Here is a 72,089-nt window from a genome sequence, read left to right as displayed (position 1 = left end):
AACGCTGCCAATGATAGGATAAGATCCACATGCTTACGAGGAAGACCAGTTAATATGACTATTATTCAAATTTACGCACCAACCACTAGGGCCAAAGATGAAGAAAGAGAAGATTTTTATCAGCTGCTGCAGTCTGAAATTGATCCAACATGCAATCAAGATGCATTGATAATTACTGGTGATTGGAATGCGAAAGTTGGAAACAAAGAAGAAGGACCAGTAGCTGGAAAATATGGCCTTGGTGCTAGAAACAATGCTGGAGATCGAATGATAGAATTTTGCAAGACCAACAACTTCTTCATTGCAAATACCTTCTTTCACCAACATAAATGGCAACTATACACATGGACCTCACCAGATGGAACACGCAGAAATCAAATTGACTACATCTGTGGAAAGAGATGATGGAAAAGCTCAATATCATTAGTCAGAACAAGGCCAAGGGGCGACTGTGGAACAGACCATCAATTGCTCATATACAAGTTCAAGGTGAAACTGAAGAAAATCCAAGCAAGTACACAAGAGCCAAAATATGACCTTGAGTATATCCTACCTGAATTTAGAGACCATCTTAAAAATAGATTTGACGCATTGAACACTAGTGACTACAGACCTGACGAGCTGTGGAATGACATCAAGGACATCATACGTGAAGAAAGCAAGAGGTCGTTGAGAAGACAAGAAAGAAAAGACCAAGATGGATGTCAGAGGAGACTCTGAAACTTGCTCTCGAATGTCAGCAGCTAAAGCAAAAGGAAGAATTGATGAAGTAAAAGAACGGAAGATTTCAAAGGGCATCTTGAGAAGACAAAGTAAAGTATTACAATGACATGTGCAAAGAGCTGGAGATGGAAAGCCAAAAGGGAAGAACACACTTGGCATTTCTCAAGCTGAAGGAACTGAAGAAAAAAATTCAAGCCTCGAGTTGCAATACTGAAGGATTCTATGGGGAAAATATTAAACGATGCAGGAAGCATCAAAAGAAGATGGAAGGAATACACAGAGCCATTACACCAAAAAGAATTAGTTGATGTTCAACCATTTCAAGAGGTGGCATATGATCAGGATCCGATGGTACTGAAGGAAGAAGTCCAAGATGCTCTGAAGGCATTGGCGAAAAACAAGGCTCCAGGAGTCGATGGAATATCAGTTGAGATGAATAAACAAACAAATGCAGTGCTGGAGGTGCTCACTTGTCTATGCCAAGAAATATGGAAGACTGCTTCCTGGCTAACTGACTGGAAGAGATCCATATTTATGCTTATTCCCAAGAAAGGTGATCCAACCAAGTGTGGAAATTATAGAACAATATCGTTAATATCACACACAAGCAAAATTTTGCTGAAGATCATTCAAAAACAGCTACAGCAGTATATTGACAGGGAACTGTCAGAAATTCAGGTAGGTTTCAGAAAAGAACGTGGAACCACAGATATCATTGCTGATGTCAGATGGACCCTGGCTGAAAGCAGAGAATACCAGAAGGATGTTTACCTGTGTTTGATTGACTATGCAAAGGCATTCGACTGTGTGGATCATAACAAATTATGGGTAATACTGCAAAGAATGGGAATTCCAGAACACTTAATTGTGTTCATGAGGAATCTTTACATAGATCAAGAGGCAGTTGTTTGGACAGAACAAGGGGATACTAATTGGTTTAAAGTCAGGAAAGGTGTGCGTCAGGGTTGTATTCTTTCACCATACCTATCCAATTTGTACGCTGAGCAAATAATCTGAGAAGTTGGACTATATGAAGAAAAACAGGGCATCAGGATTGGAGGAAGACTCACTAACAACCTGCATTATCCAGATAACACAACCTTGCTTGCTGAAAGTGAGGAGGACTTGAAGCACTTACTAATGAAGATCAAAGACCACAGCCTTCAGTATGGATTGCACCTCAACATAAAGAAAACAAAAATCCTCACAACTGGACCAATGAGCAACATCATGATAAATGAAGAAAAGATTGAAATTGTCAAGGATTTCATTTTACATGAATCCACAATCAACAGCCATGGAAGCAGCAGTCAAGAATCAAAAGACATGTTGCATTAGGTAAATCTGCTGCAAAGGACCTCTTTAAAGTGTTGAAGAGCAAAGATGTCACCTTGAAGACTAGGGTGTGCCTGACCCAAGCCATGGTATTTTCAACTGCATTGTATGCATGTGAAAGCTGGACAATGAATAAGGAAGACCGAAGAAGAGCTCACGCCTTTGAATTGTGGTGTTGGCGAAGAATATTGAATATACCATGGACTGCCAAAAGAACGAACAAATCTGTCTTGGAAGAAGTACAACCAGAATGCTCCTTAGAGGCAAGGATGGCGAGACTGCGTCTTACGTACTTTGGACAGGCTGTCAGCAGGGATCAGTCCCTGGAGAAGGACATTATGCCTGGCAGAGTACAGGGTCAGTGAAGAAGAGGAAGACCCTCAACGAGGTGGATTGACACAGTAGCTGCAACAATGAGCTCAAGCATAACAAAGATTGTAAGGATGGCGCAAGACCAGGCAGTGTTTTGTTCTGTTGTGGATAGGGTTGCTATGAGTCGGAACTGACTCGACGGCACCTAACAACAACAATCTTTCTTCTGACACCTGCTAACTATGTGACTTTTAGTTAGTCACATCACCTTTCTAAGCTTGAGTTTCAGCAGGAGCCATAAAATGCGTGTAAAGAGCGCATATCTGAGCAGACTGTTGGTTGAAATAAATAATAATTGTATATGTTGTTGTCATTGCTAGCTGCCATCAACTCAGCCACTAACTCATGGCAACCTCACATACAATGAAACAAACCACTGCTCGGTCCTGTGCCATCCCCAGGAACAGTTGTGGACCAGGCCGTTGTGACCTGTGGGGTTTTCACTGGCCAATTTTCAGAATTAGGTCGCCAGGACTTTTTTCCTAGTTTGTCTTAATCTGGAAGTTCCACTGAATCCTACTATGTCCATGCATGAGGTGCAATGGCTGAGAGTTAAACCTGGGTGTCCAGCATGGAAAGGAAGAATTCCACCACTGAACCACTATTAAAACCCAGCATAATTCATGGCATAATAAAACCCAAACCCATTGCTGTCAAGTCAATTCCAACTCATAGCGACCCTATAGGACAGACTAGAACTGCCCCTTAGGGTTTCTAAGGAGTAGCTGGTGAATTCAAACTGCTGACTTTTGGTTAGCAGCTGAGCTCTTAACTACTGTGCCACCGGGGCTCCTCCCATGGCATAATATGTGCTCAAAAAATATTAGCTCCCTACGTATTTGCGCTCATACAATTTGTAGCCAAAGATCTGTGCAGAGAGGAAGAGAAAGTTGGGAGCAGACAACATTTTATTACTCTAGGATTAAGTTGTTATTCATTTTCCTACTTTTGTTTAGCACCAAGAGACATACGGCACTTGATTTCATAAGTGCAAATATACAGTGAACAAGATTGCTGTCAAGTAATCATCCTAATGTACATATCATAATATACATATTATATAATATACATGACAGGTCGTATATCCTATCATTCAGACGGGGGCGAAAGAATTGTTCACAAACACCTACGGAGAGAATAAATGGCTCTCTTTTTAGATGGGGTAATAATTAAAATAGTGTTTTTTATAATAATAATAATGAGCATTTAGAATGTGTCAGACACTATTTTAGTCGCCTTATGCGAAATATTCCATTTAATCTTTCAACCCTGGATGCATGTTTTAGTAGTGTGTGTGTTAATGGTCAATGAGAAGGCAACTTGACATTTCAGAACACCAAACTGACCCAAAGCTTTAGATGCAACTAATCAGGCCCCAGTCCACAGCACATAGTTCTAAAATGCACTTATACTAACTTCTATAAAGATAAGATATGAACCAGTGTGATTCAGGAGGAAAATTTGGTCAAGAAGGATAAAAACAACACCTTAGTTAAAGTCAATAATTTGAATAGTTCACCTCACAGTGTACAATACCTAAGTTAGATCAGAGCCTGCCCAATTGCGTAGCAGATTCAGAATCTTTACAGAAGAAACACCCAAGTCCCATTAGCTAATTTATATTCTGGTCCAGAATTCAGCAACCCTTCATTCAACAAATTTGTGACCGACTCCTATGTGCCAGTTACACCTCTGGACACTGGGCATCTTAGGCTGGGTTCTCTAGAGAAGCAAAACCAGTAATGCGTATAAATACATAGAGAGAGATTTATATTAAGGAAACTGCTCATGTGATTGTAGGGGTTGGAACGTCCCAAGTCCTTGGATCAGGATAGAGTCCTTTCCCAAATCACAGAGCCACAGAAGCTGGTGAACCCAAGATGAGCAGGGTGGAGAGCAGGGTTCCCCAAGGTTGGCAGACAAGACTGCAAGGTTCTCCTGAGTCACTTAGCTAATGGGCTGGCGACCCCAAGATAGGCAGGTCAGGGAGCAAGACTCTTGCTTGCAGGCTGTGAAGATCGGCAAATCCCAAGATGGACAGGTAAGTTGCTAGCTCAAGTCCCAAGAACCAGAGGTCAGGCAAGAGACAGCTGTTAGATCCAGGACAAGCCAACAACCTTTGCAAGGCGAGCAGGAAGGAATAGGTGACAGAAGGCAGAGAGATGAAGGCTGAGGGGGTGGTGAGCCACCATGGGCCCAATCCCCAGCTGGTACCACTCAGCAGATTCCATCATGGGGTTGATCACATATCAAATTTCAACAGGAAAGTGATCACAATATTATACAACTGCCAAAACACTGAAAATCATGGGCCAGCCAAGTTGACACACGATCTTAACCATCACACTGAGCATAAGGCAGTGATCAAACGAGACAAAAGATATCACCCACAGAGAACTGACAATTCATGCATGGATAACACCTGTTGCAGTCAAGTCGATTCTTACTCATCGTGACCTTATAGGACAGAGCAGAACTGCCCCATGGAGTTTCCCAGGAGTGCCTGGTGAATTCGAACTGCCAACCCTTTGGTTAGCAGCCTTAGCACTTAACCACTATGCCACCAGTGTTTTCCATGTATGGCTAGTAGACAATAAAGAAATAAATGAGTAATACATATATAGAAAGAAGCCTGTTACCACAGAGTCAATTCTGACTCACAGGAACCCTAATGACAAATTAGCGCTGTCCCCATAGAGTTTCCAAGGAGCACCTGGTGGATTCAAACTGCTGACCTTTTTGTTACCAGCCATAGCACTTAACCACTACACCACCAGGGTTTTCAAAAATATACCAATAGATGAAAAGGGATAGGCAGGAAGGTAAAGCAGGGTAAGGAACTAGGAGCTCTGACTGGGGGACAGGACAGAGGGCCAAAGAGATGTCAGCCTGTGTCCACAACCTCAGCAGGTCTGGGAGGGTCACTGTAACTTCCAGGTGAGTAAATTCACAAAGAGGGCATTGGTGGTTCAGTGGTAGAATTCTCACCTTCCACGCAGAGGACCCAAGTTCAATTCTTAATCAATGTGTATCCACCACCTGACTGTCAGTGGAGGCTTGCATATTGCTATGATGCTAAACAGGGTTCAGCGGAGCTTTCAGACTAAGACAGACTAGAAAGAAAGATCTGCCAACCTTCTAAAAATCAATCGATGAAAATCCTGTGTATCACAAAGGTCAAATCCACAACTGATCGTGGGGATGGTGCAGGACCAGCCAACATTTAGTTCTATTGTGCATGGGGTCGCCATGAATCGGTGGCCAACTTGATAGTGAACTAACAACAACAAATTCACAAAATCGTTCTTTCCGTCGGAGTTGGGGCTGAGGGGGAGAACAGAATAAGAACAGTAATAATGAAGAAACAAATACGTATATTACCATTTTTATATCAGGTTTTGTTGTAAGGATCCTGATTAGCCCTGTTAACACATTAATATTGTATGAGTGTCATCTGCTTTCCAAAAGTGTTTAAAACATTTACAAGAATATGATAAATTAGACTTATTTTAATTAAATATTTAGAAACCTAGTATTTAACTAGTAATCAGTGTTTACATGTCTAAGAAAAGGTAGTTTTTTTGAATTCATGAGTTTTGGTTTACTTATTGTGTAAATAGTACATAAAGAGAAATTTTAAGATTTTATACTTTTTAAAATACTCATTAACAAATTTATATGATTAATAAATTGGGCATTAAAAACATGCAAAGAGAACTGAGTTTTCTCTCCATGAACAAAAACCCCTGAAACATTTGACACGTGAGTAAACCAAGGTCCAGCCAGCAAAAAAACCAAGGTCCAGTGAAGTTAAATAACTTGTCTCTTGTTAGAAATCTGGAGTTCTGGTGACGCAGTGTTTAAAAGCTACAGCTGCTAATCAAAACGTTGACAGTTTGAATCCACCAGCCACTCCTTGGAAACCCTGTGGGGCAGTTCTATGCTGTCCTATAGGGTCGCTATGAGTTGGAATCAACTTGACAGCAACAGGTTTGGTTTTTTAGTTTGTTCAAAATCTCATAGTTAGTGAGTGGCACAGCCACTGAGGGCTTGAACGTGACCATTATGCTAACAGACTCCCAACAAAGATATTAAATGTTTAAAGTGTGTAGCACAGATCCTGGCACACAATGGGCACTTAATATTTCTCTCCTTTTCCCAACCTCAGCCTAAGTAAACTGCAGGGGGTAGTCAGGGCAATTACACACACACACACTCAAAGATCATACAATATGAGGTCATCTTAACAAAGAGCTATTGGTTTCTCCCTTCCAACTCCTACCAACTTCAAATCCATCAGAATACAAACACTTGTCTGATTCCATGGGGTCATTCGCCTATGAAAATAATCTAAGTAGGCAAACTAATCAACTCTTCAGTGTTCACTGTAGGCAATCTCTAAAGATGGACACCAAAGAACCACACGTACTTGGACTCACAACCTTGGGTAGTCAGTCACCTCCCCTTGAATGTGGAGTGTTGATGTAACTCACATACAGCCAACAGAATGAAGCAGAAGTGACACTACATGACTTTCAAAGTCAAGTCAGAGAAAGTCTTGCAGCTTCTGCCTTGATCTTTTGCAGCACTTACTCTGGGAGAAAATCAGCCACGTAATAAATCTGACTACCCTGAGATCACCATGCTGTAAGGAAGCCCAAGCTAACCTTTCACTGAGGCTGTTAGAGAGAGAGATGCCTCCAACTGTTCCAACATGAGGACCAAACATGTGAGCAATGAAGCCTTTGGATGACTTCAGACTCAATTGCCATCTGATTACAACCATATGAGAGACCCCAACAACCAAGAACTGCCCAGCAGATCCATTATGAGACATCATAATAAATTGTTATTTTAAATCACTCAGTTTTGGAGTGATTTTTCTACTGCAATAAATAAACAGTGACCATCATGCAAATAATCCATTTGCCATTTTTCTCAGAGTGTTTTTTAGTAAATAAATATTGTTTCCCTAGATTTTAATTACCTACTCCTAAATGTCCAGACATGCTATTTTTCTACTCCATCCATAAAAATACACAGGATAATGTACACTTATTCTAATACCTCAAAATTATCACCTATCATGCTACCCGGACAAAGAATATTTTCTTTCTTCTCTTTGAAGAAACGCTTGAAAACTAACTTAATAATGAACGTTTTCCAAGCAACATTCTCCTCCAGAACTCCTGGGAGTTATAAAATAACTCAAAACGAAGAGGGTGAAATGGCTTACCCTTTAAATTCTTTATATCTTGAAGTCTTTGATTTAAATCCTTATTTAAAAAAAAAAAAAATCAGATCACACAGTGCTCTTAATAAAACACTATTATTTCAGAGAGAAGGATAAAACTTTCCAAACGCAAATGTTTAGCTGGTGTAGAGTTTTAAAAGATTCCAAGACATTAGTCAGGAGATGGATTGCTTCGCTATTACAAGTCTGGGTTATAATATCACTGGAACCAAATTCCCGTCAGATTAGCCTGTACTCAAAATGAATGTTTGTAATTATAAAATGAAATAAGTTTTAATTGGGATTGCCTAAAAAGGGGAAACCAAATATTGTGTAATTACAGGAGAAGAAACTTGAGATGGAAAACAAGATAGTGTTATTTACAAGTAAAAAGGCTTTTATGGGATTACAGGGCTTTAATGTGCGTATTTGTAGGATTTGGGGTGGCAGAATTTGGAACTAAAATATTTTTCATCGCGTTTATTTACAGTGTGCATGCAAGAAATGGAATCCCAGACACATCTGATATTGGGCTTATTTAAACCTTTTATATCCCTACTAAATCTGAAAAGACTCAAATGTTAGCCACACATAATGGAAGTAATCGTGCAGTGTGATAAAATAAGTATTCGAAAACCACATGCAACTTTAGGCTCAAATCCAGAACTGTAAAATCCACCTAGAGACATAATGAGCCTGACTCTCCTTCGTGAAGGAGGAAAGCAGCAAGGGGAAAACGTGTTCTTATTCTCCTTCCACAGCTCACAGCACCTGAGTGGAGCCCCCAAATGGCCTGTAAGTGCTTTATTACACAGGCTGCCACAAGAGCCATTTTGCTCTTCCGGAGGGCAGTCATTTCTCAGCCTCCGCAGACAAAATTGTGACTCAGGTGACTTTTGGTCCATGTAAGGGAATTAAAGAAAAATTTGAGGTACCCGATACAATCTGAAATAGCCAATTTGTGCAATTTCATGTTTTCCATTCCATTTTCACCCTGGAGGTAGCCATTTTTCCTACCTTTTCTAAGGGAGGAATGTCTGGTAATGACGACATAACTACACTGGACCCTTCCCTGTCACATAACCATGTAATTGCTGCACTGTAACCAATCACACATTGTCAGTGATAGGATACTATCCATAAGCCTATAAGGAAGACCAGTTAATACAACTGTTATCCAAATTTATGCACCAAACACTAAGGCCAAAGATTAAGAAACTGAAGATTTTTACCAACTTCTGCAGTCTGAAATTGATCATACATGCAATCAGGATGCATTGAAAATTTGTGGCGATTGAAATGTAAAAGTTGGAAACAAAGAAGGATCTGTAGTTGTAAAACGTGGCCTTGGTGATAGAAATGATGCCAGAGACCGCATGACAGAATTTTTGCAAGACAAACAACTTCTTCATTGCAAATACCTTTTTTCACTAACGTAAATGGTGACCATACATGTGGACTTTGCCAGATGGAATACACAGGAATCAAATCGACTACATCTGTGGAAAGAGACATGGAAAAGCTCAATATCATCAGTCAGAAGAAAGCCAGGGACTGGTTACAGAACAGACCATCAGTTGCTCATATGCAGGTTCAAGTTGAAACTGAAGAATATTAGAACAAGTGTGCAAGAACCAAAGTATGACCTTGAGCGCATCCTACCTGAATTTAGAGACCATTTCAAGAATAGATTACTAATGACCAAAGACCAGACGAGTTGTAGAATGATATCAAGGGCATCATACACAAAGAAGGCAAGTGGTCATTAAAAAGACAGGAAGGAAATAAAAGTCCAAAATGGATGTCACAAGACACTCTGAAACTTGCTTTTGAATGACAAGTAGCTAAAGCAAAAAGAAGAAATGATGAAGTAAAAGAGCTGAATAGAAAGATTTCAAATGGCACCTGGAGAAGACAAAGCAAAATATTATAACAACACGTGCAAAGACCTGGAGGTAGAAAACCAGAGGGTAAGAACATTCTCAGGATTTCTCAAGCTGAAAGAACTGAAGAGAAAATTCAAGCCTATAGTTGCAGTATGGAAGGATTCTACGGAGAAGATATTAAACAACACAAGAATCATCAAAAGAAGATGGAAGGAATACACAGTCACTATACCAAAAAGAACTGATCAGCTTTCAACCATTACATTTCAACTATTCGACCATATGATCAGTAACCGATGGTACTGAAGGAAGAAGTCCAAGCTGCTCTGAAGGCATTGGTGAAAAACAAGGCTTCAGGAATTGACTGAATATCAACTGAAATGTTTCACCAAATGAATGCAGTGCTGGAAGTGCTCACTCATCTATGCCAAGAAATTTAGAAGACAGCTACCTGGCTAACTGACTGGTAGAGATCTATATGTATGCCTATTCCCAAGAAATGTGATCCAACCAAATGCAGAAATTATCTCACAATATCATTAATATCACACACAAGTAAAATTTTGCTGAAGATTATCCAAAAGTGGCTGTAATAGTGTATCGACAGGGAACTGCTGGAAATTCAAGCTGGATCCAGAAGAGGACATGGAATCAGGGATATCTTTGCTGATATCAGATGGATCCTGGCTAAAAGCAGAGAATACCAGAAAAATTTTTACCTGTGTTTTATACAAAGGCCTTGGACTGTGTGGATCGTAACAAATTATGAATAACGTTGCAAAGAATGGGACTTCCAGAACACTTAATTGTGCTCATGAGTAATCTGTACATAGATCATGAGGCAGTTATCCGAACAGAACAAAGGAATACTGTCTGGTTTAAAGTCAGGAAATGTGTGTGTCAGTGTTGTATCCTTTCACCATACTTATTCAATCTGTATGCTGAGCAAATAATCAAGAAGCTGGACTACATGAAGAAGAACAGGGCATCAGGATTAGAGGAAGGCTCATTAACAACCTGCATTATGCAGATGACACAACCTTGCCTGCTACAAGTAAAGAGGACTTAAAGCACTTACGGATGAAGATCAAAGGCCACAGCCTTCAGTATGGATTACACCTCAACATAAAAGAAATAAAAATCCTCAAACTGAACCAATAAGCAACATCGTGATAAATGTAGAAAAGATTGAAGTTGTCAAGGATTTCATTTTACTTGAATTCACAATCAACACCCATGGAAGCAGCAGTCAAGAAATCAAAAGATGCATTGCATTGGGCAAATCTGCTGCAAAGACCTCTTCCAAGTGATGAAAAGCAAAGATGTCACCTTGAAGACTAGGGTGTGCCTGACCCAAGCCATGGTGTTTTCAATCACCTCATATGCATGTGAAAGCTGGATGATGAATAAGGAAAACCAAAGAAGAATGACACCTTTGAATTATGGTGTTGGCAAAGAATATTGAATATACCACGGAGTGCCAAAAGAACAAACAAATCTATCTTGGAAAAAGTACAACCAGGATGTTCCTTAAAAGCAAGGATGGTGAGATTACATCTCACATACCTTGCACATGTTATCAGGAGGGATTAGTCCCTGGAGAAGGACATCATGCTTGGTAAAGTGGAGGGTCAGTGAAAAAGAAGAAAACCCTTGTCTTAATTATCTAGTGCTGCTGTAACAGAAATACCACAAGTGGGCGTCTTTAACAAAAAGAAATTTATTCTCTCACAGTTTAGGAGCCTACAAGTCCAAACTCAGGGTGTCAGCTCCAGGGGAAGGCTTTCTCTGTCAGCTCTGGAGGAAGGTCCATGTCGTCAATCTTCCCTTGGCCTAGGAGTTTCTGCACACAGGAACCTCAGATCTAAAGGACACGATTTGCTCCCAGTGCTGCTTTCTTGGTGGTATGAGATCCCCCCATGTCTCTCTGCTTGCTTCTCTTTTATATTTCAAAAGAGACTGGCTTAACACACTATCTAATCTTGTAGATCTCATCTACATAACTGCCGCTAATCCATCTCATTACATCATAGTGATAGGATTTACAACACACAGGGAAATCACATTAGGTGACAAAATGGTAAACAATCATACAATACTGGGAATCATGACCTAGCCAAGTTGATAGCTATTTTGGGGGGACACAATTCAATCTATGACAGCCTTCAATGAGATGGGTTGACCCAGTGGCTATAACCAGGGGCTCAAGCATAACAGTGGTTGTGAGGATGGCACAGCATCAGGCAGTGTTTCGTTTTATTGCACATACGGTTCGGTTACTGTGAGTTGGAACAGACTTGATGGCACCTAACGACAACTCTATCCCCATTTTACAGATAGAGAAATAAGGCTTAGTGACGTTAAGCACCACATTAAAAATGTACAAATAACTACTCTCAGGTTTGTGATTTAAACGAAGTTCTGCCTGAGTCTGAAGCCGTTTACTAACTGCATGACTTTGGGCAAACCCCATAACTCTCCATTTCTAATCTGAAATGCCTTTTCAGCCACAAAGGAAGTAATTTCTCCTGAGTTAAATTGTAAAGCTGCCCATCGTATATTTGATGTGTATACATGATGTGTAAAAATCTGGCCTGCTGAACAACTTGCTTGCTTCTGAAATGGCAGTGGGGGTGTAGAGAAGCTTAAATAAATATTTACAGTATTTATCCTATGAGAGATTTTTCCAGATGGTGTTTCTTGAAGTGCTGATGGACTTCACACAAACTGATACCCCCAGTGGAGGCATCTCTAGACTTAACCTTCGCAACATAAAACATTGCAATAAGGGGATTGCCGGTTATCACATGACACCCATGTGGGTGTGACTGGGCTTTGGAAGGACCCAGCGGAGAATGTCTTCTGCTTAAGCTTCTGGGCCGGGTGATGTGCAGCATCCCAAGCTCACTGGGACTGTGGCTTTGCTGCCAAATGCACTCTCCATTGAATCCTGCTCTCCAGGTGCTTATTCAGGCTCAGTCATGCCGGAGAGCAGAGCGTCCCCTGAGAACCGAGAAATACATATTTGGAAGAGACTTGGAGATGCTGCTGAAAAAGCACCACCGAGAAAGGCCACTGGGCAATCAGGACAAAGCCCATAATGCCTGTGGATTAAGGACTAAGGCTCACTTGGCATCCTCCTCGCCCAGGCTGCAGCCCCAGGAGTGGAGTCAGCCTCAGCTCACAGAGATGAGCTGAAGAAGTGGTCCTAAGTAAAAGGGCAATTGGAATGGGGAGGTAAAAGAGTATCAACAAAACAGTGATGACAAACTTTTTTTTTTTTTAAATATACCTTTAACACCCTCTGCTCTCCAAGCAAAATGAAGTGTTAATACCAGTAAAACTACTTGCCATCAAGTCGACTCTGACTCATGCAACCCCGTGTGTGTCAGAGTAGAACTGTGCTCCCTAGGATTTTCAGGGGCTGATTTTTCAGACATACATCATCAGGCCTTTCTTCCGATGTACCTCTGGATGAACTCAAACCTTCAGCCTTTCAATTAGCAGCCAAGTGTGTTAACCATTTGCATCCCCCAGGGACTTCTAAATAGAAAGGAATTCTTTTTCTGTTTTTTTGTTTTTTTTTAGCTGAGCTGGATTGTAAAGTTCTTTAGAGCAAGACTTCTGGACTCGAACACGTAAGTTCAAATCTTTCCTCTACCACTTCATAGCTGAGCAACTTCCTAAACCTCTCTAGACCTCAATTTCCTTGACTGTAAATGAGAATAATAATTATACCTTCTTCTCAAGGTTAACAATAATTACCATCCAGGTAAAATACTTAAAGCGTCTGGAATTTAATCAATGCGTAAGCGACTTCAGCTACTTTTATAGCATATTTGGGATAGGAAGCAAAGAGATGAATTGCTCTAAAGTAGCAATGCTCCAAACTTTTGGCATCAGGTCCCTTTTATACTCTTAAAAATTACTGAGGACCCCAAAAAGCTTTTGTTTATGTGGGTGTTATGGATTCAATTGTGTCCCTGAAAAATATGTGTTGAAGTTCTAACCACTGTACCTATAAATTTGACCCTGTTCTGAAATAGAGGTTTTCTTAATTTATGTTAATGAGGTCATACCAGAGCAGAGTGGGTCCCAAACCTCATCATTTCTAAACTGTGCCTTATTAAAAAAACACAGGGACACTCCCGGGGGAAAGCAGACACTATGTAAATGTGAGAACCTGTCTACAAGCAAAGGAATGCCAAGAATTTCCAGCAAACACCAGAAACTATGAGAGAAGTTCACAGAAAGAATTAACATAGTCAAGACCGTGATTTGGACTTTCAGCCTCCAGACCTGTGAGAGGAGGACAAGTTGGAGAAAGGATCATGGATGCTAAAGGTACTGCCATGGATTGAATTGTGCCCCCCAAAAATATGTGTCAACTTGGTTAGGCCATGATTCCCAATATTGTGTGGTTGTCCTCCATTTTGTGATTGTAATTTTATGTTAAAGAGGATTACGGTGGGATTGTAACACCCTTATTAGGGTCACATCCCTGATCCAATGTAAAGGGAGTTTCCGTGCGATGTGGCCTGAACCACCTTTTATCTTGCAAAAGATAGAAAGGAAAGGGAACAAGCAGAGAGTGGGGGACCTCATACCACCAAGAGAGCAGTGCCAAGAGCAGAGCACATCCTTTGGACCCGGGCTCCCTGTGCAGAGAAGCCATAGTCCGGGGAAAGATTGATCAGAAGGCCAACAGAGAGAGAAGGCCCTCCCCTGAAGCTGACACCCTGAATTTGGACTTTTAGCCTACCTTACTGTGAAGAAATAAATTTCTCTTTGTTAAAGCCATCCACTTGTGGTATTTCTGTTATAGCAGCACAAGATAACTATAACAAGTGCTAACAAGCCTGTCTTTGGACACTGTCTTCTGGACCCTCCATCCCCTTCCTCTCTCCCTCCCTTCCTTGATACCTACACGCTTCATCACACTGCCATTCTGGGCTCCCAAAGACTTTGTGATCTTTCTTCCTTGCTCACCTGCTTCTGGGAAAGGATCTAATGTTGGTCCTTTATCATGCAGTGTGGAAGTAAATTATCATGATTCCTTTTGCAGTGGTATTGGCTTTGTAAGCCACATTGTCAACTATTTAATGTGAGTCTTTTTGAGGAGGGGGTGGTGGTGATTAACTTATATAAAAGAATACGAAGCAATGGCCAGTAGGTAAGGGAGGTTGTAGGGTTTAGGACTAGGATAGAGAAACTATTCCTTAATGGTAGCCCCAAAATCACATCATGAAAGGCAGCGTACTAATGATGGTAATGCCGCCTTCATTTACCGGGCACTTGCTATGAGCCAGACACTGTTCTAAGTTCTTTACCTGTATCAGCTCATTTCTTCACAACAGTCATATCTCCACAGTGGTCATTTAAGGTGGTAGTTGTTGTTAGCTGCCTTCGAGTTGGCCTCCAACTCATGGTGACCACATACATAAGGGAACAAAACACTGCCCGGTTCTACATCATCCCCATGATAGGTTGTAGATCGGACCACTGTGCTCCATAGGGTTTTTGTTGGCTGATATTTCAGAAGTAGATAACCAGACCTTTCTTCCTAGTCCATCTTAATCTAAGAGCTCTGCCAGAACCTGTCCAACATCATAGGAACACACAAGCCTCTACTGACAGATTGGTGGTGGTTGTACCTGGAGTACATTGGCCAGAAATTGAACCTGGGTCTCCTGCATGGAAGGTGAGGAGTCTACCACTAAACCACCACTTCTCCCTTAAAGTAGTTACTACCAATGATTTATAAATAAAGGAAACTGAGGCACAGAAAGACTAGCAAGTGAAGAAGTAGAAGTCAAACTCAATCTGACTACAGAGCAGAGCATGCACTCCGTGCCACCCTGCTTCACCGCCACTCACGCTGTGAACAGAACTCTGGCTGGGATCAATGGACCCCATGCTGCACCGGAAGTGTGTTTGGGGCAAATGAAGTTATCCTCAGGGTTATGGTTTCCTTCTTTATAAAGTGACAGGATTGGACCAAACAGTCACTCAGCTCCCTGCAGTCAATAACCTTCAATGATTCTTGTGCTCCAGATTTAAAATTTTTAAATAAATAGGCTTTGTCTTATCTTTGGTGCCATTTCTGCTGAGCAACATAACTGGGTATGCAGCCTCCTCTTACGGAAATCTAATAATTAAGAACTCTACCCTACAGGGCTCCCCATTGCCCTTCCCTAGAATTACCTCCTTGCTCTGGGATTGACTCAGCCACCAGATCAAATTCCCATTCCCTTATTTGGTGGCTCTTTGTTGGGTAAGAAAAAGGAAACCAAAGTAAACTAATTCACACTAAGGTGTGAATGGATGGTAGACTCCAGAACATTCTCTTGTCCCACAATGTATCCAAGTAAAGCAAAAAACTTTAAAGGCAATGGGGAAGGACAAAAAATGGGGTATGTAAAACCCGTCAGCTCTCATTCCAGTCTAAAGGTGATCCCACTGAATTAGTCAAGAGCTTCTTTTGTATGTCATATTATTTAGCCCAGAGCTAGGTTCAAAAATCAGTGTTCAATAAGTACTTGTTGACTGATTGACTAAGAAAATAAAGGCTCTGTGTGCCCCCACATTTTATTTTACTTTATTAAGTTAATCTCTATGGGAATAAAGTGAGGATTTCAATTTAGCTCTTGAAAAATAAATCTTCACCATCTAACGGGTCAGAGATTTACCAGAGTGTTCCTACGTGCTCTGCCCTGAAGTCTTGCTGGAGAGGGCTAATGGCACATACCCAATACTCTGCTATTCAAAGTATCAAGGGGTTTGTGAGGAATGAGAATCTCTGGCCTCAACTCAGGACTGCTGAATCAGACTCTACATTTGGACAAAATCCTATGGTGATTTGTTAGCACAGTAAAGTTTGAGAAGCTCAGCCCTATTACACTGGGGAGGGGTTGGAGAACCTGCACCTTGATGCAAAAGGCTACCTAAAGCATTTCCTGTTTAAATCCTGAAGATTACTTTGCATTTTTGGAATCGGTTTGGGCCTAGAGGCAGAAATTAAACATACACACACACACACACACACACACACACATACACAGCATACACACAGGCATGGTCCTGCTCTGCAGGATTTTGTAGTCTAGTGGAGAATAGATATGTAAAGGAAGCAATCACTATCCACTGTGATGGTGCAATAATGGCAATAGATTCATGAAGTGATAAAGGGTAGAAAAAACACTTGGGCCTACCTGTGGACCTTCAAAGAAGGTTTTGCAAAGGAGGTAGAATAGTTAAGACCTTTCGGTTTTCAGTTTCAAGACAGAAACTATTGGAAAGAGGCTGAAAACAAAACAAGAAATAGATTGGCTCATGTAACTAAACTATCTAGGGGATGTTGGCTTCAGGTATAACTGTATCCAGGTGCTGATACAATGGCATCAAAGATCCAAGTTTCTTCATTTCTTGTGCTTTCCTCTACTTTGGCTATATTCTTAGATAATTTCCCTTTTAGAGTTTATCCGAGCAGATTTAGGCTTACATGCAATATTCAGGATTCCCAAAAGAAAGCTTCTCATTCCAGTTATTACTAAAAATTTTGTTGGCCTGTTTTGGGTTATGTGATCATCCGAAACCAGTCACTGTAGCTGGTAGATCTGGGCTTGAATCCCCACTCTTTATAACTAACTTATTTAACTTGTCTGAGCTCAGTGTTCTCTGTAAAATGGCAGAGAGCAAAGCACAGTTTGCAATAAGAAATGTATTGCTGTTGTTAGGTGCCATCCAGTCAGTTCTGACTCATAGTGACCCTATGTATGACAGAACGAAACACTGCCTGGTCCTGTGCCATCCTCATAGTCGTTGCTATGCTTGAGCCCATTGTACCAGCCACTGTGTCAACCCATCTCTTTGAGGGTTTTTGTCTCTTTTGCTGAACTTCTACTTTACCAAGCTTGATGTCCTTCTCCAGGGACTGGTGCCTCCTGGCATCATATCCAATGTATGTGAGATGAAGTCTCACCATCCTTGCTTCTAAAGAGCATTCTGGCTGTATTTCTTCCAAGATAGATTTGTTCATTCTTCTGGAAGTACATGAATTATTCAATATTCTTGCCAACACCATAATTCAAAGGCATTAATTCTTCAGTCTTCCTTATTCATTGCCCAGCTTTTGCATGCATATGAAGCAATTGAAAATACCATGGTTTAGGTCAGGTGCACCTTAGTCCTTAAAGTGACATCTTTGCTTTTTAACACATTAAAGAGGTCTTTTGCAGCAGATTTGTCCGATACAATAATGTCATTTGATTTCTTGACTTCTGGTTCCACGGGTGTTTATTGTGGATCCAAATAAAATGAAATCCTTGACAACTTCAATCTTTTCTCTGTTTATCATGATGTTGCTTATTGGTCCAGTTGTGAGGATTTTTGTTTTCTTTATGTTGAGGTGTAATCCATACTGAAGGCTATGGTATTTGGTCTCCATCAGTAAGTGCTTCAAGTCCTCTTCACTTTCAGTAAGCGAGGTTGTGTCATCTGCGTATCACAGGTAATTAATGACCCTTCCTCCAATCCTGATGCCGCGTTCTTCTTCATACAGGTCAGCTTCTCTGATTATTTGCTCAGCATACAGATTAAATAAATATGGTGAAAGGATACAACCCTGACATACACTTTTCCTGATTTTAACCATGCAATCTTCTTGTTATGTTCAAGCAACTGTCTCTTGTACAGGTTCCGCATGAGCACAATTAATTGCTCTGGAATTCTTATCCGTCGCAACATTATCCATAATTTGTTATGATCCACACAGTTGAATGCCTTTGTATAGTAATTTAAACACAAGTAAACATCTTCCTGGCATTCTCTGCTTTCAGTCAAGATCTATCTGACATCAGCAACGATATCCCTCGTTCCATGTCCTCTTTTGAATCCAGCTTGAATTTTGGATGGTTCCCTGTTGATATAATTTTGCAACTGCTTTTGAATGATCCTCAGCAAAATTTTCCTTGTGTGTGATATTAATGATATTGTCTGTTAATTTCTGCATTCGGTTGGATCACCTTTCTTTGGGATGGGCACAAATATGGATCTATTCCAGTCAGTTAGCCAGGTAGCTGTCTCCCAAATTTCTTGGCATAGATGATTGGGCACCTCCAGCACTGCACTGGTTTGGTGAAACATCTCAGTTGGTATTCCATCAATTCCTGGAGACTTGTTTTTTGTCAATGTCTTTAGTGCAGCTTGGACTTCTTCCTTCGGTGCCGTCAGTTCTTGATCATATGCTACCTCCTGAAGGGGTTGAACATCAACCATTTCTTTTTGGTACAGTGATTCTATGTATTCCTTCCATCTTCTTTTGATGCTTCCTGCATCATTCATTATTTTGCCCACAGAATCCTTCAATATTGCAACTCAAGCCTTGAATTTTTTCTTCAGTTCCTTCAGCCTAAGAAAGCTGAGTGCATTCTTCCCTTTTGGTTTTCTAATTCCAGGTCTTTGTACCAAAAACCCACTGCCGTCAAGTCAATTCCGACTCATAGTGACACTATGGGACAGAGTAGAACTGCCCCATAGAGTTTCCAAGGAGCACCTGGCAGATTCGATCTGCCGACCTCTTGGTTAGCAGCCATAGCACTTAACCACTAAGCCACCAGGGTTTCCGGTCTTTGTACATTTCATTATAATACTTTACTTGTCTTTTCAAGACACCCTTTGAAATCTTCTGTTCAACTCTTTTACTTCATTATTTCTTCCATTTGCTATAGCTACTCCATGTTCTACAGCATGTTTCAGAGTCTCTTCTCGCATCCATTTTGGACTTTTGTTTCTTTCCTCCCTTTTTAATGTCCCTTTGCTGTCTTCATGTATGATGTCCTTGAGGTCATCCCATAAATCCTCTGGTCTTAGGTCATTAGCGTTCAGTGCATCAAATTAGGTGGGATAAAGTCAAGGTCATACTTTGGCTCTCATGGACTTGCTTTAATTTTCTTCAGCTTCAACTTGAACTTGCATACAAGCAATTGATAGTCTGTTCTGTAGCTGGTCCCTGGCCTTGTTCTCACTAATTGAGCTTCTCCATGGTCCCTTTCCACAGATGTAGTCAATTTATTTCCTGTATATTCCATCAGGGAGGTCTACAAGTATAGTCACCATTTATGTTGGTGAAAAAAGGTATTTGCAATGAATAAGTCATTGTTCTTGCAAAATTCTATCATGCGATCTCTGTCGTCATTTTTATCACCAAGGCCATGTTTTCAACTATGGATCCTTGTTCTTTGTTTCCAGGTTTTCTCATTCCAGTCACCAGTAATTATCAATGCATTCTGATTGCATGTTTGATCAATTTCAGACTGCAGAAGTTGACAAAAAAAATCTTCAGTTTCTTTGTCTTTGGCATTAGTGGTTGATGCATAAATTTGAATAATAGTTGTATTAATTGGTCTTCCTTTTAGTCGTATGGATATTATCCTATCACTGACAGCATTATACTTCAGGATAGATCAAAATGTTCTTTTTGACAATAAATGCAACACCATTCCTCTTCAGTTTGTCATTCCTAGCATAGTAGACCATATGATTGTCTGATTCAAAATGGTCAATACCAGTCCATATGAGCTAACTAATGCCTAGGATATCGATGTTTATGTGTTTTATTTTATTTCTGATGACTTCCAATTTTCCTAGATTCATACTTCGTACCTTCCACATTCCAATTATTAATGGATGTTTGCACCTTCTTCTTCTCATTTTGAGTCGTGCCACATAAGCAAATGAACTCCATCCACGACTCTACTTAAAGGTGGCAGCTCTTCCCTAGTCATATTATGAGTCCCTGAGGGGCCCATCTTCCAGCACTATATCAGACAGTGTTCCACTGCTATTCATAAGGTTTTCACTAGTCAACTTTTTCAGATGTAGACTGCGAGGTCCTTCTTCGTATCTGTCTTATTCTGAAAGCTCCACTGAAACCTGTCCACCATGGACAACCCTGCTGGTATTAGAAATACCGGTGGCATAACTTCCAGCATCACGGTATGGCATCACAGTACGACAGTCAGACGAGTGGTGGATAAGAAACGTAGTAAATGTTTATTAATTGGCAGTATGATTATTATTGTTATGGATCTGTATTACCATGGGAATTGACTTAATTTTTCAATGTGGGGAATTTCTATTTTGTTTTTTAAGCAAAATTCCTCATTTTTAAGTTTGTGAAGCCCGGCAACATACAATTCCATAAATACATCATGTACCTGCTCAAGTTCTGCAAAGAAGAGCTGTTATCACAGCAGCTGGTCCAACGCAGATGACAAGAACCACTGGAAGAGCACCTCTAGGTTTTAGATAGCAACTCTACAAAAAAAAAAAAAATTAAAATTAAAAATAAAATCCCGAGGGCCACAAATATTTAAAACATAATTGTCTGTGATTTCTAGTTCTTGTTGTTTTCGTTGCTAGTTGCCATCCAGTCAGCTCCAACTCATGGCGACCTTATGTATAACGGAATGAAATGTTGCTTGGTCCCGTGCCATCTTCAGATCACTGGTACGCTTGAGTCCAAGCAGCTATCGTGTAGTGCTCTCCAACCTAGGGGGCTCATCTTCTAGCACTACATTAAACAATATTTTGCTGTGTTCTATAGGGTTTTCATTGGCTACTTTTCAGGAAGTAGATCACCAGGTATTTCTACCTAGTCAGTCTTAGTCTGAACACTCCACTGAAACCTGTCCAGTATGGGTAACCCTGCTGGTATTTGAAATATTGGTTACATAGCTTCTAGCATATAGCAACCACAAACCACTGCAGTATGACAAACTGACAGATAGGTCTATAAAACCCACTGCTGTCTAGTTGATTCTGACTCATAGTGACTTTATAAGACAGAGTAGAACTGCCCCTAAGGTTTCCAAGACTGTAAATCTTTATGGAAGCAGACTGCCACATCTTTCTCTTGTGGAACACCTGGTGGATTCGAATCTGCAAGCTTTTGGTTAGCAGGCAAACACTTAACCACTGCACCACCAGGGCTCTGATGCGTGTATAATCAAAACTAAACCCACTGCCATTGAGTCAGTTCTGACTCAGTGACCCCGTATGGTTTCCAAGGCTGTACACCTCTATGGAAGCAGGCTGCAACATCTTTCTCCTGCTGAGCAGCTGGTGGTTTCAAACCTCTGACCTTTCAGTTAGCATTTGATAGCCTTAACCACTGGGCCACCAGGGCTCCTTACCGATGGGTCTACAAAAAAAAAAAAAAAAACCTATTGCTGTCGTGTCAATTTCAACTCACAGCGACCCTACGGGACAGGGTAGACCTGTCCCATAGGGTTTCCAAGGAGCAGCTGGTGGATTCAAACTGCTGGCCTTTTGGTTAGCAGCCAAGTTCTTAATCACTGCACCACCAGGGTCTATAGGCACTTTATATTCTGATTTGGATTCTGATCTACTCCATGGAGAACGTTAATAGAAAATTATTCCGTTCCGAGGTCAGAATCTTAATTTCTATCACTCCCTCTAATTTCTGCCCCTTTTGTGCATTTGTCCAGATGGACACTGGTAATCATACCTCCTTGATGCTATTTCCATACTGGGTTTACAGTGGACAAGCAGCTCTGGGAAGGCCCTTCTTGGGCTCTATTTAAGGAGGCTATAGCGTTGGTTGCTGTGGAAACCCTGGCAGCATAGTGGTTAAAGTGCTGCTAACAAAAAAGGTCAGCAGTTCTAATCCACCAGGTGCTCCCTGGAAACTGTACAGGGCAGTTTTACTCCATCCCATAGGGTCACTATGAGTCAGAATTAACTCCACGGCAACAGGTTGGGTTTGGGTTTTGGGGGGCGAAGACGGGCTATAAAATGACATGCCTTCAGCCATCTGGGTTGCAGAAAGGTAGGCACAGTTCTTAAATATATAAATAAATTCAGAACACATTCTGGAGGAATAAAGTAAGACAAGTGTCCAGGAGCATGACCAGTGATAGGTCCATCATCAATCCAGGGAGATCAGGGCTCAAGCCAGGGCTCCACATACAAAGATGACCGACAGGAAATTGTTCTTCCACAGTCAGCATTAATCTTTCATATGAACTTAAAACCTCCTCCTCTGATTACCGTCAGAAACAGCTGTCAGTGGATAATAATGTGTAAGAATTTAACTTGACTATTATTTCTGAGCAATCGATAGTGCTTCAACTGATATTTTCAGGGACAGGACCAGGAAAAACAGCTTACTTATACTAACAAAAGGTTATCCCCAAATGAAGGATAATACATTGTTAAGAAAACAAAGTAGCAAAATGGCAAATGCAGCCCTGCTGGAGATAGATACTTTGTTCTCAGAGAATTTATAAGAGGGAAGCAGAGGGAGAGGGGTGGAAGAGGTATGGGGGAGGGAGAGAGTGAGATTGATCCCATAAACAGAGGGTTTTCTGTTTACCTACTGTTTAAATCATTAGGGCCTCTTTCTTCTCCCATGGTTACATCTTTCTACTTTGAAGGAAAGTGCTTGCTGGAGGATTAGGTTAACTTTCCTATTTAACAGAAGAAAAAAAAAAGAAAACAAATGAGAAACACCAAATGAATAACAATGATGACCTTCAAATTGCTGAGCTTAGAGGTCCAGCCTTCACTCTGTGCTTGTAGCAATCTCTCAATAACTGATTAAAGGATTAACCACCTAATTTGTTCAAAAGAACACAAGATTCATACACTTATAAGGTCCAGGAAGACATACACCTGAATGAGCATAACAATAACCTACACCAGAGGAGTCAGACTGAAAAATAATTCACGTCTACGGTTTGAATTTTAAAACTATCAAGTAGAAAATAAGGTCTACCTGGCAACTAGCTACAGTAGCATTAAGGAGCGTACATTGGTTTTATCTGTGCCTCTCTTGCAAACAGTTTAATTAGAAATGACATTAATGCATCAATCAAATGAGGATAACCACCAACATATCTGGGGATCTTAAACGGATTCCAACTGGCACCGAAAAGAGGTGAATTCCCAGGTGCAACAGAGCAGGGGATGTTAAACACTACCTTGTATTCAAAGAAGGTGGACCAGACTGGAAGGGTGTCATTATGAGCCGTGAGCGCACCCCTAGGGAAGCAGGTGCTAGAGAAACAACTTAATCTCAGGCTTTTGTGTTTTAATCTGGCCCCACCCTTTGCTGTACAGAACTGTTTACTCAAAAGGACAAGAATCACATTCCCTGTGTCAAGACAAGCAAAACACACCCTTTCAGGGAGGGTCATATGATTTGGTTCTGGTATGGGAATTGGTTTGTTGACCACAAAAGTAATCTTTCAGTGCAAGTCAACACAGGCTGACTTGCGCCTGGAATAGGCAGTTGACTTCAGGTTCCTCCGCCTGCTGATGCAGGATGGTCCTCACATGGAGGTGAAAGGATTGTGGGAGAATATGCTGCTACTGTTCCTGACCCGCCACCAAAATCCAACTTGTAAGAGTGAACCTCTGTCTACTGGTTCCGATCCCCAAACAGGATTTAGTAAAGGCGCTGTGGAAAGAAGAGAGGAATATAGGGTCGCTATGAGTTGGAATTGGTTTGTGGTATATGAATGTAAGATTTAACACTAAAAATTATACCTAGGGACACGCAAGAGAAAAAGTCCAAATATGAGTCCAATTTTATCAGATGTGTCTGGCTTTTCTCAGGACTAGGAGATATTTTGTCCATCTGTTCTACCTTTTCTCCATGTTTTCAGCCAAGGTTAATTTTGCCAGTCCTTAAAGTGATCTTGGTGTCCTTGTTGTTGTTGTTGTTAGGTACAGTCAAGTAGGCTCCAACTTATAGTGACCCCATACGTAACAGAACAAAACCTTGCCTGGTCTCACACTATCCTCTCAATAGTGTGTTGGAGCTCATTGTTGCAGCCATTGTGTCAATCCATCTTGTTGAAGGTCTTCCTCTTTTTGCTGACCCTCTACCTTACCAAGCATGATGTCCTTCACCAGGGATTAGTCCTTCCTGATAATATGTCCAAGGTAAGCAAGACAAAGTCTCGCCATCCTTACTTCTAAGGAGCATTTTGGCTCTTCAAGAATGACCCCTTCATAACAAAGTTTATTAAAAAAACATTCTGCATCCCACCTTGGTGAGTGGTGTCTGGGGTCTTAAAAGCTTGCAAGCAGCCATCTAAGATGTATCAATTGGTCCCGACCCATCTGGAGCAAAAGAGAATGAAGAAGACCAAACACACCAGGAAAATATTAGCCCAAGAGACAAAAGGGTGACCAGAGACTCCATCAGCCTGAGACAAGAAGAACTAGATGGTGCCTGGCTACCACCAATGACCACCCTAACAGGGAACACAGCAGAGAATCCTTGACAGAGCAGGAGAAATGTGAGGTGTAGAACTCAAATTCACATAAAGAGACCAGATTAATGGTCTCACTGAGACTAGGGAGACCCCAGAAGACATGGCCCCAGATTCTCTGTTCACCCAGAACTAAAACCATTCCCAAAGCCAACTCTTCAGACAAAGATTAGACTGGGCTATAAAACATAAAATAATACTCTTGAAGAATATGGTTCTTAGTTCAAGTACATACACGAGACTGAATGGGCAGCTCCTGTCTGGAGGTGAGATGAGAACACAGAAAGGGACAGGAGCTAGTTGAGTGGACACAGGAAACACGGGGTGGAAAGGGGGAGTATGCTGTCACATTACAGGAATTGTAACTAGTGTCATATGACAACATGCATATAAATTTTTGTATGAGGAATTAACTTGAGCTGTAAACTTTCACATAAAGCACAATTAAAAAAAAAAATTACCCCTTCACAAGGTTTCATCATCTTTCTCTGCCCCTCCAAACCTTCCCTGTATGCTGTCACTTCCTTCAGAATTGAAGTCCGCTTTCTCCACTTAGCTACTCCAACTGGTTGGTCCTGCCTGGCCTTCACATTTCTCTGAACCCTCCCCATGGACCTGCTATGTAGCCATTCTTCTTCCTCCAAAACCTGTTGCAAGTTCACCTCTGCTCCTTGGTTCAAATCCTAGCTGAAAGCTTGGCAGTTTGAACCCACCCAGAGGTGCCTCTGAAGATAGGCCAGGCAATCTGCTTCCAAAAAATCAGACTTTGCTATTGAGAATAGTGTTCCCAGGAACATGCGCGTGCGCATGTCTATTCATGTGACAGCTCTTATTTCTCTAGGATATATTCCTAGGAGTGGGATTGCTGGATCGTATGATACTTCTATTTCTAGCTTTTTATGGAAGCACCTAAGTGCCCATCAGCAGATGAACAGAAAAACAAACTCTGGTACATACACACAATGGACTACTACTTAATGATAAAGAACAATGATGAAACTGTGAAACGTGTCACCACATGGATGAAACTGGAGTTCATTATGCTGACTGAAATAAATCAATCACGAAAGGACGGATACTGTATGAGACCACTATTATAAAATCTCATGAAAAGGTTTACACACAGAAAGAAACAATCTTTAATGGTTATTTGGGAGGGAAAAACATTAACTAGACAACAGATAAGTAGTAACCTTGGCGAAGGGTAAGGCAGTACACAATACTGGGGAAGTCAGCACAACTTGGCCAAGGCAAGGTCATAGAAGCGTCAAAGACACATCCAAACTTCCTGAGGAATTTAATTACTAGCCTGACAGCTGGTGACCATGGCCTCAGGGGATATCTAGCTCAGCTGGCATGACATAGTTTATAAAGAAAGTGTTCTACATCCTACTTTGGTGAATAGCATCTGGGGTCTTAAAAGCTTATGAGTGACCATCTAAAATACTCTACTGATCCCACCTCATTGAGAGCAAGGGAGAATGAAGAAAACCAAAGACACAAGGGAAAGATTAGTCCATAGGACTAATGGACCAAAACTACCACAGTCTCCACCAGACTGAGTCCTGCACAACTAAAGGGTGCCCAGCTACTACCATTGACTGTTCTGGCAGGGATCACAATAGAGGGTACCAGACAGAGCTGGAGAAAAAGGTAGAACAAAATTCTAACTCACAAAAAAAGGCCAGATTTACTGGTCTGACAGACTGAAGAAACACCGAGTGTATGACCTCCAGACACCCCTTTAACTCAGTACCGAAGTCACTCCTGAGGTTCACCCTTCAGCCAAAGATTAGACAGGCCCATAAAACAAAATGAGGCTAAATGGGCACTTCAGCCCAGGGGCAAGGGCGAGAAGGTAAGAGGGAACAGGATAGCTGGTAGTGGGGAACTCAAGGCTGAGAAGGGAAAAGAATTGACATGTTGTGGGGTTGGCAACCAATGTCACAAAGAAACATGTATATTGTTTAATGAGAAACTAATTTGCTTGGTAAACCTTCATCTAAAGTACAATAAAAATTAATTTAAAAAAATAAGACATTGAAAACTCCATGGAACACAGTTCTACTCTGAAACACGTGAAAACGCCGTGAGTGAGAATTGACACAACAGCAAGTAATAGCAACAAAAAGCATTTTCAGGGAAAAATTCCACGGCGCTCCAGTATGGCAACTTTAACCCACTCCCCTGAGTGGCTGCTCATTCACGTGACTCTAAGTTGTGCTGTCTTGCTTTACTGTGTCTTTATCAGTGATTTTTCATGTGCCTGTTCGTGGAGTACCCCACACACACCCGACCAAGGCAAGGCCGGGCTATTTATTGTGCTCCTGATTTCCTCAGGAGCTCTGGTGGTGCAGCTGTTAAGAGCTTGGCTGCTAACCAAAAGATGAGCAGTTCAAGTCTACCAGCCACTCTTTGGAAATCCTGAGGGCCAGCTCTACACTGCCCTATAGGGTCACTATAGGGCAGAATTGACTCAATGGCAACGGGTTTGGTTTTTTTTTAATTCCTTCAACCTCCAGCATTGAGGGGACAATACTAGGGGTTAACTCACCGTAAACCTATAAACACCCTGCCTGTCTGTCTAGGCCCAAGTGGGTAGATCAAGGACTTGCAGAAACAAACCAGTTGTCCAGTCGATTCAGATTCACTGACGAGTGCCCTGGGCACCATTTGAGGTGGGTGCCAATTAGCAGTTTCTATTGGCCATCACAACTTCCATTCCCAACTGTGAGGAATCATTCAGCAATTTAACTCTAACTTTCCTAGGTGCTATTTCCCATAGTTACGCCCTTCCTCACAGCAACTCCTGTGTGTCAGAGTAGAACTATGATCCATGGGGTTTTCAATAGCTGAGTTTTCAGAATCAGATCACCAAGGCTTTCTTCCAAGGCGCCTCTGGGTGGACTAGAACCTCTAACATTTGGGTTAGCAGCCAAGTGCATTAGCCATTTGCAAACTCAGGGACTCCCACAGAAACAAGCTGTTCCAATTAATAACAATCCAACTCATCATCTAATTTCAGCCACCAATCCAAATGTATGGACAGAATCCAAGCAACTAAGGTGTGTGGTGTTGAAGTCTTTGGTTCTGATGGGGATATGTAAATCATGTTGTTATATCATACCCATACCACTTCCTGACTTTTTTTTTTTTTACCGTCACTTGAAACTCCTTTCTGTGTCATCAGGACATAGCCCTGTAGTCATGTTGTCGTTGCTGTTAGGTGCTGTCAAGTCGCCTCGGACTCATAGCAACCCCATGCACTACCCCACAGGGTCTTCTTGGCTATAATCTTCATGGAAGTAAATTGCTAGGTCCTCCTTCCTCGGAGTTGCTGGGTGGGTTCGAACAGCCAACCTTTCAATTAGCAGCCGAGCACTTAACCAGTTGAGCCACCAGCGCTCCTTATAGTAGTCATAACCGAGGAACCAAACCCATAGCCACGGAGTCGATTCCAACTCATAGGGACCCTACAGGACAGAGTAGAACTGCCCCATAGAGTTTCCAAGGAGCACCTGGTAGATTCGAACTGCTGACCTTTTGGTTAGCAGTTGTAGCTCTTAACCACTACGCCACCAGCATTTCCTCTATAGTAGTCATAAAAAAAAAGTAGTCATAGGGACCCTAATTTCTGAAGCCAGAATCCAGCAGCACCATCTGACAAAGGAATTTTCCCTACTCGTAAACTAATACGAAAAGTTTCCTAATGATATAAAATTAAGTCCTTTTTATTTTTATTTTTATGTTAAGCAAATCTTCTATCATTTTCCTACAGAAGAGTAAAAAGTATATTAATTTGAGAATTTGGGAAAATCAAGAGCATATGATCCCTGCATGTATAGTCACTCTTCTAGCAAAGAAACCCTATTTAATTCCTGTAATTCTTTCAGAGCTGGAAGCCAGGGTTGTCTAGAAAATAAGCCTGGTGCCTGGTAAATAGGATTCTGAGATTAGTGAGAGGTGTGCTCAGAGATTTGTCCATTTGGTGTCTCTGCCCCGACCCCTTTGCCCCAGAAGAAAACAGGAAAGTGTGTGAGTCTTTTGGAATGAATTCCTGGCACACCCCATCAAAACTAACCCAAATCCTAAGGAGGTTTGGGACTGGCTGAGGGTGGATCAGAGCCAGCTGAGAGGATAACTAGAATCAAACTCAGAGCTTCAGTGAATGGGAAATGAACTCAGATGGGAGGGGTGGAAAGGACAAAACAGCAAGGACAACTCAGACTGAGGTTGTGCCCAGCTAACAATTCTCATCTCACAGATGCCAGAACACCCCTAGGGGCTTGACAATATAAGAATAGCCAAAAATGATCCATTTTTGTGCTGATCAAAGGGATTTTCCAGCAGGGCTGCTTTGAAAAGCATCACAGAAGTGAGGAGGGTTCTCAAGCCCACCTCCTCTTTATCTTGCCCAGCCCCTTGGTAGTGAGCTGAAGCAAGTTCACCTAAAGCTCAAATAACACTGACTATCTCAAGAGTTAACTTTTTGGAAGTGTTTGCTTTTCAACACTTGTCTCAGACGCAAATGGATTCAGGCCACTTGGTTTTTATAAGGCAGTGGAGGAGGGGTCCCAAGGAAACATATGCATGATTTATAATATGAAACAATTTTTCTGATCATTTTCCACTAAAGGGAGGAAAGAGATTAATTGGCATGAGGCAATTTCCAAGGTCAGCTCGGTGGCTTTTCACTGATGGGTAAACCATATTCCTCGGAGCATAGAATTTTAAAGCGAGATGGAACTTTCGAGGTCATCTCTCCACTTCCACATTTTCCAGATGAAGGACCAAAATCAGATGGTGTTATTGGCAAAGCCAGAATTAAAATAAAGGTCTCCAGACTCAACATATATTCAGCTACTTCCTGTTGTCTTCTTCCTATTAGATGAGAAGGCATGTGACATAGCATCTCTAGGCAAAAACGCAATGGCACTGACCTAAAGAATATAGGCCGGCTAAAGGGTGTCTCGGTCTGACAAAAGCCCCCACGAGCCCCAACATTTCCAGTTGGATTAATGATTGGACCATCTCTACTCATGAAGGCACAGGTATGTTTTAATATCTGAGGTTATTCATCTGTGCCAAGATCATAAACAGATTCTTTACTACTCTAAACATTCATATTATGACTGAACCCACTGATGGAACTCTCAGGGAACCCTTACAAACCTCAGGAGAGCCATAGGCTTACACACAACAAATACCTTCTGGGACCACAAAGCTACCTGGAGAATGCGTGCATGCTAAATTAGGCATTCACAATCAATTTTTTACAAACATTGATCGACTCAAAACATCTCTGTGGGCTATCTTCAACATCATCTGACAATTTGTAACCCTGGGTTACAAGATTTCTAAAACACTTTTGCAATGTTTAGATAATTCATTCTGCTATAAAAGAACAAGTTCTTTATTCAAGTAGAAGTGCAGAAGTCTGAAGAGCCATAACTGTGAGGCATTTTGACTCTTCAGTTTCCTGAGTGTTCCAGCTTGGACATTCCTCCCTAGTGTTGCCCTGCCCCTCACACAAATTTGCTGACCCAGTAAGGAGAACAGCTGCCACTTAACCCTGCATTAAAAGTTGGTGGCAAATGCTGAAATTGCAGGCCTCTCCCTTTCATGTCATCATTTGAGCAGAAAGGCAGTTGCTCACCATTACACTCAAGACACCTTCATCTACATGGAGAGTGTGGTGAAGTCATTCCCTCATGGCTTCGCAAGGTACCCTCCAGCGTAGAATCGCATTTGGCCTACATAGGTGAATGAGAGCTAAATTCCACTCAGTGAACCATGCTCATGCAGGTCAACAGCCCTTTCTTTTCACATGTTTCTGTGGTTTCTTGTTCCCTTTTCCCAGTCCCATTTGCCTGAAGTCTCTTCTTCCCCTGTTTTTATTTCTTGAAAAAAGTGATGAAGGGAAAATCATGAAGGAGAAAAGAGGAAACAAGAACAGTGATCATGGCTGCTCAAACCCTCTGTAATGCTCATCTGACGGAGCTTGTGTTGTCTGGATCTTCTGCTGTTGTTCCCTGTGTGTGTGTGTGTGCGCGCGCGTGTGTGCATATGTGCATGTACGTGTGTGTGTGTGTGTTGGACATTCTCTGACCTCCCCAAAGACCTGACGTACAGAATGTTTTGGGAGATGTATTAAATTGAATAATGAAATGCAGTGGAATTTACATTAACTTATTTTGGGCTAAGGTGACTAACCCACTGCCATTGAGTCACTTCCAACTCAGAGTGACCCTTTAGAACAAGGTAGAACGGCACCATAGGGTTTCCAAGGCTGTAAATACTCACAGAAGCAGAGGGCTGGTGGATTTGAACTGCTCACCTTTTGGTTAGCAGCCAAGCATTTAATCACTGTGCCACCAGGGCTCCTTAACATGACTAGATACAGCTTTTAAATTTTGTATTAGTATATTTCTGGACATTTTTGTGACCCTCCCAATAAATTAGCTCCGGTTGTTCACATGCTACAAATCCAGATCATAAGATAGAGGGATAAGAGAGAAGAAATTCTGAAATAATAGACTAGAACAAGAGGGAAAAAAAGTAGGAAGAAACAAGCCATATGTAACAAAAAGAATGGACCAGAACTCAAGATGCCTACTGTCTTAGTTACATAGTGCTGCTATAACAGAAATACCACAAGTGGGTGGCTTTAACAAAGACAAATTTATTTTCTCACATTCTAGTAGGCTAGAAGTCCAAATTCCGAGTGCCAGCTCCAGGTGAAGGCTTTCTCTCTCTGTTGGCTCTTGGGGAAGGTCCTTGTCATCAATCTTCCCCTAGTATAGGAGCTTTTCAGGCACAGGGACCCCTGGTCCAAAGGATGAGCTCTGCTCTCCAGTGCTGCTTTCTTGGTGGTAAGAGGTCCCCTGTCTCTCTGCTTGATTCTCTCTTTTGTATCTCAAAGAGATTGATTTAAGATATAACCTAATCTTGTAGATTGAGTCCTGCCTCATTAATATAACTGCCTCTAATCCTACCTCATTAACATCATAGAAGTAAGATTTACAACATATAGGAAAATCACATCAGATGACAAAATGGTGAAAAATCCTGTAATACTGGGAATCATAACCTAGCCAAGTTGACTAGGGTTGGAGGATGCAATTCAATCCATGACACCTTTTTTTTTTTTTTTTTAATTGTGCTTTAGGTGAAAGTTTACAGCTCAAGTTAATTTCTCATACAAAAATTTATACACATATTGTTATGCGACGTTAGTTGTAATCCCTGTAATGTGACAGCACACTCCCCCTTTCCATTCCTCATTTCCCTTGTCTATTCAGCCAGCTCCTATCCCTTTCTGCCATCTCATCCCACCTCCAGACAGGAACTGCCCATTTAGTCTCATGTATCTATGTGAACCAAGAAGCACACTCTTCAAGAGTATTGTTTTATGTTTTATAGTCCAGTCTAATCTTTGTCTGAAGAATTGGCTTCGGGAACAGTTTTAGTTCTGGGTTAACAGAGTGTCCAGGGTCCATGTCTTCTGGGGTTCTTCTAGTCTCAGTCAAACCATTAAGTCTGGCCTTTTTATATGAATTTGAGCTCTGTACCACACTTTTCTCTTGCTCCATCAGGGACTTTCTGTTGTGTTCCCCGTCAGGGTAGTCATTGGTAGTAGCCGGGCACCATTTAGTTCTTCTGGTCCCATTCTGGTGAAGTCTCTGGTTTATGTGGCCTTTTCGTCTCTTGGGCTAACATTTTCCTTGAATCTTTGATGTTCTTCATTCTCCTTTGCTCCAGATGGGTTGAGACCAATTGATGCATCTTAGATGGCCACTCACAAACTTATAAGACCCCAGATGCCACTCACCAAAATGGGATGCAGAACATTTTCTTAATAAACTTCGTTATGCCAGTTGACCTAGATGTCCCTATTTTTAATAGAAGATTCAATTAACTCTGAGATTCAATTTCCTTATCTCTAAATATGGAGAACACAGCATCTGACTAGATGTAAAAGACAAACGCATGTAGTCTATACCAAAGTGCTTTAAATGACCTAAAACCCTAACAAATGTAAGCATAATTCTTATAGTGGCAGAATAATTAAGAATACGGTCAAAGTACCTGGATTTGTTTAAACCTAGCTTTGCTTCTTAGTGGCTGTGTGACTTTGGACAATTTAGTTAACCTATCTGACTCTTGATTTCACCTATAAAACAGAAATAATAGCAATAACCACCTCATAGCATTTTTGTTTTTTCTAAGCCTAGCACAGTGCTTAAAAAAAAAGTACCTACAAAATACATAAAACAGCTATTTTTATCATTGTTGCTATTTTAGTCACCTGATCGTCATCATCATAAACATTTACATAGCACCTACCATTTGGAAACCCTGGTGGCGTAGTGGTTAAGTGCTGCGGCTGCTAACCAAGAGGTCGGCAGTTCAAATCTGCGGGGCGCTCCTTGGAAACTCTATCACGGAGTTCTACCCTGTCCTATAGGGTCGCTATGAGTTGGAATCAACTCAAGGGCAGTGGGTTTGGTTTGGTTTGGTTTTTACCATGGGCCTGACACTGTTCTAAGTGCTTTATGTATATGAATTCATTTAATGGCAGAAAAGGACTATAATTTTCTCTTGAGTTTGAAATCATGGCACAGGACTCTCTCCGCCCTGGAACTGCCAATCCTAGCTCAGCCATCTCATATGGACTCATGTCTTCATAATCCCTTTGCCGTCGAGTAGATTCTAACCCTATAGCGACCCTATAGGACAGAGTAGAACTGCTCCACAGGATTTCCAAGGGACAGCTGGTGGATTCTAACCGCCGATTTTTTAGTTAGCAGCCTGAGCTCTTACCCACTGCACCACCAGGGCTCCCGTGTCTTCAAGGGTCACATGATTTAGTCTCCCTATCACAAAATTTGCCCTGTCCCCTACATCTATCAATGTCATATTCCTACCTTTCCAGGTGAAGGAGAGGGTGAGGGCTGGGATAGAGTGTGTACTGTGGAAGCTTCCCTGTGCCTTTCAAGGGAGATAACCAGCTAAAGTAATGAACAAACATACAAACAGGCAGCAATGAGAGAGACCTGAGCAGAGCTGCTCAAAGTTTGTTCCCAGAATATGATCCCATGGGAAGTTCCCTGAAAAAAAAATTCTATGAAATTGAGAAATGCTGCATGCTGTAGTAACAACATAGTTATTTACATAACATGTGAAAGGCTCTGAGGAGAAATCTGTATCACTTTGCTTACCTAAGTTTTCCAAACTCAGCTGACCACAGACTCCTTATTAGTACACCAATATGTTTTAAGAGAACACAGTTTATAAAATGTTCAACTGGAAGACTTCTCTGTCCTCCAGGTAACATGCACCCTTTTCTAAAAGTCTCTCATACACTGTTGAACATAAAAAAGTCAATCCGATGAGGATATTTCAGAACCGGGAGGATAGGAAGGGAGTGGTCACAGTAGACAGTAAAGGACAGTACCTGAGGACACACAGCCTTGCTGCAAATTACACCATGAGGAAGTCATGAATGTCATTCACCAAACACTGTATATTCAAGTACACGGTAGGATTGGACCTCCCTGCTCCCTTAACGATAGGTTTAGCCATATTACTTGTATTGGCCAATTAAATATAGGTGGAAGTACCAAGTGATTGTTCCAGAAACAAGTTTTAAGAGTTAGTATATAAGTCACCATATCCTTTTCCCCCTGGGGAGGTGGCTGTGGAAATCTGTTAAAATGTAGCCTCCATTAGCTTGGTCCCTCATGGACAATGATAATCCAAGTCCCTTTTATGATCCATGACAGAAATGTAGCCAGGAAGAGAAATGAATCTTTGTTATTTTAAGCCAATGAGGTTTGGAGGGCTGTTACCACAGCTTAACCTATTCTAATTTAAAAAGAGAAAAAACTAGTTACCATCAAGTCAGCTCCAGCTCATGGCAACTCCATGTGTTTGAGAGTAGAACCGCACACCATAAGGTTTTCAATGGCTGTGATCTTTTGAAAGTACATTGCCAGCCCTTTCTTCCGAGGAACCTCTAGGTGGATTTAAACTGCCAACCTTTCAGTTAGTAGCCAAGTGCTTTACCATCTGCACTACCCAAGGACTCTATTACCCATTCTAATACAACCTTCATTTTTTTTTTTTTTATTGTGCTCTAGGTGAAAGTTTACAGTTCAAGTTAGTTTCCCATACAAAAATTTATATACACATTGTTATGTGACCCTAGTTGCAATCCCTATAATGTGACAGCACACTCCCCCTTTCCACCCCAGGCCTTCCCATGTCCATCCAACCAGCTCCGGTCCCTTAATGCCTTCTCATTCCGCCTCTGGACAGGAGCCACCCATTTAGTCTCTTGTGTCTACTTGAACTAAGAAGCACATTTCTTCACTAGTATTGCTTTATGTTTTATAGTCCAGTCTAATCTTAGTCTGAAGAGTAGCCTTCAGGAATGGACAAACCACCATTTAACTACCTACTGTATGCCATTTTTACCTAGCTCTGACTCAGTGCCCCTCACCCTCCGTTCCCACTGCTGGTCCAATAAACCATGACTCCCCAAGGTCTGAGTTTGCCTTAAAACACCTGTTCTTTTCCAGAATGCACGTAAGAGACTCTTTCAGTACTCAGAAACCTCCCCCCTCTCCCCATTCAGGGCTTCTCCCACTGTGTGGGGAGGATCAGCCTCAATCGTTTAGAAAGATTCATGCGTAATTTTATTGAAAAGGGAAATCAGCGCCTTCCCTTTGTAGATGGTGTGGTTGAATAATTCATTGAAAGTTTCATTATCTATAATTGTGATAACACACGCTTTAAAATAAAGTATTACACATATCGAATATCCCTGATACATTTCCGAGCAAATATGTGCACATACGTAATCAGCTGTGGTGATCAACTCCACATCAACAAAGAATCCGAGGGTTTCAGGGGTGTAAAGATGCCGTTACAGTGAGCAATCATTTGGCAGTGTGGCTTATTTTAATAGACACATCACTTTAAAATAAGTCTTCCCCATCTGCTGCAGCCTCTAATTACAAATGCAACAAGAACATAATTCACAATTGCATCATTAAAAAGGAAGACATAAGGGACTTAATGTATGCCTACGTCCCTTTTTAATGCAGCAGGCGTCTGTTCATCTTTTCTTGTGTTTCAGGCACAAAGGGGTGGTAAAAGTTTCTTCCCTACATGCTGAAATTTCCAGAGGGTGCTTCAGGAGACAACAGGAAATCCATATAACGGTGCTTCATTGTCATAAACGTTCATAGGCTATAATCGTACCGATATTAGATTTACTTGTCAACATTGTGTTTCATATGCAAAAAAAAATTCAATTTCCACGTGATGATAAAGAAAAGTCTATTCAGCAAGAAGTACAGATAATTCAAAATGACCAAAGTAGATAGCATGAAAATTCACATTTGGTTTAGGTGTCTATAATAAACTAACCTTTCAGCAGCCCACTTGCCAAATGTTCTGCAAAATTAGCCTAGGATCCAGGCCTCTGTTAAGTTCATAATTTAACATAAGAATAAATAGTACTCTCAACTCACCTGGATCAAAGGAGAATGAAGAACACCAAGGTCACAAGATAATTATGAGCCCAAGAGACAGAAAGGGCCACATGAACTAGAGACTTACATCATCCTGAAACCAGAAGAACTAGAGGGTGCCCGGCCACAACTGATGACTGCCCTGACAGGGAGCACAACAGAGAACCCCTGAGGGAGCAGGAGATCAGTGGGATGCAGACCCCAAATTCTCAAGAAAAGACCGGACTTAATGGCCTGACCGAGACTAGAAGAAGCCCAGCGGTCATGGTCCCCAAACCTTCTGTTGGCCCAGGACAGGAACCATCCCCGAAGACAACTCATCAGACATGGAAGGGACTGGACAATGGGTTGGAGAGAGATGCTGATGAGGAGTGAGCTACTTGTATCAGGTGGACACTTGAGACTGTGTTGGCATCTCCTGTCTGGAGAGGAGATGCGAGGGTAGAGAGGGTTAGAAACTGGCAAAATGGTCACGAAAGGAGAGACTGGAAGGAGGGAGCAGGCTGACTCATTAGGGGGAGAGTAAATGGGAATATGTAGTAAGTTTATACATGAGAGACTGACTTGATTTGTAAACTTTCACTTAAAGCACAATAAAAATTATTTAAAAAAAAAAAAAGAATACATAGTATTAAAGCATCTTGATTGAAGTCAATTCTCTACGTTTCCTCCAGATCAAATGCCAGTTGTTTGAAGAGTTCTGAGGAGAACAGTTACCATGGCATAAGCCGTCAGTTTAGAAGTTTGGATTGGCAAGGCTATCCCTCCTGTGCTCTTAGTTTATACTTTGCCAGGGGTAAGAATATTCTTCACCAGATGGTGAGAGTTATGGCTATGGCCTCTGAGGTCTAAAAAGTAATGCTGTTAAATAAAAAGGACAATCTACTCAATTATGCCTTGAAAACAAAGTAACAATAACAATGTTGTTGTTGTTAGCTGCTGTCGAGTCTGCCCCCAACTCACGGAGCTCCTATGGACGATAGACTGAAATACTGCCCAGTCTTGGGTCATTCCCAGATCAGTTGCTGACGGGACTATCCTAATCCACAGGGTTCTCACTGGCTGATTTTCAGAAGTAGATTGCCAAGCCTTTATTCCTACCGAAACTTTCTTCCTAATAGTAATAATAATAATCCCCCTCACTACTGATCATCATAGGAAACTCAGTAGAATCATGTGGAAAGAAGAAACAAGTACATATACCAAGGTCGGTGGTTGGAACCCACCACTGGCTCCTTGGGACAAAAGACCTAGAAATCTGCTCCCGTAAAGATTTACAGCTTAGGAAGACTTATGGGGCAGTTCTACTCTGTTCTATAGGGTTGTTAGGAATCAGAATCAACTCAATGGCATGTAATATCAGCAACAATTCTCAACTAATAGCTTAATCCAACTCTGGTGGATCTCCTGGTCTACCAGTATCATCCTTGTAATAGTTGATATTATTTTTAATGAGATATACAACTATTTTGCAAGCTAAGCAGAGAGTGAAATATTAATTGCCTTCCTGTTCTGTACCGTAACATGTGCAAAACCTCTGATTTCCCCCCAAGTAGTTTGTTTCATGAATATTGGCAGGTGGCATATATTCTATTCCCCTGCACTTCTGGAATATCTGAAATACAAGACAAACATTCTTACCACAAATTCATATTAACAAAATATGCTCTATAATCTGTACCCAACATTAGACCACAAGATGTTCAACAGAAGCTGAGAATTCCTGGTACGTTCGTCTGAAAAATCCATTAACCTCACCCACAACCACTGACAGTTTATTACTTTTCTGAGAGGTTACCTTGGGGTGCGGCCACAGCTATATTCAGTCTCCTAGCATTTCCCAGGATTTCAGTGAATGCTATGACTTGGAAACAACCATAATTCCCTTTTAGGTCCTGTTAAATCAACAGCCTCCTTCCACATACTAGATAGCTTTGATTTTTCTTCCTGGATATCATGCTCTCTTCGTTACACTTGGAGCCCTGGTGGTGCAGTGGTTAAGCGTTCAGGTGCTAACCAAAAGATTGTCAGCCATTCCTTGGAAACCCAATGTGGCAGTTCTACTCCATCCTGTAGGGTTCCTGTGAGTCGGAATCAACTCGACAACAATGGGTTTGGATTTTTGGTTTCCTTACAGTTGCTGCTTCTCTCACCATACCTATACTACAGGAGTGAAGTCAGAGTAACTCTCCCACTCACTGGAGGAAGGGCTACCTCAGCCTATTGCTGATGGTCGCCATCTTGTTTCCATTTACACTAATGACTTTTTCTGTCCTGATCAGAATCACTTCCTGTCTTCTGGGGTGCTCTAGGGCACCACTATTTCAACTCAGTCTCCCAATCCACCTTTATGGTACAACCCTTTATTACAGAGTGTAGCACTAATAATCACAATTAGTCATATGATTTTCTATATCTTGCTTCTATCACGTATAAGGCTCGCATCAAAGATTCTTTGTATATATGGCCTGTCTGTATTCTCAATAATTGCATTTTTTTTTTTTTTTTAAATCACAAGGGATCAGTTTTCTTCCTCAAACCTTAGAATCTTTCTCCTTTGGAGCAAAACTTCTGTTATTCCAAATTTAAACCATTGTCCTAATAGTCATCACAGTGACCATTGTGTTTACAGAATTCCATGTGAATAAAATTAATTCTTAAAAGATATTGGAGGCTTTTGACTCTCTGAGCCGCATCATGGTGGCTGGCAAGAACAAGTACCTTACAAAAGGTGGCAAAAAAGGAGCCAAGAAGAAAGTGGTTGATCCATTTTCTAAGAAAGATTGGTATGATGTGAAAGCACCAGCTATGTTCAATAAAGAAATATTGGGAAAACACCAGTCACAAGAACTCAAGGAACAAAAATTGCATCTGATGGCCTCAAGCGTTGTGTTTTCGAAGCGAGCCTTGCTGACCTGTAGAACGATGAAGTTGCATTTGGAAAATTCAAGCTAATTACTGAGGATGTTCAGGGCAAAAACTGCCTAACTTCCATGGCATGGATCTTACCTGTGACAAAATGTGCTCCATGGCCAAAACATGGCAGACTGTGATTGAAGCTCATGCTGATGTCAGGACTACCAATGGTTATTTGCTTCGTCTGTTCTGTGTTGGTTTTACTAAAAAACGCAACAATCGGATTCAGAAGGCATCTTATGCTCAGCACCAACAAGTCCACCAGATCCAGAAGAAAATGACGGAAATCCTGACCCAAGAAAAAAAAAAAAAAGTGCAGACAAATGACTTGAAAAGAAGTGGTCAGTAAATTAATTCCAGACAGCACTGGGAAAGACATAGAAAAGGATTGCCAGTCCATTTCTCCTCTCCATGATGTGTTTGTTAGAAAAGTAAAAATGCTGAAGAAGCCTAAGTTTGAATTGGGAAAACTCATGGAGCTACATAGTGAAGGTAATAGTTCTGGAAAAGCTACCGGAGATGAGACAGGTGCTAAAGTTGCACGAGCTGATGGCTATGAGCCACCTGTTCAAGAATCTGTTTAAAATTCAGGTTTTTAATGGTGACAAAAGATTTTATTTGTGGGGGAAAAAAAAAAAGATATTGGAGCTACAAAACAGGATTATGAGAACACAACATTTTTAAAAACATTTAAACAAAACTATAAGTTTTAATCCTGATTTCAGTATTTTATAGCTGTAAAGATATGTTTTATATCTATAAAGTGACTTCTTAACAAGGTCTTATCATTCCATGTCCACATACCATGATTTCACTTTCTTACCAAAGAGCAAAGTTGAATAAAAATGTCATAGACTCATAGAAATATGGGCCTAAAGGAGTACTCGAGAGGGCACAAACTCCTAATTTATCTTCGTGTCTTCGGTCAGAGAGGAACGCACTTAAACCACCTCAGAATGATAGCTCTCTAGTACACCTTCTTCCACGAACCTCAGAGGGAGCTCCCCAGCGGCACCCCCCATTATACTCCCACCCCCTTCCGAGTGTGGTAATGCTTTCCAGGGCCTCCCAGCCCCCACTGCGCAGTTCTTCCTAAGCTCCCTGCTGCATTTTCAGATCTTTTTCATCAGTAGAAAACGAGAAGAGCTGCCCAGTCTTTAGTACAATAAATAGCCTCTCCTGTACTTTAAGATTTATTGATTGAGTTTCCCCCAGCCTTATCTTCTCTTGAGTAAATAATGTAAACGCTTTCATCATCATTATTTTTATTTTACAGATATTATTTGATCAGTATCAATCCTTTTCCACAGAAATTTTATAAAAGTGTTTTTTCAATCAGGTTTTTTTAGTCATGTTAAATTTTAACAGTTATGGCTTCTGCCATTTTGAGTTTTCTTTATGTCTACAAAGCTCAATTTCCCCAGATCAAATTTTGCACGTCTAAATTTTGTCAGGAAGATTTAATTTTGGCAGGAATTTTTGAGCCGATAACAAATTCTACCATGAGCCATTTTAGTCGTTCTCAGTATTATTTGTTTTGATCATTTCTACTAGTAATAGTCATTACGAATTTGATAAGGGGAAGATAGCTTGTATTTATTTCTTAGCTAACCCATGAGAGTTGTCAGCAAGTTTTGTGAGACAGAGAAAAGGTCAAAAATCAGGATATAAAAAGAAGCAGACAGAAGATGGGAGGAGAGACCCACAATGAAATAAAGCAAAGATCCACACTGAAAATGAAACCGAGAGAGAAAATACAGCAGTTTTATTGTATTAATAACTTAGCTCCATATAGACCCACCCACTGCCATCAAGTCGATTGCAACTCACAGTGACCCTATAGGACAGAGTAGAACTGCCCCATGAGGTTTCCAAGGCTGTAAATCTTTATGGAAACAGGCTGCCACATCTTTCTCCCAAGGAGTGGCAGGTAGGTTTGAACCACCGACTGTTTGGTTAGCAGCTGAGCACTTTAACCACCATACCACCAGGGCTCCTTCCATATAGACAGTGTTGTCAAAACGATCCCCAGCCAAAATGGCGGAATCTATATTTGGACATCATGTTTGTCCACCATCATGTTTGTCCACCATCATGTTTGTCCACCACCATGTTTGTCCACCATCATGTTTGTCCACCATCATGCTTGTCCACGGTAGGCATCATGGTTGGTAAAGTAGAAGGCCAGCCAAGGACTGACAAAATAGCCACAATAATGGACGCAAACACACCAACAATCATGAAGATGGCATAGGACCAGGCAGTGTTTCATAAAGGTGCCAGGAGTTGGAACCACCTTGTTGGCAACAACAACGTGGCAACTAACAACTTCATTACAGTTTTTCAGTTGCTGTCCAGTTTTATAAAAATATATTTTAGATTATAAGGACTGAGCCAGAATATCATAGTCTCCTAATGATATGATCAGTGCTCTGTGAAAGGAAAGGTTCGGCTGTGGTTTTGTCCATGTACCCTTTATTCCTTTATTCTTTCTATAAATATGGGACAATGTGCCAGGTACAGAGCTGTACGAGGTAGACCAGCCCCTGCCTGTCTGCAGTATATATTTTCATGGGCAAGACAGACCATCAATGTGGGACACATAAGCAAATAAGATGTGCAAATTTTGATCAATGGTTTGAAGGGATACGGAGAGTAATGAGACAGAGTCAATGGGAAGGAAAGCCTCTGGGAGAAAGTGAAACTAGAGTTGAAACCTGAAGGGTAAGCCACACATGGCTGGAAAAGGAGCGCCCCAAACAGATGGGATAAAAAGTACAAATACCTTTCTAAGCAGCAAAGGGCTTGGGCAGCTTGAGGAACAGAAAGGAAGTGGGTGTTTTTAGAAATCAGTGAACGAGTAAAATATTCCAAAATAAGACACCTCCCTCTGACAAGTGTAAATTGGTAAAAAAAAAAAAAAAAAAGTTTATTTCCCAAAAAGTTAAAATCTAAACATTGGAGATAAATATTAGAATATCGACATCAGAATCATTAATTCTACTATTCAGTTTTCCACCAAACTGTTTTCTAATTCATCTAAGTACTCAAAAAAGACAAATGATGTAAATATTCAAGTCATATTTCATATGAACAAGTCTAAGATTACATTTTTTAATCTGCTTGAGGGATAATTGGAGGTCTGCTCTTGCTCGAAGTTCCTGAAACATAACTTTCCCCCATTGGTTTAACCCAGTATGCAGAGCCCTGAGGAATATTTCAGCAACAAAGACCTTCCCCAATCAAACACAGGAAGAAAACTAACTTCATTTCCTCCTGTTCCTTCCTGCCACAAATCTGTGTTCATATCAGAAGATAAAGTGACCCTCAAACACAGGTGTAATTTAATATTCTATTTCAAATGCCATCAGATTTGAAGCCCAAGAAATTAACAGCTCACCAGGGACACTACTGAAATAAAACAGACTTTGATCCTATCCCCAAATCCCTTGCCAAATGGATGGGCACCTAGACCCCCTCTGCTTTTGCTTTAATTGAAATGAATAACTATATCAGAAGAATGCTCTTTGTAGGAGAGTAGGTTACAAGAGGGGTGTGTTTTTCAGCTTGATTATCAGAGGAGTAATTTGAATGTTGGGATAGGATAAATATTGACATGCACAACAATTCTTGATCCTGGACTAAGCCAACATCTCTCAGGCATCCAATTGGAACAGGGCATATGAGATGTGATACATCTTAATTTCAAGGTAGAAGCTTCCGGCTCCTTTATTACACTCCGGGAAAGACCGTATTTTATTTCTAGTATTTTAATATAGAGAGAATGGCCTCCTAGTCCGGTGGGTAATTATATAGAAACCAAGTGTCTATAACAGGACAGTTATCAACGATTTGTCGCTCTTCTGTTCAAATTCATTGATTATCCATAGCAGCGTACAAAGCTTGGTTCGAACAACACATCAATTTTATTTGTAGATGCTTCAGTGAGGCCAAAGGGCTCCTGATGAATCACCTATAAGTAGATAAGCTTGGAGACATAGAAATGACCATCGCTATCTACAGTATAATAATAATGATGGCGATTGGTTGAACTCCTACTTTCTGCCAGGCACCATGCTGTTGACTTAAGCTGGTTTCCTCCCACCTCTGCTCTGAACCACTACTCTAAGGTACCTCCCCAGTTATAACTCCAGGGCTAGAGTCAGAAACCCAGCTTTGTCCCAGATCTGCCACCTCCCAGATGGTGACCTTGAATAAGTCACAGCGACCTCTCTGAGCCCCAATTTCTTCTGCTACATAAAGGGAGATATTAAGTCTACCCCAAAAGCCATTGTGAGGGTCAATTGATATTTGAAAATATATAAAGTATTTTTAAACAGTAAAGTTTTACATGAGTATAATACATAAAGCCAAAAACCAGTTACCATCACATTGATTCCAACTCAACTCTGTGTGTGTTGGAGTATTTAGAACTGTGTTTCAAAGGGTTTTCAATGACTGATGGTTTTTCCTGAAGTAGATCACTAGGTCTTTCTTCCAAGGAACTTCTGGGTAGATTCAAATCTCCAAACTTGTAATTAGCAAACAAGTGCATTAATCATTTGTACCACTCAGGGATGTAATTATTACTATTATTTATTAAATATCTACAAATGGCCATGAGCCTGTCACTTTGTCATACCATGGGGCCTTGCGTGTTGCTGTGATATTGGAAGCTATGCCAATGGTATTCAACTACCAGCAGGGTCACCCATGGCCAGCAGGTTTCAGCTAGCTTCCAGATAAGACAGACTAGGAATAAGGACCTGGAGGTCTATTTCTGAAAAAAGTTAACCAGGCAAAACCTTATGAATAGCAGCAAAACATTGTCTGATACAGTGCCTGAAGATGAGCCCCTCAGGTTGGAAGGCACTCAAAGTACAACTGGGAAGGAGTTGCCTCCTCAAAGTGGAGTCCACCTTAATGACATGGACAGAGTAAAGCTTTTGGGGCCTTCATCTGCTGATGTGGCATGACTCAAAATGAGAAGAAACAGCTGTAAACATCCATTAATAATTGGAATGTGCAAAATATGAATCTAGGAAAATTGGAAATCATCAAAAATGAAATGCAACACATAAACATTGATATCCTAGGCATTAGTAAGCTGAAATGGACTACTATTGGCCATTGTGAATTGGACAATCATATGGTCTACTGTGCTGGGAATGACAACTTGAAGACAAATGGCATTGCATTCATCGTCAAAAAGAACATTTCAAGATCTATCTTAAAGTACAAAGCTGTCAGTGATAGGATAATATTCATAAGCCTGCAAGGAAGACCAGTTAATATGATTATTATGCACCAACCACTAAGGCCAGAGACGAAGAAACTGAAGATTTTTACCAACTTCTGCAGTCTGAAATTGATCAAACATGTAATCAGCATGCATTGATAATTACTGGTGATAGGAACGCAAAAATTGGAAACAAAGAAGAAGGATTGGTTGTTGGAAAATATGGCCTTGGTGAAAGAAATGATTGCTGCAGAGTGCATGATAGAATTTTGCAAGACCAACAACTTCTTCATTGTAAATATCTTTTTTCAACAACATAAACAGCAACTATACATGTGGAGCTGGCCAGATGGAATATGCTGGAATCAAATCAACTACATTGTGGAAAAAGAGGACAGAAAAGCTCTACATCATTCAGTTAGAACAATGCCAGGGGCAGACTGTGGAACAAGCCATCAATTGCTCATATGCAAGTTCAAGTTGAAACTGAAGACTATTAGAACAAGTCCAGGACAGCCAAAGTATGACCCTGAATATATCCAACCTGATATTAGGGGCCATCTCAAAAACAGATTTGACGCATTGAACACTAATGACCAAAGACCAGGCGAGTTGTGAAATGAGATCAAGAACATCATACAAGAAGAAAGCAAGAGGTCATTAAAAAGACAGGAAAGAAAGAAAAAAACAAAATGGATGTCAGAAGACACTCTAAAACTTGCTCTTGAATGACAAGAAGCTAAAGCAAGAAGAAATGATAGGTAAAACAGGTAAACAGAAGATTTCAAAGGGCAGCTCGAAAAGACAAAGTAAAGTATTATGATGACATGTGCAAAGACCTGGAGTTGGAAAAACAAAATGGAAGAGCAAGCTCAGCAATTCTCAAACTGAAAGAATTGCAGAAAAAATTCAAGCCTTGAGCTGCAATATTGAAGGATCGTATGGCCATAATCGAGCCCTAGTGGCATAGTGCTTAAGAGCTCAGCTACTAACCAAAAGGTGGCAGTTCAAATCCACCAGTTGCTCCTTGGAAACCCTACAAGACAGTTCTATTCTGTTCTATAGGGTCGTTATGCATCAGAACCAACTCAACGGCACCTAACAACAACAACATGGGGAAAATAATGAACAATGCAGGAAGCATCAGAAGAAGATGGAAGAAATACACAGAGTCACTGTACCAAAAAGAATTGGCCAACGTTCAATCATTTCAGGAGGTAGCATATGATCATGAATCAACAGTACTAAGGGAAGAGGTCCAAGATGTAATAAAGGCATTGGTGAAAAACAAGGCTCTAGGTATTGATGGAATACCAATCAAGACGTTTCAACAAACGGTACAGTGCTGGAAGTGCTCACTTGTCTATACCAAGAAATTTGGAAGACAGCTACCTAGTCAACTAACTGGAAAAGATCCATATTTATGCCTATTCCAAGGAAAGGTGATCCAATCAAATGCAGAAATTATCAAACAATATTATTAATATCACACACAAGTAAACTTTTGCTGAAGATCATTCAAAACTGGTTGTAGCAATACGTCAACAAGAAACTGCCAGGTATTCAAGCCAGATTCAGAAGAGGATGTGGAGGCAGGGATATCGTTACTGAAGTCAGGTGAATCCTGGCTGAAAGCAGAGAATGCCAGGAAGATGTTTACCTGTGTTTTACTGACTGTGCAAAGACATTTGACGGCATTGATCCATAACAAATTATGGATAACATTATAAAGAATGGGAATTCCAAAACACTTAATTGTGCTAATGAGGAGCATGTACATAAATGAAGAGGCAGTCGTTCCAACAGAACATGGTTTAAAGTCAGCAAAGGTGTGCATCAGGGGTGTATCCTTTCACCATGCTAATTCAACCTGTATGCTGAGCAAATAATCCGAGAAGCTGGACTATATGAAGAAGAACGGGGCATCAGGATTGGAGCAAGACTCATTAACAACCTGCGTTATGCAGATGACACAACTTTGCTTGCTGAAAGTGAAGAGGACTTGAAGCACTTACTGATGAAGATCAAAGACTACAGCCTTCATTACAGATTACACCTCAACAGAAAGAAAACAAAAATCCTCACAACTAGACTAAATAAGCAACATCATGATAAACAGACAAAAGACTGAAGTCTTCAAAGATTTCATTTTACCTGCATACACATTCAATACCCTTGGAAGCAACAGTCTAGAAGTCAGAGGATTCATTGGATTGGGCAAATCTGCTACAAAAGACATCTTCAAAGTGTTAAAAAGCAAAGATGTCACTTTAAGGACTAAGGTGCGCATGACCCAAGTGAAGGTGTTTTCAATCACCTTATATACATGCGAAAGCAGAACAATGATTAAGAAAGGCCAAAGAAGAATTGACCAACCTTTAAGTTGTGGTGTTGGCAAAGAATATTCAATACACCATGAACTGCCAAAAGAATGAACAAATCCATCTTGGAAGAAGTACAGCCAGAAGGCTCCTTAGAAGCGAGGATGGTGAGACTTCATCTCACATGCTTTGAACATGTTATGACAAGGGACTAGTCCCTGGAAAAGGACATCATACTTAGTGGAGGGTCAATGAAAAAGAGGAAGACCCTCGAGGACATGGATTGACACAGTAGTTGCTAACAATGGGGTCAAGCATAACAGCACTTGTGAGGATGGTGTAGGAACGGGCAGTATTTCATTCTGTTGTACACAGGGTCGCTATGAGTCGGAACTGACTCAAAGGCACCTAACAACAACAAGCTAGATTCTTTGCAAACTTTCACCCAGTCCCGACACAATCTGAAGAGTCAGTATTAGCCCCACTTTGCAAAAGAAGGAAGTAGATATGCAGGGAGGACAAATAACATACCCAACGTTTAGCTGGAATAAAATTCCCTGTCAAGGATGGCAAAATATTCTCAGTGATTATACTGACAAAACAAAAAACCAAACCCATTGTAGTCTAGTTGATTCCAACTCATAGTGACTTTGTTACGTCGTGGTTAACAACCTGACTGCTGTCTTAGTTATCTAGTGCCGCTATAATAGAAATACCACAAGTGGATGGCTTGAACAGAGAGAAATTTACTGTCTTACAGTTTTGGAGGCTAGAAGTCCAAATTCCAGGTACCAGCTCCCGGGGAAGTCTTTCTCTCTCTGTTGACTCTGGAGGAAGGTCCTTGACATCAATCTTCCCCTTGTCTAGGAGCTTCTCAGTGCAGAGATCTCGGGTCCAAAGAACACATGCACACTCTGTGCTCCTGGCACTACTTTTTTGGTGGTATGAAGTCCCCCTGTCTTTGCTGGCTTCTATCTTTCATATCTCAAAAGAGATTGACTCAAGACACAGCCTAATCTTATAGATCGTGTTCTGCCTCATTAAGATCACTGCCTCTAATCCTACCCCATTAACATCATAGACGTAGGATTCACAACACGTAGGAAAATCACATCAGATGACAAAATGGTGGACAATCACACAATACTGGGAATCATGGCCTAGCCAAGTCGACACACATTTGGAGGGCAGGGAAGAGGGACACAATTCAATCCATGACAGCTGCTAATCAAAAGGACAGCAATTTGAATCCACCAGCTGCTCCTTGGAAACCCTATGGGGCCCTACTACTGTCCTATAGGGTCACTATGAGTAGGAATGGATTCGAGAGCAACCAGTGTACGGACAAATGACAAGATCAATTAAAAATATCTACTGTTCTTCCAAATTCTTTTAAACTTCCTGAAAATGGTTAGTAAACCTTGAATAAATGTGTTAATATATATCTGCAAAATAAATGCATGTCTGTAATAAATATATTAGCTTGTAGTCACACATAAAAAAGAAAAATGTGTGCATAAGGAGTAAAAAGTCACTGAGTAAACTGATGTCTCCCTGTACTCCTTGGAGTCCAATTAAGTAAAATTAGCATGTGCCATGGTGGGAGCCGTGGTGGCACAGTGATTAAGAGCTACGGCTGCTAACGAAAAGGTCAGCAGTTCGAATTCACCAGCTTCTCCTTAGAGACCCCATGCGACAGTTCTACTCTGTCCTATAGGGTTGCTACGAGTCAGAGTCGACTCCACGGCAATGAGTTTTATGGTGGAGAAGGTGAGTGAGCCATTGGGTTTGTAAATTTTCCTAAGGTGTCAAAGGTACAGTGACTCCTGAGTGAGATATGGAACCTTCCCTTCTGCTGTGAATATTCTTCGCTTTCCAAATGGCCTTCACCTTCTCTAGGCCAGGTAACAGCGCAACTGAATTGGGTGAAGACTTCTGCCCTGTTGTTCCCATGGCCCCTGTAGAGTCTAACAACTTGTTATACTTCCTGCTTCAGAATTTTGAAGGTCTAAGTGAAGTTATATCAAGTAAGAAAATGGAAGGTGCAAATAAGCTGCATCGTTCTAGGAGATGCATCTATAGATATGTAGATTCATCATGCGATCCCACAAATTATTGACCATCTATATTGGTTAGGAAAGATTAGTTTATGCTACAGAAACAAGCAAACCCTGAAGGCTCCAAGGCTAAATACAACAAAGGTTTATTTCTTGCTGGTGCATATGCATAATGCAACCTCATCTGGTTGGGGCACCTCTTCAGGGCAGCTGTCCTGATTACTTCTTGTGGCTCTGCCATCTCAGCAAGAGGCCTCCACAGTCAACAAACAGGGAAGAAAGAGCTGGAGGGTCACAAGGGGTGTTTTCACTGGCTCATCCTAGAAGTGACACATCATCTCCATTTACATTCTTTGTCTGGACCTAGTCTTGGGGCCACACCTAACTGCAAGGGACAGGGAAATGCCATCTTCAGCTACCGAAGGATGGGAGAGAACTAGAAGGAGCACACTCCACCTCTACCACTACATCATTCCACATGCAAAACGCACTGTGCTGGGTGCTGGGATTCAAGGATAAATTGGACCCAGTCCCTGCCATGAAAGGCTCACATCCTTCTAGAGGAGTCAGGCATGTACAGAGTCTACAATAAAACAAGACATGGTGTTGATTTATACTATAAATAAGGTAGCATTAAGTATGGTGATTTGAAGGTGCAGAGAAAAGAGCAATTAGTTACAATAATAGGGGATATAAGAGAAGATTTTGCAAAAGAAATAAGGTTCGAGTGAAAATGAAACTCATTTTTACATGTCACTCAACAAAAGCATATTAAGACAACAACAGGACAAAGAAAAGCAGCATGGGGTGCAGCAGGACTCCTCAAACTCTTTCCTAGAATGGTACCCAACAGCGGAGGGGAATGAGTAGGCACTAGAAGAAAATTCTAAAGCTGCCTGCCCCCAGCTCACATGTATTAGTCTCCGAGGGTTGCCATAGCAAAGTACCAAAAACTGAGTGGTTTATAAGAATAGAAATTTGTCTCATAGTTCTGGAAGCCAGAAGCTTAAAATTGGCTGGTTGATTGCTTCTGAGATTTTGAGGGAGAATCTGTTCCATGCCTCTCTCCTAGATTCTCGTGATGGCTAGGGATCCTGGGTGTTCCTAGGCTTGCCATTCCATTGTCAGGATTTTTTTTTTCCTTTTTTCTTTTTTTTTAATTCAGAAGACACTAGATGTTTATAGTTGATCTTGTCTTCTGTCAGTATAATCACTGAGAATATTTCCCCATCATTGACAGGGAATTTTATTCCAGCTCAACCTTGGATACGTGATTTGTCCTCTCTGCCATAGCTATCCTCCTTCTGTTTCTCTCTGTGTCTCTTTTCCTCTTTTATAAGGACTCCACTCATATTGCATTAGGACCCACTCTACTCCAGATGACCTCGTGTTACCTGATAACATTTTCAACATCTCTATTTCTAAACAAGGTCACATGCACAGGTACCAGGGGTTAGGACTTCAACATATCTTTTTGGAGGACACAACTCAACCTGTAACACACAGGCTGGAAACTAAAGTCTACATTTCCCAGATTCCCCTGCAGTGAGGGTTCTGCATGAAATGTAGATTCAGGAAGGCAGGACTAAGGTGGACACCACCTTTCTGCTCCTTTTGGCTGCTTTCCTCCTGGCAATCGTGGCCCAGGAAATGTGAGGTTTTTCTACAACAGCATCACAGAATCCATCCTCCAGCTTCCTGGGGATCAAGAGGCAGTTACACAGTGGCAGCAGGGATGGCAGCTTCTTAATTTCCACGTCCTGATCCCTGGATCACAAATTTGGGATGAGCTCGAATATACCAACAGTGATGGCTACAGAGGTAGCAGCTCCCCTGGTGGGTCAGTTCCCTGGTGAGTCACTCCTGAGGATCCTGCCTAGTGCCTATTCATTCTACCCTTCAGGGGGTTTTATAAGCACTTTATTCTCTGTATTGAATTCCTTCCTACTTAAAATACCTGCAGTGGTCTCCAGTTAATCAACTGATAAAATTCGCCTCATTCACCTGAACTTTCTTGACGTCAAACTCCTCAGTCTATTGAGATAGTAAACTTGAAACGGAATTGGCTATCATGATGCATCTGGGCCACTTCAGGAGCCAACCTCGGGTTTCAGATTATCTGCTCCGATTTCATCAAAAGACAAGAACAAGGAAGGACCTCACTTGTTATGAAGAAGTAAGGGAAAGAAATGAGGAAAGGAATCCCTCAGGCACAGTTCCTAGCAAACTAGCCTTTCAAAATTAAAGGAGACTTATTTTTTCATACACATGGGAGCCTTGGTGGCTCAGTGGTTAATCAGCTGCTAACTAAAAGGCTGGCAGTTAGAATCCAGCCGCCACTCCTTGGAAACCCTATGGGGCCATTCTATTCTGTCCTATAGGGTCGCTATGAGTCAGAATCAACTCAACGGCAATGGGTTTGGTTTTGTTTGTTTTTTTGCATACACGTACATAGGTTGAGACTGCACGTGGCAGCAAATTTGGCCTCAACTTCCTATCCCAGTTTTTAGCCTGTTCATGGGTAGTTAAAGGGGATTGTTAGGAAGTTCCCGTCTCATGTTCTGGAGTATCAGCTGGATAGTATGCATATCTTGCAATGGAAAATCACCAAAAAGGCAGGGAGAACTTTTTGTTTGTTTCTGGGGACAATGGCTAACTTCAACTTTTTTTTTTCTTTCCTTCAGGAAGGAAGCTTAGAATAATAGGATAATGGCAGAAATGGTAGTAAATGAACTATGAGGTGTGTTGTCTCTGAGGGCCAGTGTGTGCTGAGGAGGAAGCAACACCAACTCAGTAACTATGAGAAACATGTCCAGGTAGAACACTTGTAAAGGGCTAAGCTGTAGTTCTGAGGCCAGAGGAGATATGTGGGTCCAGACTCCATGGCCTATGGAAACAGCACTGACCACCAACCAGCGCCTCAAACACCAGGGTCCTCAGTGAGACTGAGATGACTGGCCGCAAGTGTCTGCTCCTCTGCAGAGCCTTAAGGAGACAAGGAAGGACACCACAGCATATACAGTGTGCCACAAGAGACTAAGAAAACTTCCCATCCCATGTTTGTGACCATGAGTGATCTGGGTTGGCATTCAGAAGAATGGGATCATATGGGGATTCTAGTTCCCGTATGCAAGCTGCCAAGGAAATGTTGTGATGTTTTCCATAGAGTAACTTCCTTATCTCTGTCTTCCCAGGACTTATTTCATGAGGCTGGGGGGATGTGTTTTTCCTCATACAACTAGTTAAGGGTTCTGGCTGGAAAAGCTAGCTCTGAAACAAAGGAGAACACCGGCTCAGCTAAGCTGAGGAGGCACTGTTGCCACATTGCTGCTGCCTGTGCGGTTCTGGAGAACCTCTGGAAGCTTTGTGCGCCTGGGGTCCACAGGGGAACCTGCAGGTGAAGTCTCAGATGAGGCTTTGGATTTCTGCAAGAGCTTCATTACGCCCTTTGCCTGGAAGCCTGAGAACTGTGGCTGCTCAAGACTCTGCTGCTGCTCCAAGTTTGTTCTGGCTTAATCTCTGCCCCTTGATTAAGCTTCTTTCTGGGGTTTCCATCTGCTCATGGAATGTTCCTCAAGATTCCAGACTCCATGACTTTTAGGAAACTTACAACTTTTGCTCACCAGCTCTGTGGTCAGCCTAGGCTATCGAGACCTCTCCTCTGTAGCCACCTGCCTGTGAACACAATCAATGACCTCAAAACCTACCTTTTAGCTGAACCTTAACCCTTTGGGTTCATGAAGAGGTTGGCTCAACTCATTTTCCCAAATCCTAGGAACCCGTTGGTTCACTGGATGCCCTTTTGGAGAATGTTACATGGTGCATAATGACCACTCATCTGTGACCCATTCTAGACACCATGGCAGAGCAGAAGTGGGCATATTGTGCAGGGGGTGATCATGCAAAGCCACATACACGCAAGCATCACTCTGGAGCAGCACAATGGTATAATGTCAGGGACACTTGGCAGGGAGTCAGGAGAGCTGTGTAAAGTTGGTTTAACCTCTCTGGTTCCCACTTCCATGATCTATAAACTTAGTTTCCTTAGTTAGGACCACATGACCACGAATGTCCATTTTTAAGTCCTGATATGATAAAAAAAAAAAAAAAAAATAAGAGAGCTGGAAGATTAGGAGTCTCCACATATCCAGTAAATGGCTTATAGAAAAATGTTATTAGGCCCAAAAGTCAGATAATCAGATCAGATGCCCTAGATTAAACCAGGGCTTCAACCCAGTTTGTTCTCTTTTGATTCCCCTGTTGATAATTTGCATATCCACCCCAGGTATTACTGAATCAGAGCCTACATTTTAACAAGGCCCCCCAGGTGATTCTTATGTGTACATAAGATTCTTGTTAATGTAGATGTATACATTAAAATCACCCGGGGGTCTTGTTAAAAATGTAGGTTCTGATTCAGTATATCTGGGGTGGAAATGCAAATTCTTCACAGAGGGTCAAATTGAAATGAACCAGTTGAAACTCTGGATTAAACCATGTTGAAATGGAAACACAACATCTTGCATATAAAATAGCAATAAGAGTAACTTGTATTTCCGAAGAATTGCACCCCTTTCAAAGCACTTTTGAGTACACTTACCTCACTTCGTCCACTTCATTCTGTGAGATGGACGAGGAACCTGACTGGGGCCTGTACTCAGGCCTGTTTCCAGCGTGCTTTATAGCAGATGTTCATGATAAAATTTCATGTTTGCTTTTACTCTAGATTTCTGCTAGCCTCAGAGCTATAGCCTAGAGTGTTAGCTTTTCTCGTTCATAGAAAATATTCAGAAGAAACTCATCCAAGACAGACTGAACATGACATGGAGGCATTGGTGAACATGAGAGGCTAAAACTCCTGCCCATTGGGCAGTCTCAGAGTCTTCAACCAATAAGGGAAGGGGAACTCTCCCTGAGCAAAAGCATCCTGAGGGAGTGCAAGGCAGATATTTTGGAGAAGGTTACATGTTTATCCACCTGAGGATTAGGTTTCCATTGAGCTAGCTTAAGAGGAAGAGGTACAAATAGTCAGGGAGAAAGCATGCCAAACCCACTTAGCTATCAAACTCCAAACCAATCCCAGCCCTGAATGGGAAGGCTTTACATTTTATCTTGGGCTGAAACACAGGCTTCCTAGGGATCCTTCCCCGCCGTGGTGGTGCTCCATCTTTCTTAGTCTTCTGCATTTCTCTCTGTCCCATACCAACCATAAAGAAACCAAACTCATTACCGTGGAGTTGATTCTGACTCATGTTGATACCATGTGTTACAGAGTAGAACTGCTCCATAAGGTTTTCTTGGCTGTAATCTTTATGGAAGCAGATCGCCAGGCCTTCCTTCCACAGAGCTGCTGGGTGGGTTTGAACCACCTACCTTTAGGTTAGTAGATGAGTGCAAACTGTTTCCACCATCTCCCCAATGTTCCCTCCACCTTTTTCCTGTTTCTTCTTTCTTCCTCTCCTGCTGCCACACCTCTCTTTACCGCCTCTCCCTGTTGCTCCTTTCTCTTTCTCCCTCAAGGAGTTGGTAAGCCTGTGTTTTAAGCCTAGGTGGCATTAATCAGGATTAAATGCTTAGAAAACAAAGTAATTTGCAACAACAGCGTTTGCCTTCCATGGGATTCTTCTGTTTATTCTTTCTTAACCAGACTCAGCTAGTGGATTATACATTTGTTTTGATGTTTTCCCTTCTTGAGGAAGTACTTAAAGGAGTTCTCTGTTGTGGTACTTGCTTAATTATTTGTTGTTGCCTACCCTACTCCTTGAAAACCCTATGGGCAGTTCTACTCTGTCTACTGGGTCACTATTAGTTGGAATCAACTCAAAGGTAATGGGTTTTTGTTGTTGTTTTTAAACCCTGCTATTTATCATTTTATTTCTGGCAAATAATTCAGTAGATATCTCAGTAATTGGCTAGTTAAAGCTCTTCTTCATTAACGGAAGTCCAGGCCTCCTCTGTGCTGATAGAACCTTTTTTTATGCACGTGAATAAATCCATGTCTAAAATGTCTTCTGACCTCCCACTTACAACCTGCTCTCAGAGAGTTATCTCTTGGCCTTTGGCTTATCTGGCAAGAAAGCTGAGCAAAAGGCACACTATTTTTGTTTTCAGAACTCTTCTGGCATGAAGGTTTTTTTTTTTTTTTTTTTTAATTAACTGTTCTGGGGCTATTTTTCAAAATCATCCATGACAAAGAGCAGAGAATCGCAGGGTATCACACTAGACATTTTATCATTTGTCCATTCCATGACATCTGAACAGTTCTGTGGTAAGTCGGTAGAACTGTGAGACAGCATCTCTTTGCCCCATGAAGTTTTGGGCCTAAACATGGCAACACTGTCCTACCCTCATTGTCCCCTGAGGTCTAGAGATGGCGAGCTGTAGGACCCCAGAGAGGTTACATCATTTGGCCTAATTGTGGAGAGGAACAGCAATTTTCATGCCACAGGCCAGGTAGCCTCCACTGTATGCAAATTCTGGAATGATTCATAAAGACCCTAATTAAAATTGAAGAAACCTTAACACTCCAGTCATTTGTCAGGCATCTTCTTGTGCATGTTCATGTGCATGTGTGTGCATGTGTGATATAAAGAGAGGAAAACCTATATCCCAACTCCTCCCTGTAGAAGAATTTTAAGCACAGCCACAATAGCAATGGAATTGCTGGTGTCTTTTTTTTTTACATGTTGACATGGAGTTCTCTGAAATTATACAGTCTCAAACAACAGTTCTAAATGGGTCATATTAGTAAGTTCAAATCAACAACTGTTAAACGGATTGATTACCTTGTCCGTCACAACAAATGCACAAGCTGCCTAGATCCATAGATTTCAACCATCCACCAATATAGATGTGTAGTTTTCATTCTAAAACTAAAACAGATTATGAATGCAACATCTTGTACCTCCGTAATCTACAATTTTTTCCTAAATAATACTCTTCCACCAAACAGAGATGATTTTTATTTTGTGTTTATATTCCTTGAAGGCTTACTATTTCTAAAGTATGACATATTAAGAAGAACCCCGCCTTGGATTTGAGTAGCTCCCTTTCCATCCAGAGTCTTTTCATATTTATTACCTCATTTTTATTTTGATTCACACAACAACTCCACGAAGCAGATACTACCATCTCTTTCATTTGACAAGTGCTTAATCTGAGGTTTGGAAAACATAAGTAGCCCAAAGCCTCAGAGCTCATTAGAGCAAAGCTGACACCCCATCCCAGGCTTTCTAACTTGGAGTCTGATACTCTTTCCACTACCTGCCATCACCCTCTGGAGTCAATGTTATTATGAAGCTGCACTTCTGGCAATAAGCGTGATAAGTGGGAAACCTCAGGCTTCAAATCACCTCCAAGAGCTCTCTCCTGTCATTCCTTCTCACTGGTGTTGTTAGATGCCATCAAGTCAGTTTCAACTCATAGCAACCCTATGTACAACAGAACAAAACACAGCCCGGTCCTACGCAGTCCTCACAATCATTGTTATGCTTATGCCCATTGTTGCAGCTAATGTGTCAATCTGTCTCATCAAGGTCTTCCTCTATTTCCCTGACCCTCTATTTTACCAAGCATGATGTCCTTCTCCAGGGACTGATCCCTTCTAATAATATGTCCAAAGTATGTGAGACATACTCTCGCAATCCTTGCTTCTAAGGAGCATTCTGGTTGTACTTCTTCCGAGACATATTTGTTAGTTCTTTTGGCAGTCCATAGTATATTCAATAATCTTTGCCAACACTTTCACCTTCTCACTAGCTATCAGAAAAAGGCCACATATCCAAGAAATAATCCAATACACAACAGAACCTTGAACCATTTGAAAGATGATGGCAGAGACACGGAGGTGGAATGGAGAGAACCTACCCACCTCCTCACCTGCTGAGTCCTCTCAGCCATGATTCATATCTCCAAGGCCATATCATAAGGCCAAAATCAGACTCTGACCCTTCTGTAGAGAAGGCAGCCCCTCTGTCCAAAGCATAGCCATAAATCTTTAGACGTTAGAGATCAGGGGACAAAAAAACAAAGATTTTGATCATCAAATTATCAAATGATTATGCCTGACTAGTAGCTCAAAAGAAATAGTCAACATGGCTGGAAAATAATTGCCATTTAATTTTTATATATCTCAAAAGACAGGACACAGAAATACGAGACATGAACAAGAAAATAAAGAAGTGAGAGTTGACAACTACATACAGAAATAAACAGATAAAAGAGAGTTGAGGGAAAGGAAAGTTCTATCTTAAAAGATTGGGGGAATGACAGAGAAGGCTATTAGGGTATTAGATGGGAAGCTACTTGTGTCTAAGGCTAATGTGTGAATGTAACTTCCTGCCATCTTCTGTTCAGTGTCTGCCTCAGAGCTGCTTGGAATTTTCTGCAGGAAGTCTAACCCCAGAGCCTTTCTACTTTCTCTGAGGCCCTGGATCTCCCAAGAATCTGAGACTTTTTGGAACTCCACAGGAAAATAAGACAGTGATTCGTGCTTAATGTGGGTGTATATATTAGTCTGAACCTGTATGATGGCAAGTGACAGAAAACGAACTCAAACCCAGCTTAACTGCAATGATCGTATGTAACAGAAGTCCAAAGGAGGAGCTGGCTTTAAGAAAAAGTGGAATATGGGCACTCAAACATGTCCATTGGTGGAGGAGCATTCACTTACTCTCTCTCTTTCTCTCTCCCGCTGCCAAACTCTGTTTCTCTTTGTAGGCTGCCCTCATTCCCTCCTTCTTGCAGTATGTTTCCTCCATAAGTAGGGATGGGAGTAGAGGGTGCTAGGAAAGGCACAGTCAAATAACTCCAGGCTTATAACATCTCAGCTAGCACCCTGAGACAAGAGAGAGTGTGTCCATATATACATTCTATAGGAGAATGTTCATTGACTTGGCTTGGGTGTCAAACCCATCTGTGGGCCAACCACCATACTCAAGAGGATGGGGTACTATGATTAATCAGGTCTAGGTAACATGACCACTCCTATGTGCTATAGGTGTAGGGTGGTTACTGCAGTTGTCTGCCCTGTTAGAATCAAAGGAAATGGTGGAAGGTATCCCCCCGCCAATAAAAGAGAGTGTTGATATCAGAATAAAGATTGGGTGAAAGAATTCAGAGAAACACAAGAATCTTCTATAAGGTTCAGTCGAAACTTGATAATTCTGGTTTTCTAATTCATGCCTGTCAGTGGAAAATCAAGGACTGAAAAATGAATGCATTTGGCGTGAGCCCATACTGCATTCTATCACAATCCATTTTCTTCAACGCCCATTAAAGAAAATTTAAGATATTGTCCAATTAGGCTTCTGTTGATACTAAAAAAAAGAAGTTGCCAAATTTTGATAGATTGAGGTAAATCAGATTACTCCTTAACCTACGACTCTACATAAATGTCATTTGTGAATGCATAAGGAAAACTAAACTCCGAGGATTCCATTTAAGATGTATCTTTTTGTTTAGAAATATAGGTGAACTCTTATAATTAAGGGAGTGTTATCATTCCCCCATGCATTATATTCACACAAAGCTAGGAGCAAAGCCAGGGCACTGGGGGGACAGAGAGTGAGTGGGGAACAGTTGCTTTCTCTAAACATACCCTTCAAAAGTTGCTCTTTAAAACAATTTTAAAGGTAATAAATCAGCTGTAAGACTATGATGGACATACAGTAAGAGTTAAGGCAAGGCCATAAGACAGAAATAAGAAAGTAACCCAAGTATGGCACCAACATTACATGCTGGTTCTCCAAGGAACTAACAGCTCGGGCTCCCTGTCCCAGGCCCGACCCTACCCCCAGGCCTCACCCCTTGGCTTTTCTAGAACTGTTTATTCCTCTGAACCAAGCCTGTGTTGGTGCCAGAAAAGTGAAATGGAGCATTAAGACAATTATTTGGATTCTGGTGGTAGAACACATACAGAAAAGAAAATCCAGGGGAAAGTTCTATTCTTGGGAATTAATTGAGATGAGCATTTGTTTTTTGTTTAACTTGATCCTGTAATTGTTTCTACTCTCTTCCTCAAGCAGTATGTGGAGCCGTAACCTCGAGGGCTAGTCCCTTTACAGCAAGAAAGAGCTCAGCATGGCTGAGACATCATGTCTCATTCACCCATGCAGGTCAGGCAATTGATTCCCTCCCAGAGACCAGCCATATGGATTGATTTAGCAGTATTTCATTGGCTGCCTACAGACATGGCTTGAGTCATCCTGTATAAATTACTTAACTCTCCACCACAAAAAGAAAAAAAAATGTTTTCTTGCACAGCAGTAGCAATTAATGTTCAACATGTTTATGGAGTTTAATAATATACAGCCCAGCAACACCATTATCCTGAGAGGGAGACTTAGGTGGTGTCATCAGCATACAAGACACACATGACTGATTCATCAATAACTGGGCCTGGCCTTATTACAGCAAACAAATTAGACACCGTGGAATATATTGCCATATAGACAGGACTTCCTCCTCTTCAAATATATGTCATAATTGATAGTGGTGACCTTTCAGCAACACTGAAAAACAGCTTGCAATTAACCATCTCCCTTTTTTTTTACTTCTTGGAGTGCCTTCACGTATAAGTGGTTGTTCAACGCTTGGCTCAGCTCAGTGGAGTGAAGCAAGGTCTAGGCAACATCTTCAGTGGGAAGTGTTTGTCAGGAAGGTCAATCACTTCTTCATCTTTCTCAGATTCCATTCCCAAATAATGCAAAAAGGAAAACAGTGGGAGCCAACAAATATTGATTGAGCCACTTCTGTGTGCCAGGCACTGTTCTAGGCACTGGGGATAGAACAGAAAACAAGGCAGAAGGAACTCCTTTACCATCCCCAGGGGTGGAGAATGATCATAAACATGCCAACAAAAATTTTTTTTTAATTCTGGTAAGTGACATGCTGAAGATAAAATAGGGCATATTGATTCTATGTATTTTTAAATGGCAAATCAGGATTTTAACAATAGGTGACTTTTGTGCACTAGCCATCCACATGATAAATACTTGCCAATGTAAGCAAGATTATGGTGATTTTATGCTTTCTCTTCACAGGATTTTCAAAATATATGCATGGATTTTGAAGGGAGGTAGGTATTGTTCATGAATTGATCATTTTAAAAGACTTAAACACTTGTATAGCCTAGATTAACCGAAAATAGGTGGATTGCCCAATGCTAAGAAAACAGATTAATCTATATCTTCTAGACACTAGTTATAATGTTAAAAATGGTACCAGGTCACATCAGAATCACAGGAATAATGCACTGTATCTTTGTAGGTTGGGCCATTCATGGAACTTAAGGTCTGCACAACATTTTGTCCTTATCTCCGTAGTTTGCCCTTGATGACGTCCGTACATACAAGTTGCAGCTCATATTTAAGACAACTATCCAAATAATTTAATTTAATAAAAAGGAGTCCTTCACACTTAAAAATAGTTGAGAAAAAACTCACATGAACTCTCTAGGGTTCTTCTTCAGTTTTTCACTCTAATTTGTAGATAGTACCTTGACTCATTTATACACGAAGTAAGAATATTCCAACTATGATTTGTGGCTCTCAACCTTTTTGTGGCAGTAAACTCGGACAGTTGGGTTAGTTATAAAATGTGACTGTCATAGGTAATTAGTATACAGTGATTTACTCTTTTCTTGTTCCAATAACAATGCTGCTCTTACTTTTGTGACTCCCAATGTCCATCTTGAGTAGGGAAAGAGAAGAGGTATTCACTTGAAATGGCTGATAACCCTGGGCATGTTCATGATATTCATGGGGATGTGATCTGCAAACAAGCATCATCTTATATGTCATGGCCAAGAAACAGTCATGAACAACTGCACTAAGAACATGCTGATTGAATGAATAAATGATTACACATGGTACTGTTAGGGCGCTTTCTACCTCTTATTTCCAGAGTGCAGTTGTACTCCTACAGTGTGTTGGCCTTCAGATGCTTTCATCACCTTTCCCCTGCTCTGCTCCTATCACAAGGAACCTTGGTGATGCAGTGGTTAAAGCGCTTAGCTGCTAACCAAAAGGTCGATGTTTCAAACCCACCAGCCACTCCATGAGAGAAAGATGTGGCAGTCTGCTTCTAATCCATAAAGATTCACAGCCTTGGAAACCCTACAGGGTTGCTATCAGACTCAAAGGCTGTGGTTTTGGGTTTTTTGGTTTGGCTCCAATTACAGGGAGGCTGCCCCCTGCAGGCTGCATCACCAGGCTGCCTTCTGTCTGCCTTCAGCCAACAGGAGCCAAAGGCAGGAGAATGGAGGACTGAGGGAAGGGAGAATCCAGGGCATCTCTCTCCCTATCTCTCTGCTTTGGGCAGTATCTTTGGCAATGGAGATTCCAGCTGTCTCCAGTTAGGCCCTCCTTGGTTCCAGTTTCCACCGAGTGGCCCCAGTTCCATGGTTCTGGCAACTCTACCTCTTTATCCTTCCAGCCTAGGGTGATAGCTGCTTCCTGCTGTTTGCACTCTGATTTTTCTCATTGTCCTCTGTCTGGTTTCTCAGCTCTTCTATCACCTGTGCAATGAATTCCCTATACTAAAATTACTGTTTTCCATATTCTGAATATTTTCTGCTTCTTTTGTTTGTTTGTTTTATACCAACTGATACAGGGAGTTTGCAAAGAGAATTCAGTTCGTATTGAGCACCTACTGTAGGCCAAGCATTGTGCTATACCATAATGCATATGATATTGTGTCTGCCCCTGAGGAGATCTGAGTCTTATGAACAGATAATTTCAAGATTGCGTAGCTAGCATTATAACGAGGCTGAGGCCAGGATGCTCTGGCAACACTGAGACTGGCTCCCAGCCTGATCTGGGGATCAGGGGAGGCTTCCTGGAGGAAACCATGCTTAACCTGAGCCCTGAGCCAGGTGAAAGGCTGCTGGAAGAGTCTTTCAGACAGAGAGCAGCAGGAGTAACTGCACCAAAGCATTAACTCAATTGCCCTGTATTTCTGGGGTTGGTGTGGGGTGGAGAAAGATTGGATAGATACGGACTGAAAGCAGGGCAGTATTACTGAGCACAGGGTATGAGCAGAGAGTGTAGGAAAGGAGGTCAGAGACATAAGGCAGGTAAGGGGCTTGAAGTTGCTTCAGTGTGCAATTAGGAGTAATTGATGATTTTTAAATCAGTGTGACAGCATTTTCACATGTACAGTTTGTAATTTAAAAGATACACTTAGGTCACAGTGTACGAAAGAGTAGCTCTTAAAGAGACAAGATAGAGCAAAGGAAGAAAAAAAATTACTTGAGATAGATCACACTAACCAGCCACTGTGCTGGGAACAATGTTTTTGTTGTTAGGTGCCCTCAAGTTGATTCTGACTTCTAGCAACCCTATATTAAAAAAAAAAAAAAAAAAAAAACCACTGCCTTCCAGTCGATTCCGACTCATAGCGACCCTATAGGACAGAGTAGAACTGCCCCATAGAGTTTCCAAGGAGCGCCTGGCAAATTCGAGCTGCCGACCTTTTGGTTAGCAGCCATAGCACTTAAACACTACGCCACCAGGGTTTCCAGTGACCATATGTACAACAGAATAAAACACTGCCCAGTCTTGTGTCATCTTCACAATCATTGTTATGCTTGACCCTCATTGAGGGTCATTCTCTTTTTTGTAATCAGGAGGGACTGGTCCTTCCTGATAACACGTCCAAAGTATGTGAGACAAAGTCTTGCCATCCTTGCTTCTAAAGGAGCTTTCTGGCTGTACTTCCTCCAAGGCAGATTTGTTTGTCTTGGTATATTGCCCGGAGCAATAAAAAAAAAAAAAAGAGAGATGTGAAATTGAGTGGGATGCTATAGTAATCCCTTATATTTGTGCGCTCCTTCGAAGTTTATTAAGTAATTTTAAACACATCTTATGCATAATAATCCCATGAGTTAGGTCTTAGAATCCTCAATTTTCAGATGAGGAAACTGTCTCAAATACGTCCAAGGTCATGAAACTACTAAAAATTGAACCTGCAATATCCTGACTCCTGAACTTATTAATAAGATAATTTTCTGCCTCCTGTTACGAAACAGGATGAAGTAATGTCCTTGAAAGCTGAATTTTCAGTTGGGGATTTCCATATGCACATACTTCTGCCTTTTTAAAAATCAAAGCATACCCTATATCAGGTTTTTTTTTGTTTTGTTTTTGTTTTTTGCTATTCCTCTCAAAACAGATTGTAATTCCTTAAGGAGTTGAGAATAATCATAGGTGACATGACTTCTCTGGATTGAGCCCAGCAAAGATAGTAGGTTTTAGCCAGTAGACTCTCGATCAAGAATACAATTACAATTCTGCAATTACCCAACATAGTAGGGGTATGATGATAAAAGACATTATCACATATACATTGAAAATCAGCCAGCAAAAACCCTACAGATTACAATAGAATACCACCTAATGTAGTACCGGAAGATGCGCCCTCTAGGTTGGAAGGCAGCTAAATAGACTCAAGCACCCCAGCAAGCAGGGATCATGAGGATGGTGCAGGGCTCAGCCACAGTTTTGTCATATTGTACTTGGGGTCTTCATGAATTGGAGCCAACTTGATAACAACTGGAATCTAGAGAATGGGAGAAAATAATTATTTGTTCTATCTAGTAGCCTTGCAGTCCATCCAGAAGACAGCTGTTGGTCAAGACCACGGAAACACCACTCCAGGCTCCATTCTGGGAGAATAATGGTAGATCCATCACCATTAGTAGTAACTCCACTCTTCAGACACAGACAGGTCTTCCTAGTTTTCTGGAGAGGAAGTCTACTAGATCGTTAAAACTTTTTCTTGCTACCACGGATCACCTCTCATGGCAAAATACTAGTAATACATTTTTATGTGAACTCCTCTTTCCTCACAGGGTTTAAAAGAGAAAGAAACAATGGGACTGGGAGGGGACAGAAAACCCAATCCCACCAGAGCTGTAATTCCCTTTGCAAAACCATTCTCCCAACTCACTCCTGCCCCTTTTCTAGGATAGGCCACTCCCAAGCTAGGAACAACTATCTTGGCACTCTCGGCACCTCCTCGCCTTCGAGCCAGTGATTTACAGACTCATTTCCACTCCTAACAACTCCCATCAGTAACAGTGCTTCATTCCGGCAGCCACAATTCTCTCCATATTTGAGAATCACTTTTGATATTTATGTGCATGCATTCAGTCTCCACACCTGTGTCATAAATAAACTTTCCACCATCACAGGGGGAGTGGAGGTGGGGACGGTTCTGGAACAGTATCTCTTGCCTCTGGACCACATACACCATGAGGATATCTGTGCAAATAAATAAACTAACACTGGGACTGTATTCATTTCCAGGGGCTGCTTTTTAATAAAGTACTACAAATTGGGTGACTTGTAAGAACAGAAATCTCTTGCCTCACAGTTCTGGAGACTAGAAGTCTGAATTTATGGCGTCAGCAGACCCATGTGCTCCCAGAATGCTCTCGGGGAAGATCCTTTCTTATCTCACCAGCTTCTGGTAGCCCCAGGCGGCTCTTGGTTTGCAGCTGCAGCATAACCCCAGCTCTGCCTCCACAGTCACATGGCCGTCTTCCCTCTGTCTGTCTCTTCTACTCTTTTATAGGGACACCAGTGAAATTGTATTAGGGCCCACCCTACTCCAGTATGACCTCATATTAACCTAACCCATAACATCTTCAGAGGCCAAACAAGGTCACTTTCACAGGTACCAGGGGTTAGGATTTTAACATAAATTTCGAGAGGACACAATTCAGTCCATAACAGACCTTGTCTGTCTTGTTTATCACTGCCTCCCCAGCATCTAGTACATTTCCCAGTATACAATAGGCACTTAATAAATGATAATAACCAAAAAAAAAAACCCACTGCTGTCAAATCAATTCCAACTCACAGCGACCCTATAGGACAGGGCAGAGGTGCTCCACAGAGTTTCCCAGCCTGTAAATCTTAATGGAAGCAGACTGCCACATCCTTCTCTCACAGAGTGGCTGGTGGGCTTGAATCACTGACCTTTCGGTTAACAGCTGAGCACTTAACCACTGTGCCCCCCAGCACTCCTTAAACGATAACAGCTAACATTATTGAGCGCATACTATGTGCCAAGGCACTGTGCTAAGTATTTTACATGTATAAACTCACTTAATCCTCAAAGCAACCTAATGGTAGTATTGTCTGCATTGTAAGATGTGGCTTCTAAAGCACAGAATAGCTAAGTCATTTCCCTAAGGACATACAGGCAATAAGCAAAGAACTGGGGATTTGAAGTTAGGCAGCCTGGTCAAAGAGCTAGCGTTCATAACCACTAGTCTATACTGTCTCTAGTTGACTAAATAACTGGGCATCTGGTCTCTAGGTGACATCTTGCTCATTTTGCTCCCCTCTAGCCTACTCTCCTGTGAGTCTGAAGGGGTTAAGAGTACTGACTCAAATACTGCATTCTGTCCAGGAGACGGTCCCTCTTCGAAGGGATTTCACTATGACGCTTAGCCAGCAGTTCTCTATCTTGGGAGTAAAAAGACTTCAGTCGACCAGGCAGCTTTACTTTCTGTTGTCTGAACCTGCAGTTTGTTCTGTCTCCAGTTCCCCTGGCTATCCACAGTGCCCATCAGTTTTCTGAAAGAAAACGAGGAAGCCGGACGGCAATTAGTCAGTTTTAGCAAAGCTGCTAAATTGTTTTCCAGGGTGGTCACACATTTCCTGAGTCTCTGGGTAATAACTTGGTTCCGAGGAAAACATCACTTTGGATATGAAATTTCCGCCTCTCCCAATATCTGTTCTTATTTCTCATCCGGAAAACCAGGGGAAAAAAATAAAGATTCTCAGCTTGGGCTGAATTTACACTGAAAGTTTCATATCTCAGAAGCGCTGTGGTCTTTAAATGCGCGTGTATCTTTTACAATGGTTGCCCAGGTGATTTTCGTCTCTCTGGAACATTCACTTTCTGATCCAGTTTTAAAAGAGATGAGGCCACCAAAAAGCTGCTTTAAACTTGAAAGCAGACCCTCAAAACTCAGAGGAAACCCTTATGAGAAAGAAAGATGATTTTGACCTATATAGGAATAAAAAAATATATATATATAGGAATATTAGGCACTAAATTGGCTGTTACTCTTCAAGAGCCCTGCAAATCATCAACTTTTTCAGAAATGAAGAGAAAATTCAAAGACATCATTCTTACTAAATCCTGGACACTTCCCTTTGTTTTCTTGCAAAGTAAATAGTACATCAAGCATCATGCATATGACTGTAGTTTGATGTCATCAAGTTCCAATACAAAGAGCCAGCCAGTTAGAGACCAAATCACCCAGCTGGGTGTTCTCGCAGACTACCCAGCCACATAGTGATAGACGCAGAAAGCAGGAAAGGACCATACAGGGAGATTTATGCCTGCTTCACATCCAAGATACCTGTTTCCCCACCATCCCCATCCACTCCATCAGCAATTTTTTTTTTAATTGTACTTCAGATGAAGGTTTACTGAAAAAAACTAGCTTCTCATTAAACAGTACGCATATTGTTCTATGACGTTGGTTAACAACCCCACGACATGTCAACACTCTCCCTTCTTGACCTTGGGTTCCCTATTACCAGCTTTCCTGTCCCCTCTTGCCTTCTAGTCTTTGCCTCTAGGCTGGTGTGCCCCCTTTAGTCTCGTTTTGTTTTATGGGCCTGTCTAATCTTTGGCTAAAGGGTGAACCTCAGGAGTGACTTCATTACTGAGCTAAAAAGGTGTCCAGGAGCCATACTCTCAGGGTTTTTCCAGTCTCTGTCAGGGCAGTAAGTCTGTTCATCAGCAAATCTTGACAGCTGTACCACCAAAACATAGATGTCCCAGATCCATACATAACTGCCCCTCCGCAATACAAGCCACTATCACCTCTCTTTTCAACTACTGTGGAGCCTTCTAACTCCTCTGCTTCTCTTCTTTTTATTTCTAACAGCTTTATTGAAAAAGAATCCACATTCCATAAAATTTACCCATTTAAAGTGTGTAATTTCATGCTGTTTAGTATATTTACAGAATTCTGCAACCATCAACACTGCCTAATCTTGGAACATCTTCATCATCGCAGAAAGAAACCCTGTATCCATTAGAAGTCACTCTCTACCCCTTCTAACCACTGCCTCCCAGTCCTAGGAAACCACTAATCTACTTTCTGTATTTGTCTATCTATGAAATCATACAATATGTGGTCTTTCGTGGCTGGCTACTTGAACATAGAATAATGTTTTTGAGATTCATCCAAGTTGTAGCATCTATCAGTACTTATTTCTTTTTTATTGTTAAATAATGTTCTACTGTATGGATGTACCATATTTTATTTATTCAACAGTTGATGGGCATTTGGATTGTTTCCACTTTGTTTTTTTTGTTTTTTGTTTGTTTTTTGCTATTATAAATAATGTTGCTATGAAAGTTATATGCAAGTTTTCATGTGGACATATATTTTCATTTCTCTTGGTTAGATACCTAGAAGTAGAATGGCTAGGTCATATGGTAACTCTATGTTTAACATTTTGAGGAACTGCCAAACTATTTTCTAAAGTTGCTGCATCATTTTACATTCCCACCAGCAACAAATGATGGTTCCAATTTTCACATTCTTGATAACACTTGTTATTGTCTGTGTTTTTATTATAGCCATCCTACTGGGTATAAAGTGGTATCTCATTGTGATTTTGATTTGATTCTCCTAATGACTAATGGAGCTCTGGTGGCACAGTGGTTAAGAGTGATGGCTGCTAACCAAAAGGTTGGTAGTTCAAATCCATCAGCTGCTCCTTGGAGCAGTTCTACTCTGTCCTATAGGGTCGCTATGAGTCGAGTCAACTCAACAGCATTTTTTTTTTCTTTTTAATGACTAATATTCCCTGGGTGATGCAAATGATTAGCAATTTCAGCTGCTAATCGAAAGGTTGGAGATTAGAATCTACCCAAAGGTGACTTGGAAGAAAGGCCTGGAGATCTACTTTCAAAAAATCAGCCATAGAAAACCGTATGGAGCACAGTTCTATTCTGACACACAGGGGGCTCACCATGGGTCAGAATCTACTCTATGGCAACTAGTTTCTCTCTCTTTTTTTAAATGACTAAAAATGTTGAACATCTTTTCTGTGCTTATTGGCCATTTGTATATCTTCTTTGGGGAAATGTCTATTCAGATCCTTTGCCCATTTTTTAATTGGGTTGTTTGTCTTTTTATGATTGAGTTGTAGGAATCTTATTTTCTAGGTACCCATCCCTTCTCAGATATATGGCTTGCAAATATCTTCTCCCATTCTATGGGTCATCTTTTCGCTTTCTTGATAGTACCATTTTCAGCATAAAACTTTTTAAATTTTGATTAAGTTTAATTTAGTTTGTTGTTGATAATGCTTTTGGTGTCATATCTAAGAAATCATTGCCCAAGATCACAAAGATTTACTCCTGTGTTTTCTTCTAAGAGTTTTATAATTTTAACTCTTATATTTAGGTCTATGGCTCATTTTGAGTTACTTTTTGTGTACAGCATGAGGAAGGGATCAACTTCGTTCCTGCGTATGGGTATCCAGCTATCCCTGCGCCATTTGCTGGAAAGACTATTTTTACTCTCATTGAATTGTATTGGCACTTTTGTTGAAAATCAGGTAGCCATAAACATAACTGCTTATGGACCCATAATTCTACTCCATTGGTCTATATGCCTACCTTTATACCAAGTACCACAGCAGCTTTATTATTATAGATTGATAGTAAGTTTTAAAATTAGAAAGTGTGACTCTTCCAACTTTGTTCTTTTTTCTGTTTCAATTCATGCCCCACCATAGTAATGGTTAGATCCACCACTAGATCTTGTTATTTACTGTGTTAGTAAAGCACATGTTTTTTTATATCACACCTTTAAAAATATTTTGATAACTATATTCGAATATAATTGGTATCTTTTGTAATCCCACGTATGCCCAGAATTTTGGTTTTGGGGTTTCTCCCCTCCCCCCGCCCACATAAAAGCCCCATCCCCCAAATCCATTTTATACTCCACAGCCATGATCTTATCACTTCTCTGCTGAGAAACCCTGTCAATTGTTTCCTATCATACAGAGTACAATTCACATTGCTGCCCTCGCGCCTGTCCACTTTGCCAACTCCATCTACCTACTTCCACTTTCTCCATTCCATTTCTTTTATATATGTAATTTATTTATTTATTTTTATTGTGCTTTAGGTGAAGGTTACACCCTCTACTTTCTAACCTCACTGTCTTCTTTCTGCCCCGTAAAGTCCTCAGACCCTTTTCCATGTAAAAGCTTTTGCTCCAGCTCCTCCCTCAGCCTGGAGACTTCTTTCTCCTTATCGTTGAAGGCAGATCTGCTTGACAGTCAGGTCTCAGCTGCAGTCTGGGCTTCCTAACTTTGTGTCATTGATTGCTTTGGCAGTCATGTGAAGCCTATGGAACCTTCTTAGATTAACATTGTTAAGTATCTAAAATAAAATACATAGCATTACAAAGAAAACCAATATTGGAATCTGTTGTTGCTGTTGTTAGTTACTGTCAAGTCAGCTATGACTCCTAGCAATCTTATGTATAACAGAACAAAGTGTTGCCTGGTCCTGCACCATCTTCATGACCGTTGGTATGTTTGAATCCATTGTTGCAGAATTTGTGTCCATTCATCTCGTTGAAGTTTTCTCTCATTGTCATTGGGCCTCGGCTTTACCAAAAAAAAAAAAAAACCCAGTTGCCATTGAGTCGATTCCAACTCATAGAGACCCTGTAAGACAGAGTAGAACTGCCACATAGAGTTTCCAAGGAGCACCTGGTGAATTTGAATTGCTGACCTTTTGGTTAGCAGCCAAAGCACTTAACCACTACACCACCAGGATTTACATACTGTAAAATATTAGAATACAGTCTTCGCCTCACCCCATTAAGGAGCCCACCGTGAGAATCTTTGCTTTGGGTCTCAGAGACTTTTCAACAGAGTCACATTAAAAAGCAATTCTCCCTGGGTGTCTTCAGCTAATACTTTGGAGGAGGAGCTGAGCCACAGAAATGCAGAGCATGGAGCGTTGGGTCCACCATTCACCCCAGAAATCTGATGGAGCTCATAGACACTGTAGGGTTGTTGGCAGGGGAGGCACCTGTAGGCTGGCAAAGGTACATATATTCCTCAGGCCTAAGAGATGTCAAGAACAAATCAAAGAGTTGGAGTGCTGAAGAAAATAAATATATTGTCCACAAAATACAATAAGAAAGATGCAAACTCAAAACTAATACATGGTTCAATTAAGAGTCTATAAAATATAAAAGTTAGTAAACTGCAAATAAAAATACATTAATTAAATTAAATGTAAAATGGTATCTCCAAAAGTGAACACACCTAGAAAGAACAAGGTCTTAAAATGTCTCTGATATCCCAAACCATTCCTATCCCCTTCCCACCTACACCCCTACCAAACCAGGAAGCAGTGTGCAAGCAAGGCCCAGGTTTGCCATTGAAAGAAACTCTAGTTCCTTCTATAACCAAGGAAGCCACATGCTTCCTCCCACCCCAGCATCAGTGGACTTCTGCCTCTCTCATCCTTGGGACCCCTGGAAGTCTCCTATACTCTCTCTAAAATGCCAATGTGAAACTAGCCAGAGGTCACAATCCCAAATACATATAGGGGCCCAGAGGACCATTTGATTCCTTAAAGACTACAAGGACAATATAGCAGGCCTATGTACTTCTTAAAAGTCATTGAAAATTTAAAAAAAGGACTGACTCCAAAATGTGAAAGCTGCAAAATTGAATGTAATATATTCAAAAGAAAAATGATAAAAATCTCAATAAAACCTTTATGGCAAACAAAAAAAAACTACATTTAATATGAGATGTAGGTTAAATGTTTGATCTGAAGTGGAATGGGAGCTCTAAAAGTAAGAATGCTTTTGTTGTGGTTGTTGTTAGGTGCCATCAAGTCAGTTTCAACTCATAGTGACCCTATGTACAACAAAACGAAACACTGCCTGGTCCTACGCCATCCTCACAATCACTGTTATGCTTGAACCCATTGTTGCAGCCACCGTGTCAATTCATTTTCGTCGAGAGTCTTCCTCTCTTTTGCTGACCCTGTACTTTACCAAGCATGAAGTCCTTCTCCAGGGACTTATCCCTCCCGATAACATGTCCAAAGTATGTGAGACGTAGTCTTGCCATCCTTGTTTCTAAAGAGCATTCTGGTTGTACTTCCTCCAAGATAGATTTGTCCATTCTTTTGGCAGTCCATGGCATATTCAATATTCTTCAGCAACACCACAATTCAAAGGCCTCAATTCTTCTTCCAGCTTCCTTATTCATTGTCCAGCTTTTGCATGCATATGAGGCAATTGAAAACACCATGGCTTGGGTCAGGCCCACCTTAGTCCTTAAAATGACATCGTTGCTTTTCAACACTTTAAAGAGGTCTTTTGCAGAAGATTTGCCCACTGCAATGTGTCTTTTCATTTCTTGACTGCTGCTTCCATGGTTGTTGACTGTGGATCCAAGTAAAATGAAATCCTTGACAACTTCTATCTTTTCTCCGTTTATCATGATGCTGCTTATATGTCCAGTTGTGAGGATTTCTGTTTTCTTTATGTTGAGGTGCAATCCATACTGAAGCCTGTGGTCTTAGATCTTCATCAGTAAGTGCTTCAAGTCCCATTTGCTTTCAGCAAGCAAGGTTGTGTCATCTGCATATTGCAGGTTGTTAATGACTCTTCCTCCAATCCTGATGCCCCATTTTTCTTCATGTAGTCCGGCTTCTCAGATTATTTGCTCAGCAGACAGACCGAATAGGTATGGTGAAAGAATATAACCATGACACGCACCTTTGCTGATGTTAAACCATGCATTACCCCCTTGTTCTGTTTGAACAACTGCTCTTGATAGATTCCCCTTGAGCACAATTAAGTGTTCTGGAATTCACATCCTTCGAAATGTTATCCATAATTTATTATGACCCAGTCAGATGCCTTCGCATCGTCAATAAAACACAGGTAAACATCTTTTCGGTATTCTCTGCTTTCAGCCAGGATTCATCTGACATCAGCAATGATATCCCTTGTTCCACATCCTCTTCTGAATCTGGCTTCAATTTCTGGCAGTTCCCTATCGATGTACTGCTGCAACTGTTTTTGAATTATCTTCAGCAAAATTTTACTTGCATGTGGTATTAATAGTATTTTT

General features: G+C 41.2%; 1 pseudogene; it reads left to right on the top strand.

Moving 5' to 3' along the window:
* The first annotated feature begins 39,088 nt into the window (after window positions 1–39,088).
* Window positions 39,089–39,891, top strand: LOC126078465 (40S ribosomal protein S3a-like; annotated as a pseudogene).
* The last annotated feature ends 32,198 nt before the right edge of the window (window positions 39,892–72,089 follow it).

This window comes from Elephas maximus, chromosome 6 (genome assembly GCF_024166365.1).
Source record: "Elephas maximus indicus isolate mEleMax1 chromosome 6, mEleMax1 primary haplotype, whole genome shotgun sequence".
Taxonomy (NCBI): domain Eukaryota; kingdom Metazoa; phylum Chordata; class Mammalia; order Proboscidea; family Elephantidae; genus Elephas; species Elephas maximus.
This window is presented reverse-complemented; position numbering and strand designations above follow the sequence as displayed.